The 72,089-nt window shown below is 37.8% G+C and overlaps 1 protein-coding gene across 1 annotated transcript; it reads right to left on the bottom strand.

Moving 5' to 3' along the window:
• Positions 1 to 26,840: 26,840 nt before the first annotated feature.
• Positions 26,841 to 58,929, bottom strand: LYPLAL1 (lysophospholipase like 1). Its single transcript, XM_019976843.2, has 5 exons — positions 58,793 to 58,929; positions 53,855 to 53,954; positions 38,277 to 38,446; positions 29,671 to 29,786; positions 26,841 to 28,886 (listed from the first exon to the last, which is right to left on the bottom strand). Exons 1-5 carry the CDS (start codon positions 58,884 to 58,886, stop codon positions 28,668 to 28,670), a joined length of 699 nt encoding a protein of 232 aa, XP_019832402.2. The 5' UTR covers positions 58,887 to 58,929; the 3' UTR covers positions 26,841 to 28,667.
• Positions 58,930 to 72,089: the final 13,160 nt, after the last annotated feature.

Genomic DNA, 72,089 nt, shown 5'->3' with positions numbered 1-72,089 from the left:
TCCCAGAAAGCTTCCTGGAGAGAGAGAAGTCTAAACTGAAAACTGAAGAAAAGAACAGACGAAAACCAGACAGAAGAGAGAAAACAGATAAGAATAGTAGAAAGTATGATCAAACTGGACCCAGCAGTAAGATAACTGATATAACTCTTTATTCAAAATGAAGACATCATTGCTGCTCTGACATAATGCCACATGTTGTAATTACTAATACTGCCTCTGTCATGAAGCTTAACATCATATCACCCAATAAAATGTGTTGACAAAATCTTTGTTAACCATTGGAAACTTCTCCCTACCACTTTTATCCTCCCACACAGAGGTTCTGAACCTTTGTCAAGGGCCATTGTTTAGTCAATGTGAAAGTGAAAAATGAAAATTTTAGCCACTTAGTCATGTCTGACTCTTTGCGACCCCATGGACTGTAGCCTGCCAGGCTCCTCTGTCTGTGGAATTCTCCAGGCAAGAATACTGGAGTGGATTGCCATTTCCTTCTCCAGGGGGGATCTTCGCAACCCAGGGATGGAACCCTGGTCTCCTGCTTTGCAGGTGGATTCTTTACTGTCTGAGCCACCAGGGAAGCCCAGTTTGGTCAATATGATCCAGCAAATAATGTTACCTGAAAAAAAGAGATAATTTTCTGTTGTACTGAAAAGAAAGTAGAAAACATTCAAACAATGAAATTTGAAGTATATGGAATCCATATTTTATCCTGCTGATGATTGAGTTAGTGTAATAGTTTACTCAAAGATTTCTCAACCTCAGTATGTAGTAGGGGATTTTCAACAAGTGCGCATATTCGTTTGTGCTGATCTGACTTTTTATGTTGTTCTAGCCTTTAATTTCCTTGATTATCAAAGTACTTAGTTAACAGCTTTAGTTTCTTGTTGGCATTTTCTCTGAACCCATACAGTCATAAGGTGTTAAAATTTAAATTTTTTTTCTCTTACGTTCAACTGGCATTTAACTGACCTGAACATTCATAAAAAGTTCGAATGGATTATTTGACTGAAATAAAGTTCATTATTTTAGTACTTTACACTTTCGCAGAAGATTAGGGATGCTCTGGTACAGAAAAAAGGATCTTTACTAGGATTATATGACAGAATGGACTGTTTTAATAGAGATACATAAAATGATACATTTTTGTTTACTAGCAGACTTTTATTGATGGGTGGTTGATATAGGTTTTACATGAATGAATGAAATTATAAGTGAATGTATAAAATTAACATGAAGTCTGATACCGACAAAAACTAAAACCATGAAGGTTTTTGTACAATAACTTCATACATAATAGAGGCACCATTACTTTGAGATAACTGAATGCTCTAATTGCTAATACTGTCTATTCCATGAATCTTAATATGCCATTATCCAATAAAACGTGTTAAAATTGTGGTAACTGCTGAAAACTTGGTTCCACCCTTTTTGTTCCCCACAGGAAACCGCATCTTCTCACTTGTAACACCCCCAGACAGTAAGGCCGTCCCCTGCCTGAAAGGATCTTATGCTCCTAAATGGATGGAATCCAGACATGCTGGTGGATGACTTCAATCATCCCACATGGGACTCATATCGTGCACATTTTCCTTTTTTTTAATTTTTAATGTCCATATGTTTGTTTGGCTGGAAATCACATTTTATTACATGCTCCTATTATTCCACTGTATAACAATTTTATTTATAGGCCATTCACATGAGGACTAATTTCTTTGATAGAAAGACCACTAATACTTATTTAAGCTAACTATAATGAAAACAGTATTGTTGAAACTCTGAACATATGCCAAATCTTAAATCCATGTCCTTGGTCTTTTCCCTGAAAATGGAACTTCACAATGTCAACCTATTCTCTTGGCTCCCTACATAAATGTGCCCAAGGTAGACAAGAACTTTATGAAATGATGGCAATTTGTATACAATTCATATAAAACAAGCACGGTGTACTTAATCTTCATATTGGCTTTGAGAAGTCTTCCTGACGCCAAGACCATGCTAGAATTCAGAGACTCACATACATAATGAATATGTCTTAGAAAACCATGTAGGAAGTAGCAATTTTAATTTTGAATACACTCTATGTGTACACATGCTTCGTAGAAGGGGCAAGCTTGATTTCTGTGCTACTCTGCAAAAACATTTTTGGTCAAGTCACACACTTCAAGGCTGAATGTAAAAGAGATTGTCTGAAATACTAAAAGAGCATTGATATCAAGTCAGTTTCTGGCCTATTTTCCCACCCCGATCCTTAGGTAATTAGATTATGCTCTGTAAACAAAGGCTTGGCTTGACAACCTCACTTTCTCCTGCAACATGGTCTGGTAGTAATCAAAGATGCCTCAGTATTAACCTTAGAAAGTGTATGTTCTCCGTGAAAGAAGTTTTCTGTTTCAAGAATGTCACCTTTATGTTTCAGATGTTTACATTTTTGCTTACAGATGTGGCCGTGAGCAAGTACACCAGCTACTCTGTGATTTAAAGGTGTGGCTGTTTCAACCTCTGTAAAGTGTCTTGTCATCCATCTAAAACCATATGTTCAGCATTCAAAGCCAAATAACATGTTAATTAAATTAATCTTTTTTTTTTTTTTGCTCAAGGCATCTTGGTCAAAGTGAATTATGATGTACACAGAGGAGAGATCTTATATGAAATAAGAACTACATAGAAAGCCAGTGTGGAAAAAGTTATATTTTTAAAAAATATGGCTTTTAAATCATTTTGAGTGATTTTGATCTTTTTCACATTCTTATTTTCATCAGTTAGAAAGATAAAGAAATGAGCAATCTTTGACATTTAAAGGAAAGATATAACCCTTATCCTACTTCCAACCTAGAGGATGCATGTACATCACCCATTATCTGTTTGCAGATAGAACTTGTCTTAGGGACTCCACAGTGTAGGATCAATAAATATTTCTAAGTGATAAAAATACCACATCAGCAGTGATTAAATACTATGTTTTATAAAAGAACTAAATGAAAGATATTCCAAAAATTAGTGAGAATTCTACAGGAAGAGGATGACTACTGTTCCCAGTTGTTTTACAGCAGCAGGGAGGAAAGAAAGCCCATGGAGTTATGAACATTTGCCTGCTGCTGCTGCTAAGTCACTTCAGTCGTGTCTGACTCTATGCGACCCCACGGATGGCAGCCCACCAGGCTCCCCCGTCCCTGGGATTCTCCAGGCAAGAACACTGGAGTGGGTTGCCATTTCCTTCTCCAATGCATGAAAGTGAAAAGTGAAAGTGAAGTCGTTCAGTCGTGTCCGACTCCTAGCGACCCCATGGACTGCAGCCTACCAGGCTCCTCCATCCATGGGATTTTCCAGGCAAGAGTACTGGAGTGGGGTGCCATTGCCTACATGGAAGCAACTTTTTTTTCTTGTTCAATGTGTAGATTATCATTATCATTTTTATAATTTAAAATATGCTTTAGTTTTAAACATAACATTTCCAATTATCTTTAGTTAATTCTTTGTGCATATGTAAATGTGAAACTCTTTACACTGAATTCTACAAGTCTTATTGATTTGATTATAGAGAAAGAATCTCTTATTTAAAGAAGTTATCTAATACTTTAGACCATTTGAGACTCATTAGTAATATATCGGTTTAATAACTTAGGCTTAAAATTCTATCTATTATATATAAGCTCTGGCATGTTAGCTATTTTCCAAAGTTCAAAATAATTTTGACTTGAAGCAAAAGCATTTCTATTTGAAGAACAGTTATAATGATAGTAAAACAACAATATATTAGTATTTTCTTTGTTCCAAACTGGAACAAACACACGTATATCAACTGATCTTCAAAAAATCATATAAAGCTTGTTATATTTGTCATATACATATAAGAGAACTCAGGACCAGAACACTTAACGATCTTGGCCCAACATAACAATACTTAACATGGTTAAACTCTAGTTTGACTAACCTTAGGTGTGACAGTCTTTCCCCACAAATATGTCATATCTCTTCTTCAAAATGCGTAGCACAGCTTGTCCCCTTTCTATATGGCAGTGATTATAGGCAGAGGTTATCACTGGCTTGGAAAGCATTTTGCATTGTTATATCTGATTGCGTTTTGTTATTCTGTGTATTTTTTTTTAGATGATGGTAAAATAACAGAATGACTACCATCTTAACTATTTTTATAGTTCAGTTGCTGCTGCTGCTACTAAGTCGCTTCAGTTGCGTCCGACTCTGTGCGACCCCATAGAAGGCAGCCCACCAGGCTCCTATGTCTCTGGGATTCTCCAGGCAAGAACACTGGAGTGGGGTGCCATTTTATAGTTCAGTAGAGTTAACTACTGGACTTCCCCTGGTGGCTCAGATGGTAAAGCGTATGCCTACAGTGCAGGAGACCTGGGTTCAATCCCCGGGCTGGGACGATCCCCTGGAGAAGGAAATGGCAACCCACTCCAGTATTCTGGCCTGGAAAATCCCATGAATAGAGGAGCCTGTTAGGCTACAATCCATGGAGTCGCAAAGAGTCGGACACGACTGAGCGACTTCACTTCATTACGTCAGATTAACTATATTCGCATTGTTGTGAAACCTATTCCCCAAACTTCTTCATCTTGCAAAAGTGAAAATATATGTCCTTTAAACAACAGCTCCTCCATCCCCTCTCTCTCATTCTTCTTTAAGCCACCATCCTGTTTTCTGTTTCTAGGAGTTTGGCTGCCCTAGATCCTTCACTTAAGAGGAATCCTACAGTATTAACTGCTCCGTGACTGACGTTTCCTTAGTATAATGTCTTCAAGGGTCATTCATGTTATAGCATGTGTTAGAATTTCCTTCCTTTCCAATGCTGAATACTATTCCATTGTACATATACATACCATATTTTATTCATCCATCAGTGGACAACTGATTGCTTCACCTTTTTGGCTATTGTGAATAATGCTGCTATGAACATGAATACACAAATACCTCTTTGAGACTCTGCTTTCAGTTCTTTTGGCCATATACCCAGAAGGGAAATTGCTGGATCATACAGCAATTCTATTTTTAATTTTCAGAGGAACTGTCATACTGTTTTCCATAGCAGCTGCACCATTTTACATTTACACCAAGAGTACACAAAGCTTCCAGTTTCTTCACAGCCTTCCCAACACTTGCCTCCCTTTTGTGTGTGTGTCTGTGATAGTAGCCATTCTAATGGGTGTGAGGTGATCTCTCATTATGGTTTTGATTTGCATTTTCCTAATGACTGGCAACGTTGAGCATCCTTCATATGCTTGTTGGACATTTCTATATCTTCCCTGGAGAAATGTCTACTTAAGTAAGTCCTTTATCCATTATTAAATCGTTTTATTATTGTTGTTGAGTTGTTGCTCTTTATATATAATCTGAATATTAACCCCTTATCAGATATATAATTTGCAAATATTTTCTCCCATTCTATACATTGCATTTTCAGTCTGTTGATTGTGTCCTTTAGTGTACAGAAGATTTTAATTTTGATACAGTCCACTTTTCTAAATTTACTTTTTTCCTCTGCCTTTGGTGTCATATTCAAGAAATCACTGCCACATGAAATGTCATGAAGCTTTCCTCCATGTTTCCATCTAAGAATTTTATAGTTCAGCTCTTTGATCCATTTTGAATTAATTTTTGTATATGACATAAGATAAAAGTTCAACTTCATGCTATACTTTTTTTTAAAGTGTGTGTATATGTGTAAATGAATTGTAATCAGGCTATCTGAGCTTGGGCATTCCTATTTAGTGAAGAGCTAACTCATCTGAAGTAAAAAATACCACTCTATTCCAAATCAGTGTAATAAATACTTCCTTAAAAACGTCACACAGATTTTAGTTGATATATCTAAAAGGGAAAGCTTCATTTCTGAATAAAAAGGTATCATCACAGAAGAAATGAAGATTTAGAATTTTAAGAGAAAACTTATCTCCTGAAAGCTGACAGCCCGTTTTATGAAAATAACTGTGGTAGAGACATATAGAATTTCAATTATGTATATGGACGAATTCTACAGTGCCATGAAAAGTGTATGCTAAGTATTCTCTATGCATGGGGCATCAAAGAATCTGCATTTCTGAGACAGCTTAGTATTTAGTGAAAATAAGGCAGCTGGTATACAGCACATAGAAATAATTACATACACATATTTATTGGTGATTGTTTGACATAACCTTTACCCTTATGAGAATATATATGCAGTTGCCCATAGATATTGATGTTCAACAAGTAAGGGGAGTGTGCCAAGCTTGTCAAGGAATGCCAGATAGTCTGCAGAGAAGTTGGTGCAGACAAAACATCAGTCTGGCTGTATTTCCCCAGAGAGTGTTTTTCCCATCTGTTTTAAAAATGAAGATCCTTTTTAATTTTATATTTTCTCACTTTGGTGGTGTTGTTAAGAAAATAAGAAAACGAAGTTTGATAAGGAACATTTTCCATCAATTACCAGTGCCATACATCCTCTAAAAAACCCTACATACATATGAATACATACAAGCATATATATACATACATGTATATGACGTATGTAATATATGTAACACATTACATACAATTTTATGTGTATTAACATACATGTTTGTCTGAATAAACTTATATATTCAAGCTTAACCTCTTCTTGAAAGAAAACACAAATATTTTTAGATCAGGGAAAGACTGAATGAAGACGCCACAGGTTTTGATAGCTTCATATTCTTGCATTGTTTCAGATAGCATTAGGACAGTTATTTCCATTGCTTGTAATCACACTGTTTGATGTTTTCAGTGTTCTCCCCTAAAATGTATTAAACAACCCTTTCTACATTCTTGTCATCTGGATCTCGTCCCCATGCATGCAAGATACTCACCCACGTGGCCCTCCATCTGTACAAAATTGTTAAGGGAACTTAAGGATGATTTACTTAAAATTCCAAGCATTTCAATATACTGGCAAGAGGGGCTAATTTAAAAGTAGAATTATATTTCTTTTAAAATGCCTTTCTACAAGTTAGCTGTCATTGTTAGTAGTTTTATGAGCCATTTTCCGGGATTTATATAAGTAAATTTTGACAAGTAAATTTTTTTAAAGAACCTGTAAAGTGACATCTGAATCAGAACAATGTCTGTTTGGGTGGGTGGCCAAGTGGGATTCTATGACCTTGGCATGAAGATTGGACCAAGACTTGCCTTGGCACAGTTTGCCCACAGAATTAAGCTTTTCCTCTAGAGCTGCCTGAGTGAAAACAACTTCCCACCAGCACTCTAGAAAGCTTCTTTGCACCAATTAGGGGGGATTTAAACTGAACAAATGTGGATGTCAGCTGAACATTTAGATAACACTTCAGGCATTAAAAACCAACAGATGTAATAGAATAAGGTGAAAAGAGACACAGATGGAGACAGAGTATTACATTTGGGGATTAGAGGTTGTCTGCTAAACTTTAATTACAATTGCACCTAAGATTTTTTTAATGATATGAGATTAACTTCATACGTATTTCACTCATATGTTGCTTTTAGACACTATTGAAAACAACTAGTCAGGACAATAAAATCCTAGCTAAACTAATTTTCTTTTGACCACTGGATTGACATTGCTAAACGGGGCAAATAGCAAAAATCTACTTGTGGGTGCACGTTCAGTCAAGTTCAATTCTTTGTGGCCCCATGGACTGTAGCCCGCCAGGCTTCTCTGTCCATGAGATTCTCTAGGCAAGAATACTGGAGTAGATTGCCATGCCCTCCTTCATGGGATCTTCCTGATCCAGGGACGGAACCCACGTTTCCTGCGGCTGCTTCAGTGCAGGCGGATTCTTTACTGCTGAGCCACCAGGGAAGCCCTTAAGAACCTACTTGGCAGTTACTTAGTGGTTGCTTCTTCAGCATCCATTTCCTCTCCTTCCAGCTTCTTCTTTCCTAGCAGAATCCAATTGAGTTTAGGTATCTGCTTTCCATACAGCATATCATGAGAAAGTGCTCCTATCCGCAGCTCTATGAAATGGACCTTGATTTAAGCAAATCCTGACAACTCCACTTCTCTTCTCTTGCCAGCAACTGGTTTAGAAATGGGGACGTGACCCAAATCTAGTCAGTAACACATGAAAAGAGAGCCTTCCGGTGTGGGGAGAGGGGAGGACCTTTAGGAAGGTTTCTCACTCAAGAAAAAAAGATGGTTTTTCTTCTTTCACTTGATGATGTTGCATCTGAATGGAATTCCTGGCACTTCTGAGGCCATCACTCAGTCAAAGTGGAGTTGGCCTGAGAGCACAGTCAGCCCTTTTAGGGTGCTAGGGCCATGGGTTGGAATGAACCTGCGTCCCTAACAGCTTAGCTGTGTGGTGGAGGAGCCAGTGCAACCTCTGGACTTCTTATTATGTGAGATAACACATGTATTTATTTACTCAGTTTATAAGTCTGTTTGGGGGCTTCCCTGGCGGTCCAGTGGTTAAGAATCCACCTTGAAATGCAGGGAACTTGTGTTCAACCCCTGGATGGGGAACTAAAATCCCACATGCTGCAGGGCAACTAAGTCAGAGCACCGCAACTTAAGAGTTCTTGCACCTTAACGAAAGACAGCAAAGATTCAATGTGCTGCAACTAAGACTCAACACAGCCAGTGAAAGAAAATTTAAAACATCTTTTCTAAAAAGTCTATATACATCAGGCTAAATGTTTGCACTAACCCCACCCCCAGCAGCAAACAAACTCCTAATGCCCTATGTGATGCTATTAAGAGGCTGGGCCTTTGGGGGTGATTAGGTCATGAGGGAGGAACCTTCATGAATGGGAATGATGACCTTATAAAAGGCCCTAGAGAGCTCCCTTGACCTTTCTGTCATGAGGACATAGTGAAAAGTCATCACAAACCAGAAGAGGACCTCCACCAAAAGGCAACCAGGATGGCCCCTTGATCTTGGACTTCTGGGCTTTAGAACCAGGAGAAATAAATTTCTGTTCTTTATAAGCCACCCAGCCTGTGGTGTTTTGTTATAACAGCCCAGATGGACAAAGACAGAGTCAGTGTTTGCTATTACATGCTGTTCCAAAGCATCTAAACTGATAAAATGTCCTCTTAAAATAGACATCAAGCAGTAAGTTATTATCTAGTTAAATAGACACTGTTCTTTTGTAAGAAAAGCATATCATAGAGAAAGAGTGATGTAATAACATTCCCTCTTTTCTTCTCCAAGGTGTCAAAATCCAAGGATTATTTTTTAATGTCCTTCTTTAACCAATTATTTTCATTGCCAAGTCCTATACAATCAAAAAACATTCCTGTGGCGATTTTCCAAAGCCATATCGTACAGCCAAAGTTTCCATTTAAAGTATAAGTTTCGTCCCCAGTGGGACATACTAAATTTAAGGAAGGGTGGCTGTTCAAAGTGCAAGACTACACAATTCTCAACACCCTAAATGACCAAAAGGAAGAAAAAGATGCAAAAATAGCATTGCAAGTGTTAGTACTTAAAAGTAGGAAGAAGCCCAAATTCACTTCACAAACTAAGAAATATTAGCCAGGAAAAATATAATTTAGGTCAGGGTCAAATATACAAATTTAGGTCAGAGCTGACTCCTGGTTTTGAAAGAGTAAAGCTGAGTGATAGGAAGTAAGAAAAGGAAATTCTGAGAAATCTTCTGATCTAATATCATCTGGGTTCAGATTTCCTCTAATGAAGCACAGATTGGTCACTAGAATGCAAGCTCCTTCAGGGCAGGAATTTTTGTCTGTAATGTTAACCACCATATCCTAGCATTTACAATAATATCCATTGAATGCTCTTTGAACTAATAAATACATATTCTATCATCTTGGTGGAATTGGACCCCTGCATAAGGGTGTCAACAAGTTTAGAAAGAACAGCTGTGGTTTTCTCTACATATTTACCCAACAGAAAGAGTTGCTGTAAACTTCTGATTAAAAGTATATATATTGTTAACAAAGTCAGAGAGCTTTGACTAAGTATGACTTTATTTCTAAGGGAGCTGGGGCCATGTAGCATAGTTCTGAAAACTCCTATGGAAGGAGGAGACTGTTGGGAGATTTCCGGGAGAGATTACGTTGATTGTAAAAAGACAAGTGATGAAGTCTTTCTTGTTCTGTTCCTTCTCTTTCTTCTTGCACATATTGCTGTGGTGTGAGGATAAACTGTCTTGTTCTCTGGCAGTCATTTTGTGACTATAGGGTGACAAGGGTCAGGAAAAAGGCCAACATGCTAGGCATGACAGAGTGAACAAATAGAGAAGGCTCGATCCTTAATGACAGCATTGGACAGCTATACCAAACCAGCGAGCACTTTCCCAACTTTTCTTTGTGAGATTTATAACTGTTTTAACTGTTTGAGTCACAGTTGATCAGGATTTCTGCAGCCAAAGTCACTCTGTACTGATAATTCTAAACTTTAACACATTTCAGAAAAAAGTCAAAAGGTATTCCATTATCATACATTATCTCTCATTCAAGGTAACAAGTTTATGAATTCAGTTGACCATGCAAGAAAAAAGCAAAGACAAAAAATAAGGCTGTGCTTATGATGACAGGGGTTAATAAAGAGAGACATATAAGAAATGTTTCAGAGATGGACTCCACAGAATTTGAGGACTAGATTTAGGAAGGTTTAGATTGAGAAGTGAATGAAAATGATTTTATTGTTTCTTGTTTATGGGGCTGGGATAAAGCTATCTTCTTAGCTATAAGGTGAATATCGGGAGTAGAAGCAGAACTGGGGGGAAAAAATGATTAGACTTCTAACCCTGGAGTTGATGCTCACGAGATGAAGTCAATGAGCAGATAGATATCTGGCAAGGAAATTTTGGTCTGGTGTTCAGAAGCAAGATGGGTGTTTCAGTTGCAAATTACAGATCAGTCACATAGAGGGGAGTGTTTGACAGCTTCCATGGTGTAAAGACTCCAACCATGACCAATGTCAAGCTATCAGCTTTCAAAATTTCTATAAAATTCACAATTGGGAGATGGTAAAATTTGGCTCTAAAACAACTCAGGAGTAGAATAATCACTTTTATTGGAATTAGAGGTATGTATGAACTCATCCCATATATGCATATATGTAATATATGTATTTATATAATATAAATATATGCAAATGTATGTATTAATATATTGTACAATACTTATATGTATATATAGATAATATAGAATATCAGATCAGATCAGGTCAGTCGCTCAGTTGTGTCTGATTCTTTGCAACCCCATGAATCGCAGCATGCCAGGCCTCCCTGTCCATCACCAACTCCCGGAGTTCACTGAGACTCACATCCATCGAGTCAGTGATGGCATCCAGCGATCTCATCCTCTGTTGTCCCCTTCTCTTGCTCCCAATCCTTCCCAGCATCAGAGTCTTTTCCAATGAGTCAACTCTTCACATGAGGTGGCCAAAGTACTGGAGTTTCAGCTTCAGCATCATTCCTTCCAAAGAAATCCCAGGGCTGATTTCCTTCAGAATGGACTGGTTGGATCTCCTTGCAGTCCAAGGGACTCTCATACATAAGTATATATACATATACCTAAATACAGTTATTAATGTGTGTATGTATATACATAAATTCATCCCCAGTTCTTTCCACTAGGTCCTGAAAACAAATATCCTAAAGAATGAGTCTACTCAGTGTTCAGATCTTCTTGGTTTCTGGATTTTATGTTACACTAAATCAGAACCAGGAGTCTTTGGAGAAATAATTGATTTGGTGGCTTGGGCAAGAAAAATACAGGATGTGCCTGATACATCTTTTGTGAGCTGTAAAATAACACAATGTTCAAAGAAGGAAAGGAACTTGTGAAAAGAACATTGAGGCCAACTCAAAAAGGCACTCACTGGCCAATTCTGGGAAAATTTTCAATATCCAAAGGAAATGACAGCATCATATTACAACCCACCGAATAATATAGGAAGCCATGATTTGATTTTGATATAAGCAAATAAACAAATTAAAACTTTGATGAAGAATAATACATTGTCATGGTTTCATATTACCTCTTCCACAAAATACTTATTAATTGCAAAATGTACAAAAGCGTTGGACTGTGAAGAAAGCTGAGTGCCAAAGAATTGATACTTTTGAACTGTGGTGTTGGAGAAGACTCTTGAGAGTCCCTTGGACTGCAAGGAGATCCAACCAGTCCATTCTAAAGGAGATCAGTCCTGGGTGTTCTTTGGAAGGACTGATGCTAAAGCTGAAACTCCAGTACTTTGGCCACCTCATGCGAAGAGTTGACTCATTGGAAAAGACTCTCATGCTGGGAGGGATTGGGGGCAGGAGGAGAAGGGGACAACAAAGGATGAGGTGGCTAGATGGCATCACTGACTCAATGGGCGTGAGTTTGAGTGAACTCCGGGAGTTGGTGATGGACAGGGAGGCCTGGCGTGCTGCAATTCATGGGGTCACGAAGAGTCAGACATGACTGAGTGACTGAACTGAACTGAACTGAACCTTATAGTGAATAATACTTAAGTCACCCTACTGATAAAATGATCAAAATAAACATATCTAAATATGGGCTATATTGAAACCATTAGCCATTTGATAAGATACAATGAGGAGTAAACATTGACAATTGTATATTTCTGCATAAGAGTAATTAGCCCAAATGTAATTGTGAGGAAACATCAGAATAACTCAGTTTACAAGAATAACTGGCCTATGGCAACCCACTCTGTTCTATGAAATCCCATGGACAGAAGAGACGGGTGGGCTACAGTCCATGGGGTAGCCAGAGTCAGACTTAGCAACTAAACCAGCCAGGAACAGGGCTGAAGACCAAGACCAACCAAAAGCTTCAAGAGTATCAAAGTGTCAGAAGTCAAGGAAGTCATAGGAACTTCTCCAGGACAAAGGCAATTAAAAAGACATAGTGACTAAATGTAATGAGTTATCTGGTGTGGATTTTTTTTTTTCACTATAAAGGATATAATTGAACACTTCATGAAACTTGAATGGGTACCTAATCTAATGAGAATTAAATAGAAGTAATGTATTATTTTGAACTTCTCAATTAATATGGTTATATGAAATTCTTGATTATTATGGATCTGCAGAATGTTTTTGTTTGTAGAAAATATACACCAAAGTATTGGAAATGATGGGGCATCTTGTTGGCAGCTTACTCTCAAATAGTTCAGGAAAAAAGTTATTTGCATGGTACTTGCAACTGTTTTTTATATAAATTTAATATACACTGATCTGTCCTACCTTCCTAATTGTTATAACTCAATCAGAAGACACTAAATTAGTTTTCCAAGTTAACTACTTCTTCGTATACAAAATTTTAACTGAACAAAACTCTTCCTTATTTATTACTTAAATGTTTTTCCTAGTTAACTCAATTCCTTATGTGTGTTTTTTTTTTCTTATATCAACCATCCAAAGTAGTTTGGAAATTGCCTACTTGATGATTGAATAGATAAAATGAGGGGGAAATAGTTCGGTAACGAATAGTCACTAAAAGAAGGATACCTGTTGAATATCTACGTCATGCAAGACACCACACAAAATATATCACATGGATTTCGGAGTTGTTAGCCACGAAGCTGGACCAGGATTTCAGTTCAACCTGTACTCATTTCACCCTGTATTTTTTAACTCCATATCAGCTGCCAACATATTCAGGATATAGTGGCTCCTCGGAGTGCTGTGTCCAGAAGGGGGAAGAAGCTACCTGGCTTCTCAGGGAAAAATGCCTCGCCTGATGGTCCATGTCTGCTGGGGTGGGGTGGAGAGGAGAATGCAAGCAGTATATATTTACCAACATTTTGACTGTAAAATGTTGTCTTCCTAAAAATTAAATCTAACCTCATGAGAAACTAATGTTAAAGAAAGGACCATATCCCTGAATCCTTAGTCTTTTTGGCCATGCTGTGCACCTTATGTGGTCTTAGTTCTGGATGAGGAATCAAACCTAGGTTCTCGGCAGTGAGAGTAGGGAGTCTTAACCACAGGACTGCCAGGGAATTCCCACTAAGTTCTTATAAATAAATGGAAAAGGACATCCAAAGAAATCTAACACTTAAAGAAGCCAGCAGGAAATGGTAATTATGTTATCAGCCATTTATATTGCTTTTCTGTTGTCTGTTCTTTTTCTATTGCCAGTCACTTTACTAGGTGTGAAAGTCACTCAGTTGTGTCCGACTCATTGTGACCCCATGGACTGCAGCCCTCCAGGCTCCTTTGTCCATGGGATTTCCCAGGCAAGAATACTGGAATGGGTTGCCATTTCCTTCTCCAAGGGCTCTTCCTGACCTAGGGATCGAACTTAGATCTACTGCATTGTAGGCAGATTCTTTACTGTCTGAGCCACCAGGGAAGTACTGAAGAAGAAGAAGAAAAAAAAATACCCCTTGCCTTTGAGTTCAAAATTCACAGTTGGTGGGACCAACATACAACAAATAAATACAGAAATATGCAGAACACAACACGTTCTTCTATCAAAGACAAGTGGGCAAGGATTGGGCCACTCAAAATCTGTGTCTTAAGTGTTAAGAGTTTGTCAGTTGAAGGAGGAGGAGAGAGTACTCCAAGTGGAGGTAAGAATACGCTAAAGGTAAAGCTGTGCTAAAGGTAATAGGTAAAGGAAAAGTTGAACTGTGGTGTTGGAGAAGACTCTTGAAAGTCCTTTGGACTGTAGGGAGATCCAACCAGTCCATCCTAAAGAAAATCAGTCCTGAATATTCATTGGAAGGACTGATGCTGAAGCCGAAGCTCCAGTACTCTGGCCACCTGATGTGAAGAACTGACTTATTTGAAAAGACCCTGATGCTGGGAAAGATTGAAGGCGGGAGGAGAAGGGAATGACAGAAGATGAGATGGTTGGATGGCATCACTGACTCAATGGACCTGAGTTTGAGTAAACTCCGGGTATTGGTGATGGACAGGGAGGCCTGGCATGCTGCAGTCCACGGGGTCACAAAGAGTAGAACACAACTGAGCGACTGAACTGAACCAAAGTTGTGAAAAGGTTTGGTGTGTTTAAGGAATTTTGGTGTGGCAGAAATATCGTGTGTGAGTGTGTGTGTCTGTGTCTGTGTGTATTCACATGCCCTGTGACTTGGGAGAAAGGAAGGGCAGGAGATAACACTGAAATAGTAGCTAGGTACTATATTGTAAAGTTAAATGAACAGGGTGACAATATATAGCCTTGACGAACTCCTTTGCCTATTTGTAACCAGTCTGTTGTTCTATGTCCAGTTCTAACTGTTGCTTCCTGACCTGCATACAAATTTCTCAAGAGGCAGGTCAGGTGGTCTGGTATTCCCATCTCTTTCAGAATTTTCCACAGTTTATTGTGAGCCACACAGTCAAAGGCTTTGGCATAGTCAATAAAGCAGAAATAGATGTTTTTCTGGAACTCTCTTGCTTTTTCCATGATCCAGCGGATGTTGGCCATTTGATCTCTGGTTCCTCTGCCTTTTCTAAAACCAGCTTGAACATCAGGAAGTTCACGGTTCACATATTGCTGAAGCCTGGCTTGGAGAATTTTGAGCTTTACTTTACTAGCGTGTGAGATGAGTGCAATTGTGCGGTAGTTTGAGCATTGTTTGGCATTGCCTTTCTTTGGGATTGGAATGAAAATTGAACTTTTGCAGTCCTGTGGCCACTGCTGAGTTTTCCAAATTTTCTGGCATATTGAGTGCAGCATTTTCACAGCATCATCTTTAAGGATTTGGAATATCCTCAACTGGAATTCCATCACCTCCACTAGCTTTGTTCATAGTGATGCTTTCTAAGGCCCACTTGACTTCACATTCCAGGATGTCTGGCTCTAGGTCAGTGATCACACCATCGAGATTATCTGGGTCGTGAAGATCTTTTTTGTACAGTTCTTCTGTGTATTCTTGCCATCTCTTCTTAATATCTTCTGCTTCTGTTAGGTCCATACCATTTCTGTCCTTTATCGAGCCCATCTTTGCATGAAATGTTCCTTTGGTATCTCTGATTTTCTTGAAGAGATCCCTAGTCTTTCCCATTCTGTTGTTTCCCTCTATTTCTTTGCATTGATCCCTGAAGAAGGCTTTCTTATCTCTTCTTGCTATACCCTGTTTATTTAACTTCTATGCAGAGTACATCATGAGAAACACTGGACTGGAAGAAACACAAGCTGGAATCAAGATTGCCGGGAGAAATATCAATAACCTCAGATATGCAGATGACACCACCCTTATGGCAGAAAGCGAAGAGGAACTCAAAAGCCTCTTGATGAAAGTGAAAGTGGAGAGTGAAAAAGTTGGCTTAAAGCTCAACATTCAGAAAATGAAGATCATGGCATCTGGTCCCATCACTTCATGGGAAATAGATGGGGAAACAGTGGAAACAGTGTCAGACTTTATTTTTTTGGGCTCCAAAATCACTGCAGATGGTGCCTGCAGCCATGAAATTAAAAGACACTTACTCCTTGGAAGGAAAGTTATGACCAACCTAGATAGCATATTCAAAAGCAGAGACATTACTTTGCCAACAAAGATTCGTCTAGTCAAGGCTATGGTTTTTCCTGTGGTCATGTATGGATGTGAGAGTTGGACTGTGAAGAAGGCTGAGCACCGAAGAATTGATGCCTTTGAACTGTGGTGTTGGAGAAGACTCTTGAGAGTCCCTTGGACTGCAAGGAGATCCAACCAGTCCATTCTGAAGGAGATCAGCTCTGGGATTTCTTTGGAAGGACTGATGCTAAAGCTGAAACTCCAGTACTTTGGCCACCTCATGCAAAGAGTTGACTCATTGGAAAAGACCCTGATGCTGGGAGGGATTGGGTGCTGGAGGAGAAGGGGACGACAGAGGATGAGATGGCTGGATGGCATCACTGACTCGATGGAAGTGAGTCTCAGTGAACTCCAGGAGTTGGCGATGGACAGGGAGGCCTGGCATGCTGCGATTCATGGGGTTGCAAAGAGTCGGACACGACTGAGTGACTGATCTGATCTGATGTTGTAAAGGGATTTACTGCTTAGATAAAAAAAAAAAAAAAAAAACTTTAATTTTTCTCTAAATACAGTGGGAAGCCTGCCCAAACAGCGGGGTTGTTAGGTAGAAGAGGTGGCCATTAACTCCGACGGCATGCTGGAGAATGAACAGACAAAAGAGACCAGAGGCAGACTGATCACCAGAACTAAGGCAGAGATGATGAGGTTGGTTTAGAGGCCAAAACGGAAACATCTCTCATTGATATAACATCAGAAGGCTTTGTTAATTGACTTGATGAAAAGATGAGAGAGGGGGAAGAGTAGGGATGACACAAAGATATTATTATGCAGAAGGAAGGTCATGGAAAGCAGATCACGACAGAAGTAGGTTCTAGAGTGGACAACAAAGTAATAATTTTCCACTTGCTGTGCTGGGCTCTTTACATATAATCTAACAAATCCATTTACAGGTGAGGGAACAGAAACTTGGAGATATTTTTTTTTTAATTCAAATCACATTTGGAAAGTGTGAAAATTTTGCAATGTTTTGAAAATACAAGATGTATCTTGGCTGTCTGACAACCAGGTGGGAAACTCCAGCAGGAAGTGTAAAACACAGATGTGGAGTGACAATGAGAGCCTGGGACCAGAGGTGTAGCTATGGAGCCAGCTTTTCAAAGCCATAAAAGTAGAAGATCACCCAGAGAGAGAATACAGTCTTCAGGCTGGAAGACTTGAGTCACCAGAATCAGGGGTTAATCAAAGTGTCACGTTCTATGAAGATATCAAATAAGATAAAGACTGGAGTCAGTTATGGGATTCGGAAATTAGAACTCTGATAGAAATGGCTCTGATGTAAAGATAGAAGTCATTACAAAGTCTTAAATCTGTGCCAGTACTTAAAAATGAGGCTGAGTCTGCTATTACACTGAGGCAGAGACCACTACATTCATTTAGCAAAATGGTAGAAATGGGGCCAAAAGGAGCCTGAATAGGAAATGTCTACAAAGGAAGGAAAATGACTCTGAAGCTAAACTGTTTGAAATTTATGTGAATATTTAGCTATACCTTCTGGATATAATGTGGCATAATGAAAGTTTCGGTCCTGCTTATTCAGGACTATGTGTACATCACTGACTGTCTCTGGATCTGTTTCAGTATGTGTAAAACCATCATCTCTGAATTCCCTCCAGCACAGTAAAAACTCCTTGAGGCTATGGCAGAACCAAGACAATGTTAACTGGCTGCCTTAAAACTCACTTGATGTTTTATAGGATAATTAAGAAATGTTAATTAATTAAGTTAAACTTAATTAATTAAATGTTAATTAAGTGAAACTTAATTAATTAAATGTTAATTAAGGAAAAAAAAGAATTTTAGCTACTACTTGAAATCAGTATATTTTTTCATTTGTCATTTAAAAATTCTGGTTTGAAATTTGACTAGAGATTTATTGCTGTTGAAGTGAAATTTTTAAAGAGAACCATTTATTTGCTTCTACAAATTGCATGCTGTGAACTTAGGTTTTAAAACTTCTCTCTTGCTATATGATAGAGAAAATGGCTTAATACTTAATGCCCAAGGGAAAGACTTCTGTTGCTCAGAAACACCCGCACCCAATTTTTAAATAATTTCATTGGCAAAAGAAAGCATACCAGAAGTGGCCAAAATTAATATGTCAAGTAACTAATATGTCAAATGTTTCTATAATTTCTATTGGACAAACCATCAACTGACTAGAAAAAAATTGAAGTGGGAAGAAAGAAACAGAAAATGAAAACAGAGTGAATTTTTAGTTAAAATAATACTATGGCCTTAAGAGTAGGTAGTGAAATGCCAAAATAAAACAAACAAATAAGTATGAATTTTTTTATAATAACAAAAACTGAAATAACAAGCTGTTTTGAAATCAGCTCTAAAGTGAATTCAAAATAGAATAAAAAAGCATCAAACTTTCTCATCATTTCTTAAAAAAAAAAAAAAAAAAACGAAAGAAAGATCCCAGAGGCTCTGAACTAAACTATTGGCAAAAACATGTCTCTTATGGGCATTTTGCCCAAAATATGATTTCTTCAAAACAGGATGTCCACTATTCATCATAGACCCATTAATTCTATTCCCAATATAAAAATCACATATGGCTTTGCAACCAATCCAGGACTAAAAGGTCCAAATCATATCACAAAGGTAATGTATATAAGCACAAAGAAAGTGTATTTTAAAATATTTTACATTTTAGTAAAATATCCACCCAATATTTCAAATCAAATTTCACTCATTTTCTAGAAAGGAAAGAACAAAGCTTTGCAGGGTGGTGAGCAGAATTTGAGGGAAGTCCAAGGGAAATGGCAGCAAACACACTGAACAAATTGTATGGTCAAATGGTCTTCCAGTTTAGTTGCTCTGGACAAGGAGAAATTACATAATAGAGAGGAACAAACCTGACTCCATATTGGATCTAGTCTTCTTCCTGTGCCGAGTCATGCTGGCTCTGCACCACTGTTGCCTATACCCTGAACTATAGAGGACAGTCTATTCTCAGGGCTCTGACCTCTGTTTACAGAGATAAAAAAGTTGCAGAGCAGAGAGTAACAGTTGTCTTGTTGGAGATTTATAGGAACATACTGACCTGACCTACATGGGCAGCTGCAAGAACAGAGGATTCCTACACCAAGAAGTTTGCCACAACTAACCACACCCCTCCCTCACCTTGCCTTTAAAAGTGTTTTGCTGAAACCCTTCAAAGAGTTTGGAGTTCTTTGGCCACAAGCCACCTGTCTCCTTGCATGGCTCTGCAATAACGAATGGGATCCAGACAACTATCCAATTGGTACCCTGTTCATCGCTAATTCTCCTCCAGTGGAAGGACCTTGGTCAATCTCAGTCGTGGGCCCACCCCTTTAGAATAACTGATACTAACATTCATTCTGTACGAGCAGAAGGATCTTTTCTCTTTCAGATAACAGTTACAGAGACAAGTACCTGCCTTGAATATAAAAGGAGTGAAATTCACAGTTCCTTTGAGGAGATTTCAGGCAAGTCTTTAGAATGTTCTCTGGTTCATCTGGTAGATGGGGAGGATCCTGCACGGATGCTCCCTAGGGAGGAAGAGAACAGCTGGGCTGGCTTATGGCTCAGACCGTCTTGCAGTCTCTTATGCCAAACTTAGATCTATTTGAAGAAAGGAGTAAAAGGCCTTGGAGCTTTGTTTTACTTTTTTGCAGTGGGCCCTGCCTGCTTTCAGGGAGCTTTGGCCCTCTGGGAAAATTTCTCTGAGACTATTTCCCATTGGAAACCACAGATAGGTCATTGACTGCTATTCAGGCTTCTATTGTCTTACACTTGGTTGACAATGCTAATGAGGTTGATCCCCTAAAGACCAAGAAACAGACTCCAACAATCTAAATTAATTATTGCACGCCTCCCAAAACTGAAACGTGACTTCTTGACTGCTACTGCGTGGAGTCAGTCTCCCTCATCACACCCCTGTGACCCTCCTATCTCCTTTCACTCAGCTGATTTAAGGAGCAAGACGGTTAGGGGCTAGGTAACATTGCTGTGTTCCCAAAAAGGATGAGAAGTCACAATCTATCAAATAGGTTAGGGAATGTCAGGAAGAGAAGCGATTCAAACTTTTGTGGCTCTAGTGGATACTGGCAACTACCTTACCATTCAACTGGGTCCCATCAGTGAGTGTATGGCCAAATTCAACTGCTGGGGTTTGGACAGAGTTCACAGTAACAAAGGGAAGTTAATATGACCCACAGAGTGGAGTCCTCTGTGTTGATTCAATGTATTATTGAATGTATTCAATGTATTATTATCTGGCTTCCACTGCTGAATGTGTAATTGGTATTTATGTTTTACATGCTTATATTGTAAATGCCGATAAGATTCAAAAGGGGTTCTTCCTGTTTGGGAAGAGCTCCATGTTGAGAGGTGCTGATACTTCCAGGGCCCTACATCTTCAATGATCCCTTTGAGCTACAAGTCTCTGTGACTGATGCTGCTGCTAACAGGAGCTTCCAGCAAAGGGAGGTGGCCTCCACGTGGAGGTGCCCCTTAGGGGTGAGATTCATTGCCTCCCAGACACAGCTACCAGCTTTATCTCTTCTGAAAGCAACTGCCAGCTTACTGTTGAGCTCTTATTGAAACTGAGTGCCTGACCCCTGGAGGAACTGTGATTCTCTGTCCTGGTATTTCCATTTTGGGATAGATCGACAGACTCGGTGACTAACAAAGTGAAAAGGATCCAGTAATGGAAATGGTACCTTCGAACATGCAGCCAGCCTGGCCCCAGAAGCATCTTGGCACGACATGAAAAAATGGCAGCTATTCCACTCCCCACCTGTAGCAAAGTTGCTGGCTCAACAGCACCCTTGATTCACAGAGGTTCCCCATAATGTCTGGGCCTGCTTCACTGATGGTTTGGCTAAGCTGACATGTGGTGATGTCCACTGGGCAGCTGCAAACGGTCAGGCTCAGGGCCAGCTTATTCAGAATTCAAAGTGGACAGGGTCATTCTGCTCAAGAAACTCAAGGTCATGATTATAGCTCTGGCAAATACGACACTTGATAAATCTCATTATATTTTTACTGATTCTTGGGTTGTGGCCATGGCCTGATTATTTGGACTGTCACTTGGAAAAACCACAGACTGGAAGATTCAAGACAAACCCCTTTGGCACTGCTAACCTAGGAAACAAATAGTGCCTGCTGATTGAACTGTCTGAGTCATGCATGTAGGGGGACCCATTTGCTGCTGAAACTGACTGGAATCAAGCTGCTGGTTGAGCCTGCACTGCCAGACTGTCAGCGTTGCTTACTTGAACCGTCATTAGACGAGACAGGTGACACATCAACCATTATGTTGGACACAAAGTAAAAGAACTTATGTTTTTGATCCACAGGCTACCCTTGCATGCCAAACTTCTGAGTCCTGACTAAAGCTGACCTAGTTATCTGACAGCAGAGGCAACCACATGGCCAGGGCATCGCCCAAACTTGGTCCTGACACACTGATTATAGCTGACCTTTGACCTCTTCTTGGGGTTATCGGTGGTGCCTCACTGCTTACTAATACTTCTTTAGCCTATGTGTTACCGTTTCAGTGGGTCATGAAACTAATTTGTTTTATTTTGGCTTATATTTCTGGATGACTTTCAGTCTGGCAATGGGGTGCCTTTTGTTGCAAAACAATTCAACAATGGGCTGGTAGTCAGGTATTCGGCAGGCTTTGAACACTCCCTGCAGTTCAGTAGGATTTGGTACTGTTGAGAATTCAGGGATTCTTTCTTGTCAAAAATTGACTCAAAAGATGTCTGGCTCTGCCTCCTTCATTTTCTTCTGGTCCATACACCTTGGTAAGGCAGTCTGGTCAAGGAACACAGTTGTCCTCAAAAAGGGACCATCTCCTCTCAGCTGTTTCCTGGGTAAAGAATAAAGGGTCAGAACAAAAGTGTTGGGAGATTATATAAAGCTCTTTTGAGATCCTGAAGTTCTTCTTGACCACTGAGTGTGATGCTTCCTCTTTTCCCTATTGGCAATCAGGCAAGTCTGGTTGGTAAACCTTCTGGAGGCAGCATGTAAAAGCAGACAGGGAATTCAAATTACTCTGGTTTACAAAAATGGGTTTATTTCGATGACATGATCTTAGATAAATATGACTAATTGGCTGAGCACAGTGTTTGCTGAGTCCCTCTGTAGTGGGGAGCCAAAGAGGGGGGCATGACGGGTCTCCGTAGGTTTTATAAAAATACCTTTGTCCTGCTTGTACCCAGCCTGCCTGGATGAAAGGTCTGGGTGCAAGTAATGGTCAGCTAGCGAAAAGATGAAGTTACAGCTGCTGGAATAGGATATATATTATGAATAAATGGAGAGAAAGCAACAGGAAAGAGCATGTTTAACTCCAGGAACTTATGGGGATGAAAGGGACATTGATTGTTGTCTTTCAGGACTACCCCTGGAGCTTTCCTCAAGCTTAAAAACACCCTGGTGAGGTTTCCCAAACTGTTACAAGCATCTCAAATTCAACTGACTGCTGGGCCTGCCACCTGTCTATCTCCTGCCACCTTCTTGAACCTCACAGAAGATTCAAGACTTGCTTACCAGTCTTCTTTACCAGTCAATCCTAAAGGAAATCAACCCTGAATATTCACTGGAAGGACTGATGTTGAAATTCCAATACTTTGGGCACCTGATGCAAAGAGCCAATTCATTGAAAAAGACCCCGATACTGGCTAAGACTGAAGGCAAAAGGAGAAAGGGGCAGCAGAGGATTAGATTAGATAGCATCGCTGACTCAATGGTCATGAATCTGAGCAAACTCTGGGAGACAGTGAAGGAGAGAGGGGACTGGCATGCTGCAGTCCATGGGGTCACAAAGAGCTGGACATGACTCAGTGACTGAACAACTTCTTAACCTTACTAAGTCTGTGAAAACAGCAAAGGATGGCCCCCAGATCCTGAAGAAATCCTTCCTTAACAAAAAACACCTGTCAGCATACCCCAGGCTTCAAGTTCTCTCTCCTACACCCCTTCTCCTAACTGTCCCTTTTTCATTTGTGGTATGGACAAATGCCACACACCCGGTGGTGTGGATAAAGGGCACAGGCTGGGTGACTTCCCTCGGGGCATTTTCTGCAAAAACAAGGACTAAACTCAATTGTTAAACTGAACTGAGAACTCAGGCTTCTCAGCTGCCCAGAAGGTCATGCTGGAGACACTGTTATCTGTGCCGTTGGCTGATGGAGGTCCCATTTGAAAGGCCTAACAATTGTAATGTAGGTATTAACTTGTATTGCTGGAAAACAGAGTGACTTTCACCTGGCATAATAGGCTTTCAAGTGCATTAGGAAATACCACAAATAGCTCATGCAGGTCTAGGATGATTGGAGCTTGCTCCAAGATGAAGCTACCGTGATTATTTGGGTGTGCTTACTAGAGAGATGATAACCAATTTGTTATTTACATACAGCCTAAGGGATGTGACCTTACAATGGAAACCATCCACCTTGAAAAACTGGTATGAAATTTGTGCCTATCTTGAGCTAAAATGATCAATGATACTATTTCTTTCCTGCAAGTTTCAGGTCCACTTAAATTCACGTGGAGGATACACTGTCCGAGATTGTGGCCTCACAGGCCAAGGTGGAGTCTGTGCAATTGCTCCTGGAATGCCTGGGTGAATGCTTCAGTCTGAGTAGGAGGGTTAATGCAGAACCATAAGGACAGCTGGCCTCCTGAGGCACATCCTTACTATGTCACATGATTTGTCTGGCTGGATTGGACCACAGCCCTGGGATGCACAGCTGAGAGCAGTGCTGCAGGTTGACTTCATTCTGGTATTTGGAATCCTGTTCACAGTAGTCTTAATGCAATGCTGTATGAAACTCACTGAGCTGATGTGGTTGCAGCTAAGTGGCAGAATTTAACAAAAATGACACAGATAACACACGTGGGGGTGTGCATCTTATCCTCAGTGTAGGAATATGCTGAAGCTACACTTCCCTTCAGAAGACTATACCCGTGTATACCCACAGAAACTATTTCTAAAGGGTAAATTATAAAGTAGAATCAAAATATACATTAACAGTACATTTGTTCTCTGTAAATATAATTTTAGCTTTTCTCATGTTAAAATTGTATACAAAGTTTTGTGAAGCAGCTGTCTTTGTGTATTATATAAACTGAGTTTTCTTGAAATGGTTGGATGGCTTTGGTAATTCTGTTCTCCTTTTGTGTATCAAGAAATTCCTTTTATATGATAAAGACTTATGGTTTAGGCAAATTCTGGCTGAGTGATATCTGGGTATTTTATTTTACATATCAAAGTACCATAAACTGTCAACAGCCAAATTGCTGGTATGCTTCATGCTTCATATTTTGTTCTTAGTACATTTTGCCATATTTTAACTGAAGTAATTAACTTCCTAGAAAGAAAATATTTAACTTTCTAACCACTGATGGCGAGCCTTCCTGTTCAGTCTTTAGTTGAGAAAAAATGCCATTAATAAACATTTCACTTCAAGGATTAAAAAACCAATAAAGCCCATTATAAAAATTCAAACATAAGAAATACAGAGTAAAAAGTGAATGTCTTCCTTCACCTACATACTAGCTTTCTCTCTCCTCTTTTGCAGAATTCCAATCTCTCCAACAGATAAACACATATAATTTACTTTGATACTGATTTATGCTTTCCTCTTGCTGCCATTCTTCCTCTCCCAGGTAAGAAAGTATCAAGACTATTTCAACTCTATCGCCTTAGGGGATGTTTATGTGGGTGAAGCAGCAGAACAGGAAGAAAATGGCTGAGTAGTTTTAAGAGACCACTTGGCTTTAAGAGACCACCGTATGGGTAATAGTTATCTCAAGGTGGGTGAGCACTGGATACTGGAGGACTCCCCTGAAGATACTGCTCTATGCAAGGGGCCCCAGACTGGCATAATTTGGAATGAGGTGAAACAGTAAAAGATAACTAAGGCTGAATATCCTATCAGCCTAATGGGCAGGGGAATAGAACTGGATGGAAGACTATCTATATAAAATATTTAGATATATCTTCTACGTGTAGATCAAACTGTGAAGACAGATTTATAACCATTACATGCACACATCCCTCTACCTCTGGTAAAACAAGTCTAGCAATACCTTCTTTCTCTAACTTTTTTAAAGGTTTTTACATACGCTATAAAACTTGATCCTCAAACACTTTTACAAAGGAGTATACTGTGGCAGAGGCTGAGATTTATTCCAGAATATATAATTAATAAGGGTTTCCCAGGTGGTACAGGAGGTAAAGAACCCGCCTGCCAACGCAGGAGACGTAAAGATACGTGGGTTCAATACCTGAGTCGGGAAGATCCTCTGGAGGAGGGCACAGCAACCCACTCCAGTATTTTTGCCTGGTAAATCCCTTGGACAGAGGAACCTGGTGGGCCACAGTTCATAGGGCTGCAAAGAGTCAACACAACTGAAGCGACTTAGTACACATGCACATAATTAAGTTCTAGGACAAACATTCACCAAAAAAAAATCTAGATTCCTTTCTTTTATACTGTATTTGGTATGTATATACTCAACATATATAAGCCTGACACCCTTATCTATGACAGGTACATACGTTACTCTTAGGGCAAACTGCAGCCATAAGGGCTTTCAACATGAGAACATGAGTGATACCATGTATATTCAAGGCAGACCATTTAAAATTTCAAGAAGCTGAAGTTCATTAAAGGCTTAAGATAATTAAAACACTGCAGAGTCTTCTCTGAGGGGATTTTGGACTTCTCAGTCTCAGTGTCCCTTCTCTCCTTCCGTTTCTTCCTCGATCCCTCCCTCTTCAAATGTACAGTTTATAGCTTCAAATATAAGGAGAATAAGGGACTTCTGCTTATAACTAAGATAGCCACGATGGAGTAAGAGGGACCAGGTTTAGTTTTTGACCTGAAACAACTAAGAAGCGGGGCCACATTTGTATTTTCAGATACTGGGCACTGGTACTACAGAACAGTCATCTTTTAGGAAGGATTAAGTGCCCAGATTAATGTGAAGAGTTTTTTAGGCCACAGCGTGGAGAGGAGACTCAGAGGGAGCTGAGGGAGTCCAGAAGATGGAGAGGCTTAGAGTTACAGGACAGAGTATTAGAGAGTTCCAAGATTGCCAGGGCTCTGCAGAAGGCCCTCTCAAATCTTTAGCAGAGTGTTTACCATCAGATATGTGTAGGAAAAGTAAGAGCCACCTAAAAGGAACAAGCACTGGGGCGCAGAGAGGGCTGGGAAAAGGCTGAGTTCCCACTAGTCAGTGTGTAAACCTCACAATCCAGTATCAGCTAGGGTCTAAAGGAAGCTAGAGGGGCTATAACAATATCACACAGTGAATATTTCAGAGCCCCCTCCCCCTCAAAAAAATCTATCAGGGATAAAGATGATCATTTCATAAAGAAAAAGAGGCCAATTCATCAGAGGAACATAATCGTCTTACATGTTTATGCATTTAATAACACAGTCTCAAAATACATAAAGCAAAACCTGAAGCAATTGCCAAGTGAAACAAATTCACAGTTACAGTTGGAACTTTCAATCCTCCTCTCTCAATAATTTATAAAATAAAGAGGCAGAAAATAGGTAAGGATACAGTATATTTGAACAAAAATATCAACCAACTTGACCTGACTGATATGTATAGCACATGCCACCTAACATGAGCAGCATGTGTGGTTTTCAGGGGTACACAAAACATTTTTTAAAGTCACAATAAATTTAAAAGGTTTCAATTCATATAAAGAATACTTTATTAACCATACATTAGAAATGAACAGCAAAGATCTTTAGAAAATTCCCAGTATATTGAAACAAAATAATACAATTTTGAACAACCCAAAGGTTAAAGAAGAAATCAAAAGGGAATTTAGAAAGATTTGACCTGAATGAAAGTGAAAAGACAAAATATAAAAATTGTGGGATGCTTCTAATATAAAACTTGGAAGATTTATAGCACTAAAGGAGTGTTTTAGTTGAAGAAAATATGAGAAAATTTTAATGACCTTGGCTTTCTTAAGATTGCTTAAATATGACTTCAAAAGCAGAGTATAAATTTAAAAAAATGAATAAACTGGACTTCATCAAATTAAAAACTTCTGCTCTTTGAATTACACTCTAAAGAAAATAAGGCAAGCCATGGATTAAGAAAATATTGGTAGAACATCTATCTAACAAAGGATTTTTACCCAGCATATATAAACAGCTCTTACAATGCAATAAGAAAAACAGCCTAATAAAACACACATGAAATATTTGAACAAAGATATCATCAAAGAATTTATATAGATTGCAAATGAGCATATAAAAATTGCTTTAAGAAAAAGCAAATTAGAAACACAAAGTGTTATACTATATACCCACTAGAATGGACAAAATTTTTAAAAAAAGACTGGCCATGCTGAGTACTGACTAGGATCCGGAGAGCAACTGGAACCCTAAAATTGGAGCAGAGTAGCAGTCTGGGTTCATAGAATGGGAGCTCTGCTGGGACCAGACAGCCTGGATTTTAGTCTTCACTCTTGAGGCTTTGGGAAAGTCTGTATTCCTTCTGTCACTATTATCAAATACCAGTAAAAACTGGTTCTGTTTACTTCATCAAGCTCTAGTGATGATCAGGTGAGATAATGGGAAACCATTTTGTAAACATGGGGTACAAGGTTATTTGGGCTTTCCTGTTGGCTCAGTGGTAAAAAATCTGCCTGCCAATGCAGGAGCTATGGGTTCAATCCCTGGGTTGGGAAGAGTCCCTGGAGGAAGAAATGGCAACTCGCTCCAGTATTCTTGCCTGGAGAATCCCATAAGCATGACAAAGAGCTGGACACAACTGATTGACTGAGCACACACGCACTAATGTTATTCTTTCAAAAATAAAATTAATGTGAATACATACATAAACATATTTTTAAAAAGGCAATTTAAAGAAAACAATAATGAAAATATCATGCTAAAATATTTTCATGATTTCTCATTGCTGTTAAGCTAGTTTAATTATTGTAAAATTTCAATATTCAATTACTTACAAGGCCTACAAATATTTACAAAGAATTTAAAAAATAATACACAGATGTTTGACTAAATTAATGTTGACCATTAATAAGATCACACTACTATCTATGGTGCTCAGTATGTCAAAAACAAGTAAGTCAGTAAACTGTTGATATTTCTTAATATTTTAATAATTATTCATCAAATCAGAACTAGACAGTAAAAAACACTTTTTATAAAGACATTACTTGCATATTAACACATCAATCTTGATTTAGTCCGGTAGCTTTGTAAGAATCCATGACTTTAGTTTCTCTAGTTCCGCTTTGCTTAACTCATGGTAAACACCTGGGAAACTATGAAACTTTGTGCTCACTCCTAGAGATTTTAACATTGAATTTGTCTCTTCACCCCAAGAATGAAGAACTAACTCATCTGCAGTACCATGACACTGAAATAATTCAGGAAGAACACCGTCACTTTTCTGAAGAGCCTAGAGAAGAGGATATAAACATGGAGAAGTTTAAGAAATTCATTTAAGAACAGTGTATGTTCTTGGAAGTCAGGGAGGGCAGAAAAATGTCAATTTAACCAAAGCTTCAGGGGAAAAAGCAGTAGTGGCAGTGATGTCCGAGGTATATATTGATGGACTAAGCTCAGGAACTTAGCTGGTTGATAGCACTGCAGGAACTGCAGTTGTGTGGGACCTGCATTTACTCTGAAGAGGGCTGTTTCAAAAACAGTCAAAGCATTTCCTGAAGAAACCTTGTGTCTTGGGAAGACAACCCTTTTCACATAGAGTGGAGAGAGGGAGGAACACAAGGGAAAAATGGCATTCTTGTTCTCGTTTCTGTACCTGCTGGTTCTACTCCTGGTAATGAGGGTGTATCACTATTATATTCCATTCATAAATTAGGAATAATGCTGCAAAATAGGTGTCAGCCATATAACTTATCCTTTGGTTTGATTAAGTCATAATTAGCAAACCTAGCTATAATCATCTACATTTTTAATATGTATACAGGATGCATATATATTATATACATATTTTTTATCCTTTCCCCTTTGAGACTTTGATTAACAATACTCTTTGTACAAGGCATTTCCTAAACAAGAATGACCAGGTGGGATTAATCAATATAGCTCATTTGCCCATGAATTCCCAGGAATGCTCTGTGAAGCAACCGTTATTGTGTAATTATCAATGTTGTTTTAGTTTCAATGTGTGAATGCCTTATTTTTTTTCTTCTGTTTTGCTTTTAAAATCTGAAACTTACCTGGTAAACAGCAGATGCTTTATTCAGAAAACTAGACAGAGCAAATACTCCTGCCACATCTTGATGATTTCTATATGCTAAATGCATTGCCATGCACCCTCCCATAGAAAATCCTCCTACAAGAAGCAAAAATTCACTTATCAGTAAAATCAGAATAATGCTAATTTGGAACAAGATATAGCTATGCCAATCTTCCATAAATATCTGGAGACCTAAAAGAGATACAATGCAAAAGAAAAATTTAGTCTACTTTACAAAAGACCTGCCATGAGTAAATAACACTATTCCATCTACGTCATCACTAGTAAAATAATTTGTTATAAAAGGAACTAGAATTGCACAAAGAAATAAATAAATCTGGGTCATCAAGTAAAAATATTTATCATAATTAAAAATATATGAGTCATAACACAAGTGTTATTTACTTAAACATCTAATGTGTACTTATATTTTGTTAATACTTATAGGAGTACTCACACTACAATTAATAACATGCCCCTTTTTGTCTTAGTTGTCAAACTATAAGCTAGAGTTTTTCATATAACAGATGCTTAGTGATCTTTGAATTAGGAAGGATGATCAAAAATTTGGTGAGCTAGTTAAAGTATCTTTGTATTATCATATTATTTTGGGAACTAACTTGTGATGGTACAATTAAAACATATATACTTAAATGTACTTTTAAAAAAGCTTGGAAAAAACTTATTCACTTAACAAAATTTTATTGTCTTTTATGAGCCAATCACTGTCATTGGAGTGACACTAGTCACTGGAGATAATACATATTAAAATACATGGATCCTTCTGTACGAGGAGAAAAGAGATACATCACAAAATGTGGAGATGGGGACATGACATGACACAGCAGAGAGAGTGGCCCAACTTAGAGATGTAGTGTGATATTCCCTAGCTTGACTGAGAATTAAAAAGACATCTCATGATTTAAAAGAAATCTGCATGTTATAGACAGCAAGCCTGCAGGAACATAGTTTTTATTTTTGGAGAAATTCAAGAGCGTAAATAATACTTTTGCCAAATGTACCTAAGCAAAATATTGAATGTGACTAGTGTGACTGAGGAACTAAATGTTAATTTAATTTTACCTAGTTAAATTTGGAGTTTAAATACTCACATATGGCTAGGGGCTATGCTATTGGACAATGACGTTCTAGATAACCTAAGCTGCATACCAATGATTAGAAAAAAAGCTTCAAAATTCATAAATTGAGCAAAAATGAAACTAATGTTTCATTAAGAAAATAATGTACTCTAAGATAATTAAATTTGATATTTAAATCTAAAGTGGTAAAGATCTTTAAAAAGTCATACAAAGACAAAATAGGTTGGTAAGCAAAAATATATTTAAAAATTATTGTAAAAGAACACCTACTGAGAAAATTTTACACCTTAAATGCACCCAGCCCATTTTTATTAACTAATCACTTATGTGATTTCAGAGTTCCTTGATGGGTCCAATCTAACAGCAATAACAACAAAAACTAAAAAGAAAACACTTCCTCACATATGAAATGTCATTATCAAAGGCATCCAAAGACATTTAACCTCAAGTTCAATTCTCACAATTTATAATGAAGAAAAATGTACTCACTGAAAATTTATTATTTTAAGATTCAATCTAAGTCCCTTATCCATTTATAATCTTGTGAGGTAGTCTGCAATTCCTCACCAGTGATCTCTGACAATAGTCACTTTTAACATTGTGGACACCAGTGTGAAAAGGGACTTTGTGCATTTTTTTCTTCTGATAGAAGAAAACTTAACACAAAGGACTAGTTATTTGAATTCATTTTCCATCTAAGTGTCTAAAATGCAATATAAAATATACTGTTCAATGAGTAAATACGAAATAGTAAACTCATTGTAAGTAATACTTATAATGTATATTTATAGTTGCTGGCAAAGTATTAAAATGTCAAGAGTTAACATTTCAACATACATTTAAGATTAACAGGCTGAATAAAACATGTTATAAAATAATAAACCTAGCTTTTATGAACTCTTTAAATGAAATAAAACAGTAACAATATATAAAAACTACACTGGGAAAACCAAGCTAACCTATCTGAAAACAAAGTTGGGGGCAAGGGGATGGGGAACTTACAATTCAAGTTTATCATCAGTTGAACAGGATTTTTAAAATGCAGTAAAATCCACCCTACATTGAAATTTCAACAATTTTCCCATTTGATTTATATATAATTATTCTTCAGACTGAACTGTGATAAAGTTTCAAAAATTTGGGAACATATAAATTATGCCAATCATATTTGTATATTTTCTCTTATATAAAGTTTATAGGATAAATAGAATATTTATCATCTTCTATGGAAAGCTATTAAAACAGCAATCCCAAGTCTTAAAAGTTCTGAAGATTGTTGTTGAAGAAACACAAGTAAGGATTTCCCAGGCAAGAATACTGGAATGGGTTGCCATTTCTTTCTCCAGATCTTCCCAACCCAGGGATTGAAGCCGGGTCTCCCGCATTGTAGGCAGATGCTTTACCGTCTGAGCCACCAGGGAAGTCATTCAAGACATATATATGTTGAAAGAAGGTAGAAAGATGCTACCACTTTCCAGTTTTACCTCTAAGATCATCAGAAGAAACATATATAATGTCAGGAAAGTGAGCCTGGAAATTGTAGGGCTAGGTTTCATCTTGGTAACTGCAACCAATCCTTCATTTTAGTTTTAAATCTTTTTTTAAATTAATATGCTAATACATGCCCACTGAATAAAGTATTTTCATCATATCAAAATAAAGAAAATGGGTTACCCAAAATATCATTACTCATATATAATTCTGACATGTTTTAAAAATTTATTTTAGCAGTTAAACTCACTCTATATGTAAATTTTATACCTTACTTTCTTGTAATACTGATTTGAATGTCTTTAAACAGAGTTATGAAATTCTATAATTATTTTTTTTTATTCATTGAGCACATACTAAATATACCAAGTGCCTTCTAAATGTGTATATACAGTATATATCAGTTACATAACATTCAATTGTATTAACTAACCATTATTGCCTTAACTACTTTCCTCATAATGGGCTTTTACAGCATCCATGTAAAATATTTAGGTGTAATTCCAGAAGCATATGATTATCCATGCTTCAATTCTGCTAATACGCTCATATTATAAAAATTCTTATAATCTGGTCATTATCATTTGTCAGATTCTATACATCCTAGATCAAATTTAAACCTAAATTATGTCAATTTTCTCTTAACAAATTATCACCACCTAGTGGCTAAAAAAGGAATCTCATTATGGGACAAAGTTTCTGACTAAGTCAATAGATCTGGGTTCTAGTCCCAACTCCATTTTAGCCAGTAATCTCTTTAAATTTTACTTTCTTCTTATCTGAAGGGTGAGTAATCATTTTATATCTTACCTATTAGAAGGATCAAGAAAGATACTATATGAAAATGTGTATTATTTAAATACTTTTTAGTGTTAAACTGAATTTTAATAATTTTCTCAGAATGCAGGATCTGAATCCAGGTTTCCTGAATCCAGGAACAACTATGATGCCAAATTCAGAAAGTAATTTAAAAGTCACTAATTACTGCTTGTGTTTCCCCTAATTTTCACCACACACTCTGAAGAATTATATGTGGTATAAATATATAAAAATACAGTTTCTTGTATCTGATATTCTTAATGTGCAGGGTGAGGATTCATGAGTGTCTCCAAGGAACACATTTAAAGATTTGGCGCAGATCCTCCTATCAAACCAAAGTTTATTCTTTCCATTAAGAAAGAAATATATTCCCACTGATGAAAATAAGCAAACAAAGAATTTCTTTTCTCAGCTAAAACCTGCAGTTGAGTGCAGGGTCCTCAAGTGTAACCTTACAGCCTTGTGTTTCCGAAGTCTTGAAACACTGTGCTGGTCTCTAATTTACTGGATCTGAGGCCTCTTCCCCAGGCCTTCAGCCTGCCCACTGTTGTCAGTGTGTTCCTCTTAAAATGCTCATCCGACTGAGTCATTCTCTGTATGTAACTCAGTAATCCTAGCAGTTGAAGTGTACACCAGACTAGTAGTTCCTGAGACATTTTAATGTGTCCCTTGTTTTCCTTCATGAATGTGTTTCCCTTCTTGTTTACCAGCCATATTCTCATTCATTTTTTAAAACTCGGTTGGAAATTCTCTCTTCTAAGAAGCAAGTTTTTGTGTTCATTCCTCACTGTTCATAATACTTGGATTGTATAAAACACTTTACTTTTGTTATCTCCCTCATTATAATGTAAAGTTTTTGATTCTTTTTTTTTTTTTTTGGTACTCCAGCACTTAAAAATTCTATGAATAATTTGGAAATTAAATTTAGTATGAGAAGCATCATTTTTGACCTGACTAAGCTGTGTAAACTACTGGAAAAGGGGTATATCATATACCATAAAAACATTGTTTTTAAACTAAATTTAATATAGTAAAATACCACTAATCAAAATAAAACCAGAAAAAAAGAATGGGCTGCCACTTATTTAAATATAGAGAACAGTGTTGTTTACAAAACTATACTGGTTAAAACCACAATCTCAGAGACAAGGGTTCCATGAGGACACAGTGTATGATATTAAATCTGAAGTTTTATCACATACTAAACAAAATTAATAAGGGTAATAATTTTGTACTTATTATCTTCATGTTTTCCTCTTTAATCCTTTAATTTTCAAGTTTTTTCTCTTAGAATTCATTAAAAAAAATAACCTAACCTCACTGTGTTGTTCATATATGTGTTTCCCGTGTCTCAAATGCATTGTTCTTTTTAATAAAAATGACTCAGCATCTCAAATGCACTTTTGACTTCTCATTGAATACCTCCTAGATAAAATGTTAAAAATAGCATTTAAATCTTAAACAATCTATGAGCAATGAAAACCAGCATGTATACCATTAGGGAAAAAGAAAACAGCTGGTAGGGAAGGGACACGGAGCTCCTTGAGAGTCTCCCAAGGGCAGCAGCGGGCCAGTACATTCTTCCTGCTGTGTGGAGAGACAGCAGGGCAGGTGGGATAGAGTGGCTAACAACAGCATCATCACCACACCCCAGGCATGTCTCTAAGTACTTCACAGGAACTGATTAATTGAATTATCACAACTCTGTAAGTACTATTATGATCACCCAAGCCAGAGGTTAAGGACACTCACATAACCACAAAAACAGGCACTGGATCTAGGATTAGAAACTTGCAATTTGAGTGCACAGCCCAAGTTCCTAACCATGTTAAACTGCTGTCAGCTGCATTAGTGTGTTCGCAATTATGATATTTATAACTTGGGAAATGCATGTACAAACATTCAAATACATAACGATATTGCCTCATGTACCACATTTTGAAATGAATTCAGAGTTCAGTCAGATAAATAAGACAAAAAGAAAAATAATAATAACTACAAGAGAAAATCTGACACGACTAGAATGCCATTTCTCTAAGCATCAACAGCCAACTCATGTGAAGAATCCAGCATATGAAAAGAAGGCAGTATAACAGGTGTTTTGTTTTAATAAAAGTTAAGAATTACATATATTTTGACACACATGTTTAACTCTATAGAAATGCCTCAAAGATTTATTTTCATTGAATGGTTAAATAACTAACAGTACAGGCAACAAAGACCAACAACCTTGGATCCACACTTCTGTGTCTCTTTCATATCTCAAGCTATCAAAGAGGCTTTATAGCGCTTGATAGACTCACCTCACAAATTCTAAAAAATTTTTTCTTATATTCATATAAGTGCATATAAATTTCCTATTACATATATATTTTGTAATGAATTTCAAATTTTATACTTTAGTAGTTTATAACTCTTCTAAAATGAAATTTGTTGTTAAAAATTCAACGGAGCTATGATAAAATATCGATCATATTACTAACTGCTTAATAAATAAGATCATCTTTTAACAAAGTTTTCTTGGAACTTCAGAAAATAATTAAAACCTTTCATGATATAGTAGAAAGAAACTAAAATAAATTCTAGATGAATCAAAGAATTACAAATTTAAAAAACATTATGGAAAAGTCAGTAGAAAATCTATTTGAATATTTACTCAAATTCTAGAAGAATAACTTCTTAATCTGAGAAGTTATTTGGAAAAACCAGATAACTAAAAACAGCTTTCTCATGTCAGAACATAAAAAACAGAATTAAAAGGAAAATAAATTAAGTGTAAATTAATTGCCACTTTTTACTTATTTTTAGCAAAGATTTTTCAAGACAGTATCATTCAGCAAGGTATAATAAGATGGATATTCTAATAGAGGTGGGAGAAGCATCAACAGGTACAGTGTTTTCGTGAAAGGAATTTGACAGCATGTATTAAGAGTTTTACAAATATTCATATAAATGTTCAGTTAAACAGAAGAATCATGGGCTTTAAAATGAAGTAAACCTAGATTCAAAATTCTTATCAACTCTCTGACCCTATAACAATCCATACATAGTCTCTTTTCAAAAATGAGTAAGACAAAATAACTGATGGATACGAGGAAGGGCAAGGAATAGGGATGGGGGAAAGGACAAGCAGATAAGTATCAACAGTTACAATTCAAGGGATACATTCTTTAACACACGCACATTAAGAGCACTAAGTGTATTTTCTACTTATTCACACTGTCCTCGCAGTACTTCAGTATCTTACTATCCTATAAACATAAATTCAGGAACTGGTTCTTCCATACCCAACTTTTTATCTCCTCCCTTACCCCTTCTGTGGATTAATTTCCCTAAAGCACAGTTTTAATTAACTATATGACTCAAAGACATACTTAAGTCATTGCTCCTCAATCATCTATAGAATAAAGGATAAAAGGGGACTCAGAAAGAATTTATTGAGATTGTAAAATGAGCCAAGTATTTGACAGACACCATCTTCCAGTAAGGGACTTCCCTGGTGGCTCAGACAGTAAGGAGTCTGCCTGCAATGTGGGAGACCCGGGTTCGATTCCTGGGTTGGGAAGATCTCCTGGAGAAGCAAATGGCACCCCACTCCAGTATTCTTGCCTGGAAATCTCATGGATGGAGGAGCCTGGCAGGCTACAGTCCATAGGTCGCAAAGAGTCAGACACCACTAAGCAACTTTACTCACTCACTCAGTCTCCCAGTAAAATAGATACTGTATCATTATTCCCACTTTACACATGAGGCAGCAGAAAATCAGTGCAGGTTATTAAGTGATGAACCTGCTAGGCAACGGTGGGCTTCCGATTTGAACTATTTTTGTCACTATGCCATCACGCTCTTCCAGCTGTTAGTCACACTATGACATCAACAGGCGTTTTCCAGTCACACAACAAACTTTCTGCTAAAATTGTCTAACATCCAGACAACAACAAGCACTACTTTTTCTACTTCGATTTTACCATTCATATCACTCTCTATATCCAGACATCCATACTACAATAGTTAAAATTGTATTTGCACATCCTAAAATCTCATATATCTTTGGCACTTTTTTCTTAAATTGTTCCCTAATAGCTCCAAATACTTATGACTTCTTCATCTAAATTCCAATTACTTAAATCATCAGTTTACTGCAGATCATGCCACTGATTATAATAAATGTTCAGTTCTGTGCCAGGCATTGCAGTGGGTGCTGAGAAATAAAAATAAATATACATGATCATTCCCTTTGAAGAGCGGCCAGTTATGTATCTTTAGGGCACTTGTCGAGGCTAGTTGGCAGGACAGTTATTACAAGTACCTCATGGGCTCTTCTAGGTTGTAAGCAATTGGGGCACATAGATCCTGTTACCTGTGTCTCTTTGAGCATTCGACTTAATGCCTGACACACAGTACTTAGAAAATGTTTGCTAAATGATCGAATGACAGAATCTGTTATATACTCATGTATCTTGAGTTCTATCTTGTAACTGTTTCATGATGCCCTAGACTGAGCTGGTACCCCTTTACTAGGTTCTTCGCAGTACTCCTATAATGTTCTATATCCATCTCTGTGACATGGTGCTAAACACACAAACAGTTAAACACCGATGAGGAAACAAAGGCCCAGCAAGGTGATGTTACTGGGCCAGAGGGCCAGTTGCTTTCAACTAACAGAAGTGAATACTGAAGCCAAGACAGGAAAGAATGGATTCCATCCATTATGTCACATTGCTTCTTAACTCAAAGGATAGCTTAGTACTTCAATAAACACAAAGGCAGTTTATTAATTTGCTCAGATCCTATCTATACAGGATTTCAAAGTGCATTCTAAACTTATTTACAACATGATGGTGGTGGTTTAGTCATTAAGTCATGCTGACTCTTGCAAGCCCACAGACTATAGCCCGCCAGGCTCCTCTGTCCATGGAATTTCCTAGGCAAGAATACTGGAGTGGGTTGCCATTTCCTCCTTCAGGGAACCTTCCCAACCCAGGAATGAAACCCATATCTCTTGCATCTTCTTCAATGGCAGGTAGATTCTTAACCACTGCACTATCTGGGAAACTATGAATAGGTCTCATATGATATATAAAGTGCTCCCAAATAATGTTCCAAGTAAAATTCAAAGTATAAAATTAAAAAAGTGAATCAAAATATTTAAATTGCCAACATCTAAAAATCTTACCTACTAATATTCTGTTCTTCTTGATGCCAGTTTTTACTTCATCATCAATCAAATCTGTAAGCACCTGACACATTACATCAATTGATTCAAGGTGCTCTGGGCAGTCATTTGATATTTTAAGTCTGTCAAACCATACATTGGAGATTCCTCCTCTCAAAGGAGTATATGGCCTGTTTAAAATCAAAAAAGAAAAAAAAATTAAAACATTTTTTAATTTCTAAAATATTAGTGCTTTGAATTACAATTTCTTTAATGTTTTAAAAGTTAAAGAATTCATATTAAAGACATTTCCAAGCATATCTTAACTCTCCTATACTTACATTGGTTCTATTAACATTTATTAATGCCAGTTCACCATAGTTTCTCCATCTTTTGAGTTTCATACTCTCCAGAAAGTCCCAAAGAAAAAAGGATAATTATATTTGGTATATTGTGTGTGCATGCTATTTTTTCCACTCAATTTAAATGATTAATCAGGTCTACTATTTCTTTAAACTTCTGCCTTGATATACTTTAAAAGTGTAAGGATCAATATTTAAGCATTCACAGCTAAATAAATAATGGCTGTCCATGCGAAAAGTCAGGCCTCAAGAGCAGAAAATATGATTCACCAAAATGCTTTTAAATGATGGTTAGTTTGTAGCACAGAAGTCTGAATGCTGAGTTAATATTTAAAGGTTTCTTGATTACATCCAGGCAGATTATCTTTAGAATAGGGGTCTTCAGGTTGTTTTTTATTTTTATTTTTTTGTTTAATATATCTATCTTTAATTTTATTTTATTATTTTTTTTACAGTTAGTCCAATTCATTTTTTTAAATTTTATTTTATTTTTAAACTTTACATAATTGTATTAGTTTTGCCAAATATCAAAATGAATCCGCCACAGGTATACATGTGTTCCCCACCCTGAACCCTCCTCCCTCCTCCCTCCCCATACCATCCCTCTGGGTCGTCCAAGTGCACTAGCCCCAAGCATCTAGTATCGTGCATCGAACCTGGACTGGCAACTCGTTTCTTACATGATATTTTACATGTTTCAATGTCATTCTCCCAAATCTTCCCACCCTCTCCCTCTCCCACAGAGTCTATAAGACTGTTAAATCAGGACTTAGAGCTATTTTATTTTTAAATCTTCTCAGAAACCTTGAAATGAAAGAATTTAATGGGATACAAATATTCACTGGAAGTGCTCTTCATACAGATATCCCAGCACTGTCTGCAACACTCAATCTGGGTCTCAAATTGAGTGCTTTGTTGGACTTACAAAACACTCTATGTGATAAGATTCCCTGAGCTGGGTGTCTTGTTGAACAAGATTGATCTTATAAGATGCTTTACATTTAAATATCAGGTAGGATGGCCACAGTATCAGTGAATCTTGCTTTAGATTCTTTTAAGTATACGTGTGTGTGTGTGCGTGTGGGTGTGCACGCACATGCATGTGTGTCCCAAGGTATTCCCAATACTCTGTTTTAATCAATTACAAAGGGGTTAAGGGGTCTGGTGACAAGTCCTATGTTGGTAATGGTAAATGAAGGGAACTGAAACGCTCTTTTAGTCTCCTGTAGCAAACAGAGAGGTTTATGGGGAGATATATATGTATTTCCATATATATATGTCTCCATGAGACACACATGGAGAACCAATGGTTTCTCAAAGATGAGGAACAGGACAGTTCAACAAAAGATACAGCTCTTCACTTAGCAAATCTTGCTTTCTATTTATGAGACAGTGAAAAATGGGTTTTATGTGCTAAGAAAGGCCACAGAAAATTCAGTGACAGAAGTATACATTATAATTTGAAAGAAATCTAAAGCAATGCTGACCACAGATGCAAGGTTTCTTCTAGATCAACACTTCTATTGCTTTCAGTTCAGTTCAGCTCAGTTCAGTCACTCAGTCGTGTCCAGCTCTTTGTGACCCCAAGAATCACAGCACGCCAGGCCTCCCTGTCCATCACAAACTCCCGGAGTCTACCCAAACTCATGTCCATTGAGTCAGTGATGCCACCCAGCCACCTCATCCTCTGTCGTCCCCTTCTCCTCCTGCCCCCAATCCCTCCCAGAATCAGGGTCTTTTCCAATGAGTCAGCTCTTCACATCAGGTGGCCAAAGTATTGGAGTTTCAGCCTCAGCATCAGTCCTTCCAATGAACACCCAGGACTGATCTCCTTTAGGATGGACTGGTTGGATCTCCTTGCAGTCCAAGGGACTCTCAAGAGTCTTCTCCAACACCACAGTTCAAAAGCATCAATTCTTCGGTGCTCAACTTTCTTCACAGTCCAACTCTCACATCCATACATGACCAATGGAAAAACCATAGCCTTGACTAGATGGACCTTTGTTGGCAAAGTAATGTCTCTGCTTTTGAATATGCTGTCTAGGTTGGTCATAACTTTCCTCCCAAGGAGTAAGCGTCTTTTAATTTCATGGCTGCAGTCACCATCTGCAGTGATTTTGGAGCCCCCCAAAATAGTCTGACACTGTTTCCACTGTTTCCTCATCTATTTCCCATGAAGTGATGGGACCAGATGCCATGATCTTCGTTTTCTGAATGTTGAGCTTTAAGCCAACTTTTTCACTTTCCTCTTCCACTTTCATCAAGAGGCTTTTTAGTTCCTCTTCACTTTCTGCCATAAGGGTTAGCCCCATCTCAAATTAGCTATATATTCTCACCCTCCAGAGTCAGTGAAATAAAAGCATAAAATGTACAACCAGAACAAAAAAATGGAGAGCTAAAAGGCACCAGGTGAGATCTGATTGTGCTTCCTTGCATATTCTTTAATGAAAAACCAAGTGGAATCCCTGCAAACCATGGAGCTAAAGCTACTCAATTTTCATTCTGTCATCCACGGTAGCAAAAGAACTCTGCAGTCTATGCAGATCTGACTGTGGGAAACAGCCAGTTAATACTATCAACGTGTGGTGTAGAAGGAAAACAGGAGAACTATACAACTGTTTTTCTGTTTAAGTCTTACCTCTCCAAAATAAATGGATATGCACTCGAGGAACCTAAAAGTCAAGAGAAATATTCTGGAAACTTTCTCAGAGAAAGCCAAAGAAGTCTAGAAACAAGAAAGTTGCAGAGTGAAGTAAGCCAGAAGGAAAAACACCAATACAGTATACTAACGCATATATATGGAATCTAGAAAGATGGTAACGATAACCCTGTATACGAGACAGCAAAAGAGACACTGATGTATAGAACAGGCTTATGGACTCTGTGGGAGAGGGAGAGGGTGGGAAGATTTGGGAGAATGGCATTGAAACATGTGAAATGTCATGTATGAAACGAGATGCCAGTCCAGGTTCAATGCAAAAAAAAAAAAAATTAAAATACATTACTTACAGGAATTTCAGTAGAAGAAAAACAAGTGATTAAAAAATATCTATATCAGTTTTCAGAACTTGGAGAACACCGAGCAGCCAACTCACCACCAGGAACATGGAAATGAAAAACATGATCCTCTCCTTGTGATTAGACTGTAGGATAAACTCAAAGGTCTGGACATTACCTAAAATAACAGAACTTTCCAGATGGGAGGACTTGAGTGTTTCCCAATGAGATGCCTCCAAATGGTGTCTGGAGACCTGAAAGCCCGGAATTGGGGGCTAGAGGAACATTGTTAGTGCCGGCTGAAGCACTATCCACAAAAAAACCCTCAGCAGCCTGTAAGTTCCTTGGTCCCAGCCATTTGATTTGTAGGTTTGATCCCCTTTCTCGATTCTGTACTCCAAAAGCCCCCTTCTGATTCAGATTTGTTTTTCCACTTTAGGACTACCTCTAGAAAAAAGAGTACACTGGTTCTATAAGTACAACTGTTTCAGTGCATGTGAAAATTAAATTTCACTTAATAATTGAAAAAAAAACAAAAAGAAAGTTGCTCCGACTCAGATTTAACAAGAACTCATCTGAAGAGATTCTTTCATTTACTAAAATATACCTGTGTTATAAACTTTACTCTGTAACACACTTTCTAAAATTTGAATGTATATTACCAGTATCTATATGCCAGTACATAAAACCCTAACATTCTCTCCTAGTTTATGCTGTGCTGTGCTCAGTTGCTTAAGTGGTGTCCAACTCTTTGCAGCCCCATGGACTATAGCCCACCAGGCTCTTCTGTCCATGGGATTTTTCAGGCAAGAATACAGGAGTGGGTTGCCATTTCCTTTCCAGGGAACAAAACCGCAGCTCCTGTGTCTCCCGCACTGCAGGTGGATTCTTCATCCACTGAGCCACAGAGGCCTAATTTATGCACGTATGTGAAATGTTGCAAATATCGGATACTTTGTCTGCATGCGGATTGCTTTGATGTTGACTGTCTTACTTTTTTTTTTGTTTGTTTTTGCTTATCTCTCCATTCCTCTTCTCCTCTCCTACCCCCTCACATATCTTGCCCTTCACTCTAGGTAAACTATGTCAACCTTCTTGAATATATCCCTCAGTGTTTTTCCTGCACATACATTAAAAGATGTTTCTTTACATTATATTTGTTTTTTAACAGCACTCTATGCTTTTCAAAAATGAAATAAGCCTATTTGGTTTTCTTATGTGCATTATACTTTTCTCTTTTAACAATACCTCATGGAAACCCTTTCATGTGATGTAGTTCTTACCCATCTTTTTAAATAGCTATATCAGTTCAGTTCAGTTCAGTTGCTCAGTTGTGTCCGACTCTTTGCGACCCCATGAATCGCAGCACACCAGGCCTCCCTGTCCATCACCAACTCCTGGAGTTCACTGAGACTCATGTCCATCGAGTCAATGATGCCATCCAGCCATCTCATCCTCTGTCGTCCCCTTTTCCTCCTGCTCCCAATCTCTCCCAGCATCAGTCTTTCCAATAAGTCAACTCTTCGCATGAGGTGGCCCAAGTACTGGAGTTTCAGCTTTAGCATCATTCCTTCCAAAGACATCCCAGGGCTGATCTCCTTCAGAATGGACTGGTTGGATCTCCTTGCAGTCCAAGGGACTCTCAAGAGTCTTCTCCAACACCACAGTTCAAAAGCATCAATTCTTCAGCGCTCAGCTTTCTTCACAGTCCAACTCTCACATCCATACATGACCACTGGAAAACCCGTAGCCTTGACTAGACTATATAGTATCTTGTAATTAAGATGCTCCATAATTTAATTGGCCATTTGCTTACAAATGGGCATTTATTTGGTACCCAAGTTTTAGCCACTAAGGACAGTTCTGCATTAAACATATTTGCATACATGTTTTTACGTACTTAGACTTTTATTCTATGGAACAGAGTTTGTGGAATAGGCCTACTGGACTGAAAGGTATAATCTGATAATTTTATCTTAATAGAGGTTTCAGAGTTGCTTCCATGAAGGCTATAAAAATTCACCTTTCTACAAGAAAAGTCAGAGAACATCTTTTGGCCCAACAGCTCTAATTATGATAGTAACATACTTTAAAACATTACCACTGAAAGGTAGTAACTACAGCTTTAAAATCAACTCTGCTGAGATGTAATTTACATATATAAATGTACACCTTTTAAATACACAGTTCAAAGACTTTTGACAAACTATTTCCATAGTGATACAGAATATTTTCTTTACTTCAGAAAATTCCATCCTGTCCACTTGCAAGCAAATCCCACTCACTTCCAACACAGCCACTAAAGATTAAAGCTGCCTTTTCAGAACTCTACGTGAAGGAATTACTTATTCATATCATTGGCTATATTTTTCCTATTGGAATTTTGATTTTTTTCTCACTAGTTTCAAAGTGTATCTGTATATTAGTCACCTAAATACTGTTCATTTGTATTTCAAGTATTTTTTCCAAACAGATTTCTGCATATTGACATATATATATAAAGTATCTTTTTTTAAGCCAAATCAAGACTTTACATTGGATGTACTCTGAGAGGTATAATTTTAACTTAAACTAATTTAAACTAAACTTTGGGGTATTCTGATTTATTTTATTCACAATTCATACATTATTACATGTAGAATCCAAGATTATCTTCTAAGATTTTTGCTTTCATTTTTACATCTAAGTTTTGAATTTTTCTGGAATTTATTTTCTGCATGGTGTGACCTAAGGGTTGAAATTCATTTTCTCCCCTATGTGTCAATTGTGCCTGCACTGCTACAAAAACAAAAACACCTTTTCTCATAAAGGTGAAGTTCACCTTTACGAGGATTTACCTCTGCCATATTATAGTTCTGAAGAATCTAGTATCTCTCGCCGTAGGTTCTATAAGAGAACTAAACCATAATGCCTAATATATTTACTACATATAATGAATGGACTTCTCTCCAAAGCATCTAGAATGGTACTAGTTCTATTCCTGGCAAAAATCAAAAAAATGACAAGTCATTTTCTCTGTTTTTGTCTCACTGGAAGAATCCTGGTTGAGAAAGGCTCTATTTTGTTCCACTGATTTATTGATCTACTCCTGTGTTAGGATCACACTGACTACATCACAGTGGTTTTAGAGTAAGTTCTGAGGTTGAGTCAGGTGGTCCCCCTCTCCCTACCATCACCACCATGTGTCTCTCAGACTTGTCCTGCCTATTCTTAAGTATCTAATCTTCTTTCTCTCTCTAAGAAATATTAATTCAATATTTAGTAAATTTTAAAATAATTTCAAATACTCCCCCTTAAAAATCCTTTGTGGGATTTAAACTAATATTGTATTACTGCCTGAGAATTAACATTTTATGACATGAATCTGGGAGGAATGAAGATTTTGCAGACTGCACTCTTTCCAGGATCTGCCACACTCTGGGCCTTACCTAAGGCTTCTCCTGCATCATCCCCTGGGCTCTCAGTGGGTGAGATAAAATCCTGCCTAAGCTCTGTATGGGGACTCCTACAGAGCCTAAATTCTCCCTCATTCCTGTGGGCCTTCTGATTTCAGAAGCTGCTTGGCTCAAGACAGGGAGATAAATTGGAATCAGAAGGGGAGAAAGCATTCCATTCACCCCTCCTCCCAGAACCCCCTCTCAGGATTAACTTTCTTAACAGGACTCAGAAAGTGAAAGCAGGTGCTTTCCATACAGCATTAATGCCACTGTGAGACAAGATTAAATCCCAAACCAATGAAATTGCCACTAAAACCACAATGATCTTCTGAATGAAAACAATATACAACACTCAGGCTACAGCCTGAATTAGACTGGTACTCTTGTGACTTATTTCCACTTCCCTTTTCATTTTATTCTATTTCTCTTAAGTGTTTACTTGTCTGTCTAAGCACTTAAAAAAGGATGATATCATAGGCTAAAATATGAATCATTCTGGGAACTCAGCCATTAATAGAAAAAAATGACACTTACTTAACTTTTTGTCTTGACAGTGCCTTACTTAATTAGAGATAGATGCTCCATAGAATGTTAAGTTTTACCAATTTAGCAGCTTTTTGTTCTCTCAGTTCTCTAACAAAACTAATTCTGTCCAAAGGAAGATAATAGGGAAAATGTGATGAGTCAAAGAATAATTTCGATCTTTTTGTTAAGAAAACAATCAAGAATGCATAATTCTCCTAAGATGGTAGAAGAGCCTTTCAGTAAAGCATGAAAGTAAGATTGTTTTTTTAAAGCAGCTAAACAAACTGGCACATATGTTATACTCATTCGCCTTCTTCCTCAAATAAATCACTTCATTAGCTGGCATAAGACAGCTGAGACATTATTACCATAAATAAGTATATTTGGCAAAGAATGTCTGTGTGGCTTCTCAATCAATCGATCAATCAAACCATTACACACTGGTAAAATATTAAGCAGGAATAAATGTTCAAGGTCTATGAAAAGAAAAGAAGCTGCCATTCAGCTTGTCACCAAGTTTTGTTCCCTCAAAGTCATAAAATCAAAAGGTCATTCACAACCTTTCAGATGCCGTCACTAGGTTCCAGGCTTCCTCTCTCCTCATTTCACTGCTCCTCCCCCGGGATTCCCTAGGTTCCAGTCACACTCCCCTTGGTTTTCTTCAGAACCGCCTTGCTACTGATCCAAGGACTTAGCACCTGACATTTCCTCTCCCTGGAATGCCCTTTTCCACAGTGATTACCCCCAGTGCCAAGAACAAGTATTTGTTGAATGATGCATGTCGATAAGCATTTGTGATTTGGGAATAATTTTTGTCAGAAATAATAAGGATACCTAAAATTATTTAGCTTTGCTCTGAATATCTTTTGACTTTAATTCTTGTAAAAATCCACTCTGTGATTTCTAGAAAAAGGTCAAATTTTTCTTTTGTTTTTTAAAAGGACGTATTTCTAAGGAATAACATACTTAGAACACGTGTCTAACTCTTACGATTCCATGGACTGAGGCCTGCCAGGCTCCTCTCTGTCCATGGGATTCTCCAGGCAAGAATACTGGAATGGGTTGCCATTTCCTTCTCCAGGGGATCTTCCCAACCCAGGAATCGAACCCAGGTCTCCTGCATTGCAGGCAGATTCTTTACCAACTGAGCTATGAGGGAGGCCCAATAACATACTAATAGATACTTAATAACATACTTAAAATACTTACAAAGAAGTAAACTACTTCTTCAAAATACCATTCTTTTAGGACAGTTCCTTGCCAGTGAAGTGTACATGCAGTACAGATCCACTGTTATCAGGAGACAGATCTCCTAATATCATGCTTCAGGTATGAATCCTAAGTGATGGAGTAAAGATGAACCCATTACTACTAAACCTAAATCAAAAGCGCCTAACCTTGTTTCAGAATATAAGTTTACTGAAAAATATAAACATACACTTCACGTGGAAAAACAGTACAGGCACTACTGACTGAATCTTACTACTTTTAGAATTTTTCAAAACTCTAAGAAACTATATCATATAAATTATTAATAGCTTATTAAATATTATTTTTAAAATGGAAATTGTACTAGTAAACTCAAACTAACAGAATCTCTAATTACAAATACAGCTAAAGTATGTCACAGAAATAAAAATCTTTATTGAGCACTTCAATTAAATATAGTCTAAATTAACATAATAAAACAATGAAGCAACATTTTCCATTTAAATTAACACAGAAGGTAAATGCTGACTTTTACTGAATATGCCCTAGCTCAGCTGATTAAAAACATATATTAAATAGGGCTGAGAAAAGGAATACCTTATAGCCAAAGTGACAAGTCACAGTTTAATCAAACATACTAATTTGCTGTAATAAGCCACAACTGGGTATAAGCAAAATAGACTACTGTTCTCTTAAGTTCTTTAAAGCATGTATGACTGTTAGAAGCAAAAATTACAACCTTGTTTGACAGAGTTTTCAATGTATGTTGATAAAACACATACAACAAGCAGCATGTATAACATTAAGGAGGGGAAGATAAAGGAATCTATATGGTTATAAGGCATCTACATTTTGTGTAAAGTGGTAAACAACTAACTCTAAGTAGGTAAAAGATGTGATATATATGCTATATAGTCTTTAGAACAATCAGAAAAAACAAACAATAAATAATAATAAAGTATTAATTTTCTTAAATCAAAAAAAACATGGAAAAGGGAAAAAGAGAAATAAAAAGCAATAAATTTAAATGCAAACATAGCAATATTTACAATAAATACAAATGATGTACATAAATCACTTAAAAGACAGAAACTGCTAGACTAAGGAAAAAACAAAGCCCAAATGAGGTTATATATAAGAAATACATCTTAAAAATAATGGCACAGATGTTAAAAGTAAAAAAAATTAAAAAAAGATATGCTATACAAACAGTAAACATAGAAAAGCTGATAAATCCTGTATGATTATTAAACAAAGTACAGTTCAAGGAATTACCAGAGATTGAGAAATGAGCATTTTATAAGATAAAGCTGTAAGATAAAAGATATAAGATGGCTTTTAATGAGGAAGACAGTAAGCCTGCCTGGGAATGTACCTCATACAGCTTAAAACCAAGAGAGAAAAACTGGCAGGAGGACAGGGAGGAAGAGAACAATCTAAAATCCCAGTTGGAGATGACAACACCCATTCTGCGGTAACTAATAAAATGACTTGGAATCACTAAGGAAACATAAACATTTAAAATAAAAATATAAAAGTTAGTATAATCACCTTGAACTACTGACATCTATAGAACTCTATACACAATAAGAGTCACCAAGAGGGACCTCATGCACAACCATAACACAAGCCAGTGAGTATCAAAAGAATCAAATTGCTGCCAGAATACTGGCAGCAACAGAAATGAAATCAGGAATCAATAGCAATAAAACACCTAGAAAGACCCCAAATATTGGGACATTAACAAGGTATTTCTAAATAATTTATGGGTTAAAGAAGCTTGCAGAACTCTTGTTTTCCATATCTGCCCAGAAAAGTATCTTTCATCCCACCTGCTCTCCTTACAATGTGACTCAGATACTCCCGTCAAGAGGTAGAGTCAGTGTCTCTCTCCTTGACTCTGAGTGGTCCTCTGACTAGAGAGGAAATAGCACTATGCAACTTCTTCTAAGACTAGGTCTTAAAAGGCAATACAGCTTCCTTCTGGTTCTCCTTAGTGTATCTGCTCTTGGACATCAGCTTCCATGCGGCCAGGATGTCCAAGACATCAGATAGTAAAAACTCATGTAGTTGTTATGGTAACAAGACCAAAAGATCAAAGGAAGATCCCAGCTATTATCGAGTATTAAGTGCCAGATACGAGCGAATCTTCAGATGATTTTAGTCATGCCCAGACTTCAAGTTTTCCCAGCAGAGGCCCCAGTTATCACAGAACAGAATCAAGACATTAGCACTGTGTCTTTTCTGAATTTCTAACCCACGGATGGATGACCATACTAAAACTGTAGTTTGGGGTGCTTTAAGATTCTCCTGGAGGAGGGCATGGCAACTGACTCCAGTATTCTTTCAGAGAAGGAATTGGCACCCCACTCTAGTATTCTTGCCTAGAGAGTTCCATGGACAGAGGAACCTGATGGGCTACAGACCATGGGGTTGCAAAGAGTCAGACAGTATTGAGCAAGTAACACTTTTGCTTTCATGAGAGCTTAGAAAAGATTTCAATATATTAAAAATACAAAAGAGGAAATTAGTGGGAATTACCTAAGGCAGTGATTAGTGAGAAATTTAGAGCTTTAATATAAATAGAAGGAAGGAAATAACAAATGTAAAAGCAAATATAAATAACAGAAAAAGAGCACAAAATAACCAAGCCAAAACTGTCTCTATGAAAAGATTAACAAAATTAATAACCTTTGACAAGATAAAGCAAGAAAAAAGATATAAATTATTGATATTGGTAATGAAATTAAAAAATATCAGCATAAATCCTAAAGGCATTAAAAGAGAATATCATGAACAACTTTATATCAATGAATCTGGTAAATTAGATAAAAGATACAAACTCTATGAGAAACACAAATGATCAAAACTGATACAGAAAGAAACAGAAAATCTGAATATTCTCATTATATGAAAGAAACTGAATTTATTATCAAAACCTTCACAGAAGAAAACTTCATGTCCAAATAATTTCACTAGTGAATTTTACTGAACACTGAAGGAAAAAAATAATACAAACTCAGAAAACGGGAAGGTAACATTTTCTAACACATTTTAAGGGATCTAGGGAAAACTTTCATGCATTGGAGGAGGAAATGGCAACCCACTCCAGTGTTCTTGCCTGGAGAATCCCAGGGACAGGGGAGCCTGGTGGGCTGCCGTCTATGGGGTCGCACAGAGTCGGACACGACTGAAGTGACTTAGCAGCAGCAGCAGGGAATTCCCTGGCAGTCCAGCCGTTAGGACTCAGTGCTTTCACTGTCGAGAGCCTGGGTTTAATCTCTGGTTGGGAAACTAAGATCCTGCAAGTTATATGGCATGGCCAAAAAATAAATAAAATAAAAAGAGACAGTATAATCTAGATAAAAAAACTTTATAAGAGAAAACTACAGATCAACAGCCCTCATGAATGCAGATTAAAATTTCTCAACAAAATCCTAGCAAATCAAATTCAGCTATACATAAAACAAATAATACATTATAACCAAGTGGAGTTTAAGCCAGGAATGAAAGGTTGGTTTAACATTTGAATGTCCACCAATGTAACGAAAGATAAAAACCATGATTATCTCAAAAAATACAGAAAAATGATTTAACCAATTAAGAAAAAAAAACTCAGCTAATTAGGCAAAGAAATAAATTTCCTTAATAAAAGGTGTGCAGAAAAAAACCTGTAACAACATCATACTTAACGGTGAAATACTGAATTCTTCCCTTCTAAGACTACACAAGAAGGCATTCCTTGATTCTATTAAACACTTTATCCAGACGTTCAAATAAGCACAATAAAGCAAGAAGACAATAAAGTAAAAGGAAGATTGGGAAGGAAAAAGGAACACTGCCTTTATTTACAGACAGTATTAACGTTTACACAAAAAACATAAAGAATCTACTAGATAACTACTAGAAATAAGTGAATTTAGGAAGACAGCAAGATATAAGAGTAAGATCCAAAAATGTGTTTCTTATGTAGAGTACACAGAACTGTATTCAATATCATGTGATAAACCAGAATGGAAAAAATTATAGAAAAAGAATGTATTTATGTATATAACCGAGTCACCATGCTGTACAGCAGAGACTGTTACAGCGCTGTAAATCAACTATACTTTAATAAGAGAAAATTTAAAAGGTGTTTCTATGTACTTGTAACAATCAAATTAGAAGTCTAAACTTTTTAAAAATTCTATTTACAATACAATGAAAAAACATGAAATATTTGTGACTAAACTCAGCAAAAGATCTCTCTACTGAAAATTCTATATCACTGCTGATAGAAATGAACAAAAATCTAAAATGGTGACATACCATGTTAATTTCCTGTAAATAAACCTGCTATGGATTACATGCAATTCTAATAAAAATCCAAACAGGTGTTCTGTAAAATTGGTAAGTGGATTCTAAAATTTACATATAAATGCAAAGAACCTAGAATGAAAGAATGCTGAAAATGAACTTATATCACTTGATTTCAACATTTTGCTATAAAGCTGTATTAATCAAAACAGTTTTGTATTGGCATAAAACTAGATAAACAGACCAATGAAACAGAACACTCTAGATAAGAAGTCATTAAAATATGTTCACAAAATGTTACACAAAAGAGCTTATAGCAATGATAATCATTGTTTTTAAAAACTGGAAATAATCCAGATGTCTATCAACAGTAGAATGCATAAATAAATGTATATTCACACATAACATCTACTCAAAAATTTTTAAATGAACTACTGATAGGCACATAAACACTATGTTGAGTGAAAGAAGACAGACACAGCAGGTTAAATTATCCCCATTTAGTTGAAATTCAGCAACTGGCAAAACTATCCTACGGTGATAGAAATCAGAACAATGGTAACCTATGTGCAGTAGGAATGGATTGGAAGGAGGCACTGGGGTGATGGAAACGTTCCTGTAATTGAAGCAACTCAACAAGAGCATATATTCATAAAAACTGATTGACCTGTATGATTAAGGCATTTGCATTTCACTGTAAATTTTACTTGTAAAAAACATACTAGGACTTCTGGTCATAAGATGTCATTAAGAGAGTGAAAACGCAAACCAGACAGAGACAAGATGTTTGAATCTGTGTTTTAAAAAAAGCTTTAAGAAATTAATAAATAAAAGACAAACAAAAAAATGGGCAAACAATATGAGTGGATGTTTCTTTTGAGGATATACAAATGCTCAATAAATATAAGAAATAATACTCAGTAGCATTAACATTAGAGAACTACAAATGAAAAGCAGAAGATACTACTACACAGCTGCTAGACTGGCTAAAGTTAAAAAGACTGACAGTGGAAACTGTTTATGTGGATGTGAAATGAATGGGACTGTCAAGCATTGCTGGTAACAGTGTAAACTGCTCTAACCTCTGTGGAAATATGTTTGGCATTCCGAACCAGAGCCAACACAGCTAAACCTGCTTCAACATTTCATTCTTACTCATTTCCATAAATATCTAGCTTGGGTGAAGTTACATAACAGGAAGCATCATTTCAAAGGTGGGAGACTAGATCCATTCTAGGACAAAACTGTGGTGAACAGGTCATTTAACCCCGCATACCAATTAGGTGGCATCAATGGAAAGATTTAAAAAGCCAGATCATATTTTCAGCATACTCTGGTAAGAATAACTTAGTCAACAAAATACTACAGTCGAGAAAAACTTACAGGTTTGCAGGTGATGGAAGGCAAAACAGGAGAGAAAATAAATACTATAAAATTTGGACAATGTCAGAAAGTGTGCAGGAAAATGTCAAAGCTTGAAAATTTGCTGCAGTTTTAAAGTTTATTAAAATTAACTTTCACCATGTACAAATTACATTAAAAAAGAGAGTTAAGAAAGGCATGCATCTAACACTGCCTCCTGATGCTATCTGAAAAGATAGTAAACAAAGGAGATGACACAGGACTTTCTATGGGCAGCTTAAGAAAAGTGTTACAATAGATGTAAAGCAGCAGCTACTTTGTGTTACCAAATGAAGCCATATTATGCTACAAAAGCAAGGTCAATAAATCTGTGCCCAAACTCCCTGCCTAAACAGAGTAGACTGTTTGGAGTATCAGTCAGAGACCTTGAAACAGCAGAGTACACTATAAACATCAGATTCTTCTAATAACATACAGTCAAACAGCCTTCTAAGGTGTGGAATCCAAACTAAAAACTACAAACTTAGTAGCACTATAGGCTTCCTCAATTTGGGACTTGTTGGTGAAAAGTGGTCCATGATGCTTTACAGACAGCAAGTCACTGACCTCATGCTCACTCTAGATTAATCCTATTACTGGTCAGGTCCTAGAATGAACAACTGAAAACTCTTAGGAACTACACTTTTACGTCATTTACTGCAACAAAACATACTTTTAAAAAACTCATGTCAGCTGAAGTTAAGTCATTACACAGTGAAAATATCAGTACTGATATAAATACCCATAGTTACACATTACTAGAACAGTATCCTTAATTATATCAAATTCTGTAAAGTCCTTCTAATTGATGCTACTTCATAAACATCGTGCCAGTGTGCTAAATTAAAAAGGCCTCATATAAAACACTGCATAATCACTGTATGTACAATCAATCTTTTAGGTTTCCTGTCTCAACATCACCACCTTCCCATTCCCCCTTATTTTCAGTTTCTCCCAGTACCTGCTCTATATATCTACATTGAATTGACTGCTTGTCTTACATTTTCACAAATGTCCTGGATGAGGCTTTCATGATGGCTAGACTATCACATCTCACTTTTGGCTGTGTACTAGAGCTCATACTAGAATGAAGCTTTTAAAATATAAAAAAAGTCTTTCTGTTGTGGCCACATCCCAAATTAATTGAGTCAAACCCTGGGGGTAACAAGTAGGTGGAATTGTAGCTAAAATATAGGACACCAATTACATTTTAATTTCAGATAAAGAATGAATTAAAAAATTGTTCTGGAAAAAGAGGACCTCAATTTAAAATATAAATACAGAATTAAGCTGAAAAAACATCCAGCTGCTGTGTGTGTGTGTGTATAATGCCACAGAGTTACACTTAGTAATGATTTAAATGACTGCATACCTTGGAGGAGCTGTTGGATAGATAACTTTTATGTGCTGGAATGTTAAATCTTGGTTTAAAACTTGCTTGATCCACGTTCTCAATCCTTGTCCAGAATCACCTGATGAATCACAAAATCGAGATTAAGTTAAAGCATTTTGCCAGCACAGTGTTTTGACAGAACAGTGTATTTAAAAGCAGTCTATAACTTTCAGGTCACATAAGCTGGAACAAGAAATAAAAAAACTCTTCATAAATAAACTGTACAGAAGCCAATTTATCAATGTGGACTGACTGACCAAGCATCAATAGTTAGAAATAATTCTGATTATTTTACTCCTGACTCCACCCACTGATCACTTTAAAGCCCTCTTTAAGCTTGAGTTTTTAAGTTTCCCCATCTGTTTACAGGATATAATAGGAATAAATAAATTAAATTGATTTTTCTAAAAAAAATTTACATATCTGATTTTAAACACTGTCATTTCTTATTTTATTCTTAAAAATAGTAAATTCCTAAAGTGCTTATAAACTTTTGTAATTGGAACAGTCTAAAACAATTTTCTTCGTTAAAACAATAAATTTCTTCAAAAGACGTATTCAGCATACTTTTATTTTTGAACTTGAAGAAATGAAAATTTAATTTTGACAATATGTTTACATAATCTAAAATAATGATCGTACATCCCATGGATGAAAAATAACCAAGCCTCATGCAAGAATGGATATACATGTATTTCCATAAAAAAAATTAAACTATAGGTTCATTTTGTGTAGTCTTAAAGAGAAAAATTTCAAGTTAACAACTCTTAGATTGTAATCAATCAATTCATTAAGACAGCAATTTAAAAAATATCTACTGAATACCTATTAATGTGTGAGACACTATGCTTACTGCTAGAGGGGCAGTGACAGAAAGGTGATGGAGAGAAAGAGTTCCTGCGCTCACAGAGTGTATAGTTTATTGTGAGAAACAGACATCAGTCAAATAACCATATACAGAAATGTGAAAGAAAGTGGCTGCAAATGTAACCACTGCAAAAGAAAGACACTTGGTGCTTCAAGGATTTCTTATATTCAGAATTACCCCCAACAAGATTCAGAGATAACTTCACTAGAATATAAGCTCCACAAGGAAAGGTTCATTTTGTGTTTAGCCCGTGAGTTATTTGTTCATCTGATGCCTAGAACCGGACTGACACAAACTAGGCATCCAGTAGATAGTTGTGGAATGGCTGGAACTGAGATCTATGGGATGGTAAAGAGTCACGTGCAGAAGGAAAAGCAGCTCAGACAGAGTAAGGCAGATGCTGAACCCTTTACAGGAAGGAGCAGTATGGCATCGAAGAACTGAAAGGCAGAAAATGAGAGGAAGAGCAGTGAGAACATGGAGAAGCCAAGATGGTAATTTTTTGCAGAAAGGAGGCACACTTCTAAGGATTATTCTGGAATCCTTATTCTGCAAGCTGTGTGAAGACAGGCCTGAAGGAGGACAGACATGTGGAAGGATCCGTCAGGTGGCTGCTGTTCAGATGACAGTTGCTTAGACTATGGAGTAAATAGATACCAGACACAATAAAGAGATGGAATTAACATCTCCTGCATTGGCAGGTGGATTTTACCACTGAGCCACCAGGGAAGTCGGTGAAATTAACAGAACCTGGAAACAGATTAGTTACGAGGGGTCAATCGTGACAGGTTTCGAGGGGGACAGCAGAAGTGTTTGGCCAGAAAGGAAACACAGGAAGCAGCAGGTGTGTAGATGCCGAGTATGAGGTACCAAGGGCTGAGCAAACCACAGCCAGCTGGAGGACAAAACCCAGGTCCCTAAGGGCTGAGAGCTAAGGCTTTTTAAAGAATTAAAAAAAAAAGAAAAGAAAGAAAGAAAATGGAGAAAACAGAAGAGAAAAAGAAAAATATGTGAAGGAAAATTTGTGCAACCTACAAAACTTAAAATGGTTACTACCTGACCCTTTACATAAGTCTGCTGATCACTGCCCCACACTATCTGCCGCCAGAATCCTCCTCAGGTATCTTTTCCTGCTCCTATCACTGTAGGCATCCTAGCCTTATGGCCATTCCTTGACTGTTCCTGGTCTTTCCCTTGTCTGTACAGTCTAACCCAATATTCACATGATTCACTCAAGTCTAGCAGCTAAAATATCTTCTATACGGTGAAATTTACTCTGATCACCTTACTTAAAACTGTAATCCCATCATACATCTCATTCTCCTAATCTTGGTTTCTTTCTTTCCGAAGAATGTACTATCATTTACCATTAATACTTCTTCCAGTAGAATGAAAGGCCCTTGAGAGCAAGGGTTTCTGTTGTTTTGTTCATTGTTGTATGCCCAGAATCAGGAACAGTGCTTTGCACAGTGACCACATAATAGGTATTTCTTCAGTGAATGAACTCATGCATGCATGACTATTAGGCAATTGGATAAACAGGTCTAGAGCTCAAAGGAGATCTAAAATGAAGACACATATTTGTTTCACATGAATGGAGATAAAAATAGAATCTGTGGGCTTGCATGGAATTTAGCCCGGGGAGAAAAATGTAGAGGGAATAACAGAAGAGGAGCGAGGACTGAATTTTGAGGAAGTCAACATCAATGGCCAGGGAGAGGAAAATGAACGTGCAAAATAAGCCACAAAGAGCAAACAGCAGCAGAAAGAACCAGGAGGGTTTCAAGAAGAAAGCTGAATGCTGCTGACAGTTCAAATAAAAGGATGACTTGAAAAATCCCCATTATATTTAGCAACACAGAGGTTACTGGTGACTTCAGTAAGAGCCAACTCAGTCAATTCAGTAAGACTTACTATAGGGGGAGAAAGCAAGTCATATAGGGTTTGGGCCTACAGACATTAAATTAGGTGAAGCATATAACAGCGTGAATTAATCTAACCTGAGAAGTGAATAAAGTTAATTAAGTTATCATGCTTTCATCATCTTAAAAGAAGGTATTGGTATTGTAGTAACTGGAAATGCTCAAATTAAGTTGGCTATATATAACACATTCCCACATGATGTTCTATGGTTGTCATATCCTATAAGAGAACCTCAAGTTTTTAAGATTAAAAAAAAAAAATCTGCCTCTAAACACTTTTCTACCTTGAAAAGCAAAACTAAATGCTACAAAAGAGCATGGATCCATCCATTCACAAAGGCCAATCCTTAAAAAGCCAGCACCTGATTCTAAGAGTATAGAAATTGTTAAAACTGGTTTGCCACATTTGTATCAATCAGAAGTCAAGCATACACTGTAACACAACCACATATATCATTGTCTAATGTAAAATCATATTCCCAGTAACTTGGAGCACAAAATACATAGGAATTGCATTATACTTGCGTAAGTGGCAGGATTCTTTGGATAAACTCTTTGTTGAAAGTACAAAGGGAAAAAAAAATAGCAGGTATAAGTCTGGGTTTCAGATACATACAGTCACAAATTTAAAAATGTCAGTAATTTGAACCTGAAAGGAGTAAGGAAAGTAACTTTAAGCACAGTGGTCCAGGTGGAAACAAAGAAAAGTCTCAAGAGTTTTTCCTAAAGATATTGTGAAATAATTTATTTGTTAAAAGGACTGTAGCACTGGGGAATTTCTGGGTGTTTATAAACACCCTTGCAGCCCCACATCCTATTAGTCTCTGAGTTATAGGCATCGCTGTCATCTTAGGCCTCTCATCTTCTAAGTATATTTCATCAGTCAAGTATGAAATATATCTTGGCCCTTTTCTTTTCTATTTCCAAAATGATATACACTAGATCACAATTTTTTCACTTTACCTCTCCAGAGCACTGATTTTGGACTCAGAGATTTGGGTTCAAATTCCAATTCTACCACCACTGATAGTAATAGCCAAGTAACCTTGGACAAACTATTTAATCTACCAAGACTCATTTTTAAAATGAGAGTAATTCCAGGTTTCCATCCTGTACCTTTGCAATCCCCTCCACCATCCAATCACTGTCCTCTTTAAGCCTACACAATTTTGGCTCAAAGACCATTCCTCTGTCAAACCTAACAAGCTCTTCATCTTCCAAAAGGTTTGATAACGCCTAACCATTTTTTCTTTCCCCTTAAAATTCACTTGGCAGTAAATCATGCCATCTTGGGCTCTCCACTGCTGAGTCAAACTAAATGAATTGTTTCTACCTTTCGGTGGGCCCCCTGAGGACACAGGCTGCGTTTCATTTCTTTAAAAAACATTCCCCCAAAACTTACCCGAGGCCGCACTAGGGATGCAAAAATTGAAACAAGAGTTTCAATCTCTTAAGAGAAAGAGAAAGAAGGGAAGCGGGGAAGACAGGAGTAACTACCGGTGAGTTTAAGAAACGCTATACAGAATTTGAGTACCTTTATGAAAGGCAGGCAGTGGAAGGAGAACCTGCCCCTGGGGCTCCGCTTTATTTTGGGGGCTGAATGACAAGAGGGGTAAAGAGGAGAAGGAAGGAAGGGGAAGGCGAAATGGGCGGGGGGCGGGGGCGGGTGCATTTAAGCAGTGGCACAATGCCTCACAGAAAGGAGTACTAATCCACTGCGGCCAAAACTCAAATCACTAATAGCTGACTGAAAAGTACTAGATAATGTATCTGTCTCTAGGAGAAAACGTATCTAACTTGCTCTGTTTAAACTTGGGGGAAGGGAAGAGGCGGGGTGAAAGGTAAGGATGTGTGTGGCCAAGGGCTGCAATGGAGAATGTGAACTGAGGGCTGGCCAAGTGACGGGGCACAAAGACCAGAAGCGAGGACCGCGGGGCAGTGGCCGCAAGACAAGAAAAAGGAAGACAAGCGGATACGGCTGCGGACAGGTTACCAGCCCCTGGGTGTATCCGCGGGGGTTAGCAAGGAGGCAAAGTCACGCGTGCCTCCACGAGGGCAACACTGGGGGAACCGAAGAGGGGGGCATTTCCCATGCTGCAGTAACCTGGACAGAAAACTGTAATCCACCTGAGCCATGCAGAAAGATCAGCGAGGCGCTGTGCCTCCCAGCCGGCGAAACCATGCAGCGTCGCAGGCGTGCTGAGCCCGACGGGGCCGCCATGACTGCCGCCTGGACCAGAGCTGCGCGGGCCCCGCCCCTACGCCGTCCTGCGGGCACGCGCACGTAAGCGCGCAAGGGGCGCGCCTGGAGACGTGCTTGCGCAGCGGGGTTGCGCAGCCCTGCCCCTGGGTGAAGTCTGAGGCCGGTTAGGCTGTACTGAGGGTTTGGATTTTCTAAGACTGGTGTCATACAGGTGACTCCTTTGGTAAGGCTAGTGAATATACTTATTTGCTGTAGGATTTTTCAACTGCAGTCCTAAAACTCAAGGTTGCTTTTTCATTTGGAGACATATAGGTGTTAGGATTTACCACTGGGCCACCTGGGAAGCCCTGTGAGAGTATCTGAAATAGGCAGATTCATCAAGACGAGTAGAGTAGTGGTTACCAAGGGCTCAGGGGAGCAGGGAATGAGAAGATATCGTTTAATGGATAGAGTTTTTGCTTGGAATGATGAAAATTTTCTGGAAATAGTGGTGATGGTTATACTACATGGTGAATGTATTGTATTTAATGACACTGAAACTTATCACTTAAAAATGGTAAATATTTTGTTGTGTAGATTTTATCACAGTTTTTAAAATACCAAAAAAAAAAAAAAAAAAAGCTTAAAAGCTTTCTATATCAAGGCCTAACAGTAGAGATCTTTTAATACTGATGGCTACACCCCCAGAAGGGGCTTCCCAGGAGGTGCCAGGGGTAAGGAATCTGCCTGCAATGCAGGAGACTCAAGAGATGTAGGTTCAATCCCTGTGTTGGGAAGATCCCCTGAAGTAGGAAATGGCAGCCCACTCCAGTATTCTTGCCTGGGAAATCCCATGGACAGACGATCCTGGCGGGCTATGGTCCAGGACCCACACAGTCAAACATGACTGAGTAGACTCGTATGCAGCCCCGGCAGGTGGCTCCTGCCTCCTGTAAAATTCAACAAGAAACTGTAGAACTTTTCAGATCAGATCAGATCAAATCAGTCGCTCAGTCGTGTCCGACTCTGCGACCCCATGAATCGAAGCACGCCAGGCCTCCCTGTCCCTCACCAACTCCCGGAGTTCACTCAGACTCACGTCCATCGAGTCAGTGATGCCATCCAGCCATCTCATCCTCTGTCATCCCCTTCTCCTCCTGCCCCCAATCCCTCCCAGCATGAGAGTCTTTTCCAATGAGTCAACTCTTCGCATGAGGTGGCCGAAGTACTGGAGTTTCAGCTTTAGCATCAGTGCCCTTAAAACACTAGCCTTCCATTCACTGTGGACTGCACCATATTTAAGCAATTGCCACTTTTATTTGCTCAAGGTAATTTTGTTACTCCCAGTTGACTAAACTGCTTATCTTCATGGATCAGATGCCAAGTAAGCTCTAAGCTATCACAGTGTTATACCAATGCTGTCCATGGGAATGGCCCTAAATGCCATTAGTTAAGCAGATCAAAAAGAAGCTGAGTCATTTCTCAAGTCTCTAGATCTTCAGCAGAGAATACTGAGAACAAAGTAATTAAGGAGGACAGGCTGGGATGGACAGAGCTCTGATAGCCAATTCTCAGAAATTGCTTCTGTCTCTAGAACTGCCTTCCCCACTTGAATTCTGAATAACTTTCAAGAGCCAGGTGAGAAAAGGGTGGTGTTATAGGAGAGACCACTGGATATATGCCAGGTAAGGCTTTGAGCTCTACTCTTAGAACTCCATTTACTGCCTGAAAAACTTTGCTGTGCCCTACCCCCATGCTTTTGAAATGACAAGAAAAATCAGAAACATAATTATGATGATTATTGTTGCTAATGATAGTAATAAACTCCTGAAATTCATTGGGACTTACTAAGCGTGAAGCACTATCATAAGTAAATTCCTGTAAAACTGTGACAAGCTGGAACCTGGAGCCTGGGACCCTTTGCTGCAGTGCTTGCACCTGGATAGATACCTCCTCCAGCAGCAAAATATTAATACAAAGAAACTATAAGGGACTAAAAATAACTGTGTGCATGTGCAGTTGGGGAAAATTATGGAAAACAAGATACGGAAAGACCAACTGCCACTTATGAAGAGCTAGGAGTTAAAGCAGGGGACTGCATATGCTTCCTGCACATAGCACTATCAAAGCAGTAGGTGAACCAGTTAAGCCACGCCTTCAGCCCAACCCCTGGGCACACCCCTACCCTCTCCATATATAATGAGCTAGTTCACCTCCACCGACCCTCCCCCTACCCCCAGGTGAGCAAGGGAGTAAGGAAACCTGTTGCTTGTTCTTCCTCCCCTCTGCTGCAGCAGGGCCTCCAATAAAGCCTTGTCTGAATTTTTTGTCCAGCCTCTTATCAGTTCCTGTTGATTAAGGAGCCCACAAAACCTGGTTGGTAACAAAACTGCGTACTATTACTATCTGTTTTGGCCAGTGAGGCTCAGAGGGCTAAAGAACTTGGCTCAAGGTCATACTGCTAGTCATTTGTAGAGCCTGAATTCATATATTGGTTCTAGATAGATAGTGAAGTCGCTCAGTCGTGTCCAACTCTTTGCGACCCCATGGACTGTAGCCCAGCAGGCTCCTCTGTCCATGGGATTCTCCAGGATCCCATGGACAGAGTGGGTTGCCATTTCCTTCTCTAGAAGATCTTCCCGACCTGACTCCAAAGTCCAGGACTTTAACTGTTACATACATTTTATACATGAGTTCACAAAAATCAGTGTATGTTCCAACTATTTTATTTTAGAAAAAAAAAAAAAAACAGTGCTTCTGGGAATTAAACTATAGCTCTTCAGAGTCTTAATCAATTAGGAGTTCCTGTGTTTCTTCAGATATCCCCAAATGTCCTGGTTTTAATTCCTGATTTGCTCGTATACCTTGAATGAGCATCAGTTCACCTTGAAGGAGCATTAGTTTAAGCAGGTACCTGAATGTGCTGGGATTCTGAGTTTCACCTAAAACTTGAGCCTTCCCAGATTTAGGATCATTATTGGAATAAGCCAGATTTTTCCAAACCTAATCAAAATACCCCTTTGTTTCCAGTGATTTCAATGCTTAGCTATTGTTGCTATTCCTTTCATCTTTATTTATAGAACAAACAGAAGGTTTTAGATTACTGTATTTAGAAATGCCATCTGGTAGGCAACTATTGAAAAAAAATAATGTTTTGTGCCTTTCATGTAACTTTGTTTTGTAACTTTCATGGTCTTTTCATCCATGACTTTGAAATGTAATTAAGTTTCAGGATGGTTGTTTGCTTCTTTTTATGGTGGATCTTTTGCCCTTTTGAACTTGGGGGAAGAGTTATCCTTGGGAGATTTTTGTTCATACGCTCTTTTACTCTTTGTGGATCTCTTCTTTTTGTTGTTGTTACTCATTTCCTCTCAGCTAATCTATATGCCTTTTGCTGATACCCTTTTGGTAACTTCATTGTTTAAACTCAGACGAACAGGTAAATAAAAGCAAAAACAAAGTAAAAACAAAAAACCAATAACCAACCCTCCCTTTTTGCAGGGTTTTAAGCCCAATTTGGATCTAAAGATATAAATGGTAGTGTTGGAATTTAGTTTGCTGCTATATATTTAGAAATCCTTAAGAACATATTTATTAGTTTTAAAAAAATAGATTGAAAAATTAGCCATTTAGAGTAGTATATTTGGTAGTTTCATTTTTTTTTGAATTTTATTTTATTTTTAAACTTTACAGTATTAGTTTTGCCAAATATCGAAATGAATCCGCCACAGGTATACATGTGTTCCTCATCCTGAACCCTCCTGCCTTCTCCCTCCCCATACCATCCCTCTGGGTCGTCCCAGTGCACCAGCCACAAGCATCCAGTATCGTGCATGGAACCTGGACTGGCGACTCGTTTCATACATGATATTATACATGCTTCAATGCCATTCTCCCAAATCTTCGCACCCTCTCCCTCTCCCACAGAGTCCATAAGACTGTTCTATACATCAGTGTCTCTTTTGCTGTCTGTTACCATCTTTCTAAATTCCATATATATGCATTAGTATACTGTATTGGTGTTTTTCTTTCTGGCTTACTTCACTCTGTATAATAGGCTCCAGTTTCATCCACCTCATTAGAACTGATTCAAATGTATTCTTTTTAATGGCTGAGTAATACTCCATTGTGTATATGTACCACTGCTTTCTTATCCATTCATCTGCTGATGGACATCTAGGTTGCTTCCATGTCCTGGCTATTATAAACAGTGCTGCGATGAACATTGGGGTACATGTGTCTCCCTTCTGGTTTCCTCAGTGTGTATGCCCAGCAGTGGGATTGCTGGATCATAAGGTAGTTTTATTTCCAGTTTTTTAATGAATCTCCACACTGTTCTCCATAGTGGCTGTACTACTTTGCATTCCCACCAACAGCGTAAGAGGGTTCCCTTTTCTCCACACCCTCTCCAGCATTTATTATTTGTAGACTTTTGGATCGCAGCCATTCTGACTGGCGTGAAATGGTACCTCATAGTGGTTTTGATTTGCATTTCTCTGATAATGAGTGATGTTGAGCGTCTTTCCATGTGTTTGTTAGCCATCTGTATGTCTTCTTTGGAGAAATGTCTATTTAGTTCTTTGGCCCATTTTTTGATTGGGTCATTTATTTTTCTGGAGTTGAGCTGTAGGAGTTGCTTGTATATTTTTGAGTATAATTGTTTGTCAGTTGCTTCATTTGCTGTTATTTTCTCCCATTCTGAAGGCTGTCTTTTCACCTTGCTAATAGTTTCCTTTGTTGTGCAGAAGCTTTTAAGTTTAATTAGGTCCCATTTGTTTATTTTTGCTTTTATTTCCAATATTCTGGGAGGTGGGTCTTAGAGGATCCTGCTGTGATGTTTGTCAGAGAGTGTTTTGCCTATGTTCTCCTCTTTATAGTTTCTGGTCTTACGTTGAGATCTTTAATCCATTTTGAATTTATTTTTGTGTATGGTGTTAGAAAGTGTTCTAGTTTCATTCTTTTACAAGTGGTTGACCAGTTTTCCCAGCACCACTTGTTAAAGAGATTGTCTTTAATCTATTGTATGTTCTTGCCTCCTTTGTCAAAGATAAGGTGTCCATATGTGCGTGGATTTATCTCTGGGCTTTCTGTTTTGTTCCATTGATCTATATTTCTGTCTTTGTGCCAGTGCCATACTGTCTTGATGACTGTGGCTTTGTAGTAGAGCCTGAAGTCAGGTAGGTTGATTCCTCCAGTTCCATTCTTCTTTCTCAAGATAGCTTGGCTATTTGAGGTTTTTTGTATTTCCATTTGGTAGTTTCAAATGATGACAGTTAAATGGAATCACTTTAGTCATGAAGACAAGACAGTTTTTATATTTGCTTTCATCATTCTAGAGCATCAAATCTTACCCTCTCCATTGGTTGGTTTTTATCTGTTGCATTATTCCAAGGGACAGAGAAACACATACACACACACACACACACACACACACACATATATAACTGATACATAGTGGACAGAATGTCTCAACATTAGGTAACTTTGTAAATTTTGTAAGTTAGCAAAGTAAATTCCTTTATACTTTCTCCTTATGTTTTATGAAAGAAAAACTAGAAAACACTTAAAGGTCTTGAATTCTTATTAAACAATAAAACTGAACTTTTAAATGAATGGCTATATGAGATTATAAACTTTAGTATAGTTATCTTCTCAATTCTAGGGACCTTAAATTTTTTCAGTTTAGTGCTTCTGGATATAGATGTGAGGAGTCCTCCTACTTTACCCCACTATTCCTGCTAGATATACATGGCATACCTACATGGGGTCTTTGCAGACCAGGAGGTCAGCGGGGGCATTGTCTATTGGGCTGAGGCAGCATGGTGGGGATGATACATGACTTACTCAAATGTGGACTAAATACAGTCCTGGAGTATGGGCACTTACCTCTCCTGCTGTATTGTTGACAGTCAGAGTGATTCACATCAAAGCAGTGTCTAGGCCTTGGGTGAGGACAGTGGAAGTTTCTGCCTCAAACATAGGCTAGGTGTCAGTCTATGTGACTGGACACGAACAGTGTTCTCTGCATTGCCATATGACTCTTCTTTAGGAAAGGGATCATCTCTCTTTTGAGCTCTTTCTGTGATGAGTTTCCGTATTTCTAGGCTACTTTCTGGAAACACCTCCTAGTCAACTTCCTCTAAGTCCTTATACTCCTCTTGGGAATCCCTCTATTGATCTTCATAATGTCTGTGGACTCTCCCATCCATTCTTTACTCTTGCATGACAGATCCTGATGGCTCCTCAATTTCAGAGAAAGAGTTATTAGCAATGCCTAGCCAGGTACTACTCCCTTGAGGGCAGGGAAGGCTCAGTCTTCAGACTGTCCCATGGACTGGGGGGGAAGATGATGCATGCCATACATGTATATTTTTTGAGGAAAAAAAAAGGAAAGTAAAAAGAGCAATTTCCCTATTAATACAGTCTGAACGTTTATATCCTGCACATTCATTTAAGAACAGATGAAATATAGATGTAATCATAATAGCATGCAATGAGCAGAGTATTGAAGTGATATTCCAACTTCAGGAGTAACAAGCTATGTAACATTATACAGGCCATTTAGTCTCTTTGGACCAATTTTTCCAACTATGAAATCAAGGAGTAGGGCTTGGTAAGCTCTCAAGTTCTGTGATTCTATGATCATGAAGGAATTTAAATTTGTGACACATGCCACTTCTATAAATATATTTAATTATGCTTTTAATATTATGGCTCAAAACTCTTTATTATACTGCACATACTTTTGTTGAGTAGTGTCAGAAATATCAGCAAATATAATTTTCCTTCTTCCTTGTGTGGCTGATTTTAGTACCTTTAGTCTCTACTTTCTTCCTGATGGTTTCTAAAAACCAGGAAAAAGAGGGTTTAAAGGATCTTTTAAAAAAACAATCAGATCATACCAATCCATCTTTGCAATTTATAAAGTAAGTGCAATTTATTCTGAAGTGAACTACTTTCTAGTTATCTATATATCTCTATCATTGATCAATGGAAAATATTTATGTAAAAGTATGACAATGGATTTTCTATTGTCATATCTATATTTTATTAGAATATACAGAAACTGTAAAATCCTCTTTAATTCATATTCTAAAGGCAAATACCATTCCTTTGTCTAATTATACTTTCAGAGAATTTTTTAACAAAATGCTGGCAAAATGTGAGCCTTTAAGGGAAAATTTTCTTTGTATAGGTTAAAAATGGATACAAGTAAATATATTAAAAAAAAAACTGAAAGCAGGGTCTTGAAGAGATAGTTGTACTCCTATGTTTATAGTAGTAATATTCAAAATGGTCAAGAGATGGAAGCCCAAATGTCCATCAAGAGATGAGTGAAGACAAAGTAATGTATATAATACAATGGAATATTATTCAGCCTTAAAAAGGAAAGAAATCCTGTTACATGCTATAACATGAGAGGACCTTGAGGACATTACGGTGAGTGAAATAAGCCAGTTACAAGGGGACACATACTCTATGATTTCACATATGAAGTACCTAGAGTGGTCAAATTCATAGAAACAGAGATTAGAATGATGGTTGCCAGGGGCCAGGGCAAGTGAGAAAAGAAGCATTGCTGCTTAAGCATGCTGTGCTGTGCTAAGTCGCTTCAGTCGTGTCCGACTCTTTGTGACCCCACAGACATAGCCTGCCAGGCCTCTCTGACCATGGACTTCTCCAGGCAAGATTACTGGTGTGGGGTGCCGTTTCCTTCTCCAGGGGATCTTCCAACCCAGGGATGGAACTTGCAGTTCTTATGTCTCCTGCATTGGCAGGCAGGTTCTTTACCAGTAGCGCCACCTGGGAACCCTTAATGTGTATAGAATTTCACATTTAAAAGATGAGAAAGCTCTGGAGACTTACTTCACAGCAATGTGACTATACTTAGCACTTCTGAACTGTACACTTAAAAATGGGTAAGAGGGTAAATGTTATGTTATGTGCTACTGTCATTATTTAGGTAAATAGATGCAAGGGACAAAACAGGAGTTTTAGGCAGTGATTATTCAGAAAGTTAATTTGGCACTCATTACGTATTTTCATTTGTATGATTTTGTTTCATTTGCCTTCACAGAGTTTAAGAGAATCTAAGAATTTATGTGAAAAGATACATTTTTATTAAACAGTGTTGAAAATCTACAAATCCACACACAATTTCAACTAATTTAGACCAAATTGTCAGTGTTGTGTGGTGAAAGGTGCATTTGGCTTGAGGTACAAAACCTAAATTTAAATAGTTTTCCTCTCAGCCCTGTTACCTGCCGCTGCTAAGTGGCTTAAGTCGTGTCCGACTCTGTGCAACCCCATAGACGGCAGCCCACCAGGCTCCCCCATCCCTGGGATTCTCCAGGCAAGAACACTGGAGTGGGTTGCCATTTCCTTCTCCAACCCTGTTACCTGCTAAACCATAATTTCCTTAGGTGCAAGACCTATTTTACTTGCGAGACCTATTTTACTCATCTTCCTGAGATGCCTAGAATGGAATCCTAAATATTACTTGTTGGAATTGAATTATACTTTTAATTGAGTTATATTTTGAAGAAAAAGTATGAAGGAGGGGTAAAACTCAACAACCCAGTAGAAATATACCTGGTGTTGGTCATATTGGCAGTAGCCAGGAAGAGCCAGAAATGTGGACAACCAGACAAGGCCGAAGCCAGGATCACAATAAAGACCAGTCTCCAGCTTCACTTGGAAAGCAGAACTTTTTGAAAAATCACAAAATGCCTTGTCAAGAAATTCTGTAGTAGGAATAAAGCAAACCTAAGATATGAACCTGAGTGAAAAGAAGAACTAGGTCATAAGGACAAGGAAAAGAATGAGCCATAATCCAGAAAGGGTGGTTGCTTAAAATGTGGCATATGTGATTGGAGCACACAGGTCAACCAGCCTGTGAAGATAGGACGTTGTCCTGTGACAAGGCTGTTAAATTGATGGTCATGTTGGAGAGGGGATGGTCATGGTCTCTTTTAAGAGATTGTGATTCAGCTTAAAGTTATGGGCCACCTCAAGTGAAAGGGAGACAAACATACCCCAGTGCACTTTGGGGGTTTTCTGAATCCACCAAACGACTCCCTAGAAAAGTGTGGACCTCAGGTGCTCCATGCTCTTCTGTGTTTAATTATGAGATTAATGTTGACAATATCCATCCTCTTCCCAACAAGCAGGGCTTATGAGAAGCCTCTGCTTAAATCCTCAGCTAAACCTTAGCACTGTCCACCTCGCGCTAGCTACCATATCATCCAGCTTCATTGGTAGGAGAAACATGATTAACTTCTATAGAGATTGTCTCCAGAATTTTTTCATTGTATGTACTCTATCACTAAAAAGATTTTAGCATATCTCTTATATTTATGTATGTTATATAATGTATTATTTAGTACTTCAGTATATGCATATGCAACATAAATAAAAGTAGAAATCTGAAAGCTTGGGATAAAAATAAGATATAAACAATTTTAATATCTTCTTTCTGCAATCCAAAGGACTATCCTGTAAACTCTTGAGATCAAGTTACCCTATTTAGAAAACTCTTTTTCTGGAAGATGATACTTGCATATCTGAGCATAGCAAGAACAAGGAAATGAGGTCATTTTTATGGGAATGCTTCATTTTAAGAAAGCGTGATATACATCTTCAAGTCTATATATATCAGACAAATTAAATATGGTATAATTTGTATTTCAGTGAGTGTCTATTTCTTTGACCTTTTGGAAGACACATTGGGTTTTTTCCATCTTTCTCTTCCCAGTGCCTCAATAGTAAAAAGATTCCTCACAATTCTTTCTTTCAAAGGTGCTTTTACATCTAATGTAAAGTTTGCTTTTACAAAAGGAGTTTTCAAAACACTCTTCAGGAACACTATTTATTTCCCTGTTTATTCCTGGAGACAACCAGTCTGTCCTACTCTTTTCATCGTGTTGAACAGGAAGAGTTCTCCCGATGTGCTGTGCCCACGCTGCGCCCCTTCCCCTTTTCCCCTTCTAATCTCTCAGCCAGGGATATCTCTCCCCTCCTTTACTTGCTCATTCATTCTTCAAATCTCAAATCTATCTTCTCTTCCTTTGTCTGATCCTTATGGAGCCCAAATGCCCCACCTACCTGCTCCTCTGGTACGCATGGCCACCACAAACCCCACATTTACACATTTGACCATTTACTTTCCTGTCTCCCACTTCCCACTCCCCCATGATGGCCCTAAAATACCAACGAAAATAAAGATCTTGTCTAGCCTGGTTGCTGTGTGATCACCGGAGCCTTCGAAAACAGACGAGGAAGGCAAAAGACCCGGTGGATGGATGATGCAGAAGGGATGATGCAAACCTTGAGAATGACTTGACTCCCCGTTGCTGGCTTTCAAGCTGGAGGCAGGGGACTGTAAGCCAGAGAATGCAGGCAGCCGCCAGAATGTGAAAATAGCTGACAAGAAACTGGGAAACTCAGTCTTACAAACACGTGGAACTGAACTCTGCCCCACAGCCTGAATGAGCTTCAAAGTAGGTTTATCCTCAAAACCTTGAGAAAACCTTGATTTTTGAATCATAGAGCAAAGAGCCAGCTGAGCCATGCTGTGCCTAGACTTCTGACTTAATAAATGGCTGTAATTTTTAAGTCAAAAAATAAAGAGCTTCCATTTAATGTTGCCACTGTGCTAAAACCTGTGCAATGATTCTTCACTTGAAGGCAGGCTGCAGTTGTGTATTTGTGTGTGTGTGTGTGTGTGTGCGCGTGTGGGCATGTGCACACGCATCCGCACATGTGGGGATAGAACTGTTGTTTAAGTTTTTCTCCCATTCTCCCCATTAGTTTATATTTACGCAATTATTATAGAATGTGTAATAGACAAAGGATGTTCGCAAATATCATTCACTACAGCTGTGTCATTAGGAAAAGCACAAGAGAGAAATAAGCAATCTACTTAATAATTTCCATTTTTAAAAACACTGAACACTAGCTTTTGGAACTTTCACTGGCAAAAATCACAACTTCTTGCTTCAATTTGCAACAGTGATGGTCTTTGAAAAACTGTTTATCCGGGTAGTTTATTTCTTTCTTCTAACAATTTGTATATTCTTCTTACTAGCATGGAAGTCTAAATGGAAAAACATTAATAATATTCTGTTTATGAACACAAGTGGGTTGACTCTAATAAAAATATTGATTCATGTCTTCCTTCTCTGTGAGAAATGCCACCCATAAAGTTAGCTGGCACTTGCTTCTAATAATAATATAATTTCATGAAAGCCAGAAAAAAGTACATACCTTCCACTTGCAAAAGTGTGAATTATTTATTTTTCTTAACAAAAAAAATATAAAGCACATCAGTGTTCAACGTTAACTGAAAACAATTTAGCAGCAAATTTTAACTAGACTATGAAAGACATCAAAAAGGCTTGTCATAACATAGACTGTAAGAATGTATATCCCTTTCTATAGAGCACAAACATAAAATTTTAAATCTAAAATTTAAAAGATAAGGAATAACCAGCTTTCATTGTTTATTTCCTGTTTTAAAAAAAGATTCACATATGCTATATAGATTTAAATCTTCCTCTTCTCCACAAAAAGTATCCCATTTATGTAGGTTTTTTACATCATGCAGGTGGAGTTGATAGACAAAAAAGTGTGCTTCATGGTTATGAAAATCATCACATATACTAACAATTCCCATCACTTACCTCTCTAGTCAGAGAACATTTCTGCTCAGTCACATGGTTAACATCTGGAAACCACTTGGGGTAATAGCTACCACCAATTTGTTGCTTATTCAGGGAAAACTTGGTAGAATGGGGCTAGAGAAAGTAAATTCCGAGTTTCCTTCAACACACACACACACAGACTCAAATCTCATCATTGTCTTTAAGCCATTCGTTAGACCAGAAAAAAGACTGAACTATCAATAAATATATTCCTTGTCTTAAAACAAACTTCCAGAAAACATAAAGACATACTGCAAATGAAATGTCTTGATTACTTCAGTTCACACAGGTCGTGATTTTTCATTTTGACCCATGGCCCTGGTCATAAACACAAGGTACATGCAGTTTTTCTTATAAGCTGTGCATTGTGCAAAGCGCTAAGCTTCTCTCATCACATCATTCAGGGGCTTGTTCATTTCTGAGTTAGGAAAAGAAGAAAACCAGGTAGTGTGGTATTAAAACATCAGCCAGACTCTTTGTACCTAATGGCAGCCATTTCTTAACTGTGTCCCACTGATCTCCAAGGCATTTTCAATAGGATCAATTCAAGAAGCCTCTCTAGGGATTTCATTTCAAAGATTCACATGATCTAAAGAAGAAAGAAAGAAAAGACACCCAAGTCCTGTAAAGAAACGTATTTTTTCCCCGCTTTTCTATAGTGGTCCATGTCACAAGTTAGAAAAAAGGTTTCTCTTTATATTCAAGGGTTATGCTAATCATGCCAATAATTTGGGGATCCGAATCTTAAAATGAAGTCCTTTGAAGAGAGAACTTTAATTTGTGGCTATGGCTGTTGTTCTCTAAGGCTGTCATTGTTTATAATTATTTTCTTTCTTAACCTGTGGTTGACTAAATCCAGTCCTCAAAAGATGTCACCACATGCCACATGGCTACAGCCCAAGCTGCTCTGCTCAGCTGTCTTGACTACCTCCTACATTGTTTGAAAAAAAGTGCTTTATTTATCCCTAAGAAGGTTTTTGTCTGGCTTGGCTGTTTTGCTGTTGATTCACTTAAGCTCATTTAAGCCTTTTGGTTATTTTGTGCCTAGTCCAGTGAAGTTGCATTGTGATGGCTGTCATTTGAACTCAAGTAGAGGAAAAAAATCTCATACTAAGTGATACAAAATCAGGGATTACTCACATATCCATGTGTCTCATTAATTTAAAATTAGTATTCACCACTTCTCAAAATGAAATCAAAATCTTTTAAATATATATATATATATATGTATATACACACACACATATATATTATTATAATATATATTATAGTATATAATGACATATATATATGTGTGCGTGTGTGTGTGTATATATATATATATATATATGTATATGTATATATAATCTTCTCTTCCAAAGTTTAGCCAAGTTAGGTGGTAATGGTTTAGTCGCTGTTTTGTCTTACTCTTGTGACCCCATGGACTGTAGCCTGCCAAGCTCCACTGTCCATGAGATTTCCCAGGCAAGAATACTTGGGTGGGTTGCCATTTCCTTCTCCAGGGGATCTTTGCAACCCAGAGATCGAACCTGTGTTTCTT

Source organism: Bos indicus, chromosome 16 (genome assembly GCF_029378745.1).
Source record: "Bos indicus isolate NIAB-ARS_2022 breed Sahiwal x Tharparkar chromosome 16, NIAB-ARS_B.indTharparkar_mat_pri_1.0, whole genome shotgun sequence".
In the NCBI taxonomy this organism is placed as follows: domain Eukaryota; kingdom Metazoa; phylum Chordata; class Mammalia; order Artiodactyla; family Bovidae; genus Bos; species Bos indicus.
This window is presented reverse-complemented; position numbering and strand designations above follow the sequence as displayed.

Bases quoted from the DNA above. Each gene is read 5' to 3' on its own strand.
- LYPLAL1 (XM_019976843.2), bottom strand. From the start codon at position 58,886: ATGGCGGCCCCGTCGGGCTCAGCACGCCTGCGACGCTGCATGGTTTCG. The intron at 53,955-58,792 runs GTGGATTACAGT...GTGATTCATCAG, and splicing joins GATCTTTCTGCATGGCTCAG to GTGATTCTGGACAAGGATTG. The intron at 38,447-53,854 runs GTATGCAGTCAT...GATTTTAAACAG, and splicing joins TATCCAACAGCTCCTCCAAG to GCCATATACTCCTTTGAGAG.